General features: G+C 37.4%; 4 protein-coding genes and 1 non-coding gene across 5 annotated transcripts; 3 read left to right on the forward strand and 2 right to left on the reverse strand.

Annotated features, from left to right (window-relative positions):
* Nucleotides 1-5309: 5309 nt before the first annotated feature.
* LOC140815522 (uncharacterized) lies at nucleotides 5310-8032 on the forward strand. The gene is made up of 4 exons (XM_073174608.1): nucleotides 5310-5863; nucleotides 5968-6083; nucleotides 6554-7125; nucleotides 7670-8032. The coding sequence occupies exons 1-4, from the start codon at nucleotides 5310-5312 to the stop codon at nucleotides 8030-8032; spliced, it is 1605 nt and encodes a 534-aa protein (XP_073030709.1).
* An 8036-nt stretch (nucleotides 8033-16068) lies between these two features.
* On the reverse strand, nucleotides 16069-16686 carry LOC140815523 (uncharacterized). Its single transcript, XM_073174609.1, has one exon. It carries the CDS (start codon nucleotides 16684-16686, stop codon nucleotides 16069-16071), a length of 618 nt encoding a protein of 205 aa, XP_073030710.1.
* A 14739-nt stretch (nucleotides 16687-31425) lies between these two features.
* On the forward strand, nucleotides 31426-31534 carry LOC140815794 (small nucleolar RNA R71). The gene has a single exon (XR_012114439.1). It is a non-coding gene; the product is annotated as a small nucleolar RNA R71 (small nucleolar RNA).
* An 18422-nt stretch (nucleotides 31535-49956) lies between these two features.
* LOC140815525 (uncharacterized) lies at nucleotides 49957-52940 on the forward strand. The gene is made up of 5 exons (XM_073174610.1): nucleotides 49957-50031; nucleotides 50202-50451; nucleotides 50539-51429; nucleotides 51557-51813; nucleotides 52110-52940. Exons 1-5 carry the CDS (start codon nucleotides 49957-49959, stop codon nucleotides 52938-52940), a joined length of 2304 nt encoding a protein of 767 aa, XP_073030711.1.
* Nucleotides 52941-59685: 6745 nt separating this feature from the next.
* On the reverse strand, nucleotides 59686-60141 carry LOC140815526 (probable E3 ubiquitin-protein ligase XERICO). Its single transcript, XM_073174611.1, has one exon. The coding sequence runs from the start codon at nucleotides 60139-60141 to the stop codon at nucleotides 59686-59688; it is 456 nt and encodes a 151-aa protein (XP_073030712.1).
* Nucleotides 60142-72089: the final 11948 nt, after the last annotated feature.

The following is a 72089-nucleotide window of genomic DNA, read 5'->3' on the forward strand; positions in this document are numbered from 1 at the left end:
CTTGAAAGTATTTAGTAAAAAATATTTATTCTTGTCTTGGTCGTCCCCAGTCTCCTTTCTAGTTTATTATCGAATATTTGGATAAAATCTACAATTCTCATGAAGTCATGACATATAATTATTTAATTATGCAATCATACCTTTAATCACAAAATATGTGTCATGCAAGCATTTAAAATCAATTAAATAAAACAATTAAGCAATTTCAAATAATTTTCATGCATGCAATTTACGTATGTTGGTTTTTCGAACGTTACACTTTAATTCGTGTAGGTTCATTTATATGACCTCAATTCAGTTGGATTCTCTGCTAATTCGTTCTGCAAATTTTTCAAACTCTGAAACATTAAATTCTAACAAGTTCATCATTTTTGGTGTTTGACAAAACATAGAATCCAAGAACTAATAGAATTCATTGTAGATAAAATAAAAGAAATATTTGTAAATAAAATAATCTTCAAATATTCAGATTCGTACAATATAAGAATGTACATATTCGTACAAACTATGAATAGGATAAGATCTAATTGAACTGACTATTTTATCACTTCTTAGCTATTTTGTCAGCAGGTCCTTGATCAGTTGGTTTATTAGTTCTTTTCTTTGACTTATCTTGCTAATCTTCTTCCTCCTTTTTGTCAACACTAGCTAGGTGAGAAAGAAGGCAGACTTTGGAAATGACTTGAGATATAGAATTTAGCATTTGTTCCTGTATCAAATTCATTCTCTTTCTCATACTTGTGTGCACGAAGTCAATTCCATTGACAAGCATGTCCTGAGTCTGGAAAAGAGCTGGAATTGTCACTCGGACCTTTTTCAACTGATCAACTTGAAGAAATAATGCAGTGATATCCTTGGTAACATGCTTGAGGTTCTTCATGGTATTGTCTTTGATAGAGTCAATTCTGAGCGTATGCATCAGCTGAGTTTACTTTATTTCAGAAACTAATGATATAAAATTGTGCAAGCTGGACTGAACGGCTTCGATCATGATATCAGTAGCTATGGCTACTTCAGAAGATAAGGCTTCCAATGTTGCTGGTGCTTTGCCCATGTCCTTCTCTTTGAAAGTTACCATGGTTAGGGCTTGGGATTTAGTGTCAGCTTGTTCTTCCAATTTAGTTGTGAAATGTTCAACGGCTTCCTGCTGAATGTCTGGAGCTGTAGTTGTTAGAGTAGGTGCCCGTGAAGCCAAGTGTTGGCCGAGGGTTCATGTTTAAACTCTATGTACAAACGATCTTTATTTTAATAATATTTGAAATTATTGTTTTGGCACATCTTTATATATATACACAAGCTAGTTGCATAGATAAAGTCCTTGAATATACAAATAGTAGAAAGAATATGAGATGCTCATATGATGAGTAACATGAAACTCATATTTGCAATACTGTATATTGTAAACAGTTCCTAGTCGATTCAGCCGCCTTTAAGAAGGATATAGGCCGCTCGAGTTCGAGACTAGTATCTGCGATGTGAGTACCATTTAGCTAAGAGCTGCCAGGAGTAGTAGCGTAGCGGCGCCTGAGTTTCAAGGCAATCGACATCAAAGGGCTGTCGACGGACGAAGGTAAACCCTAAACCTTTGGTAGTACTAGGGAGTACTGGTTTTGCTAGTCGAGCATGGTAGTATTTATTGAGTATGCTTTTGATGCGTAGGCTTGTGCTAGACCTGATTAGCGGTGTTGCGTAAGGCTAGGCTTGCTGTGATAGAGGTACGAAAGTACTATCCGAGATATCCTGGTTGAGTATACATTCATATATGTGTTGCATGAGTATTTGCTGCATTGTTATATGTCATATGATGCATGCTATTATGTCACGAGTTATGATGCATATTGCATATCATGTTGAGCCGTATCTCCTTCGAGATAGCCTTTACTGTTGAGCTGTATCTCTTTCGTTCATTGGTAGGGGACATTGAGATGTCCGAACATGCAGATATAAAGAATGACTGTTAAGACAGTCAAATGAGTACACATGCCCTTATTTAGACATCGGTGATCACGAAATTAAAGTGTGCATCATAATAACAAAGAAGTTGAAATTATCACATCGATTATATTTGATCACCGATCGGGATTATGATGAGATTAATGTAATGGGAGCATGGATCATGGGCTTGTAAGAGTATAAGCTCATTATGCTAATTTATTAAAGTCCAAATGGGCTTTAATAATTAAATTATATTTTAATTGAGTTAAAATATAGCCCATTAAGTTTTATTAAATATAGTATTGATTTATGAAATATGAAAATATTCATGACCATAATTTTAAAAACTTGCAAACAAAGCAAAATGATAATGATGCATGATATTATAAGGAATATATACATCATTCGAGATTGACCATGATATGGGATGCATTTTTTGGAATCTTTAATTATCTTAATTAATTAGATAAATTATGTAAAGAAATGATTAAAAAAAATAATATTAAGAATTTGATTCTTATTTAGTAACGTGCATCCGAGAGTTTCATGATTTGGCATGCAAATATTTTGTAGTATCTTCAATTGACTTGATTAATCTAATTAATTAAGTAAATTGGAGATTAGAAAAAAATATAATATTTTGATTCTCATTAACGTGAAAACGGATACGAAAACAAAGAACAAGGAATTTCAGTTTTCGGCTCTTCCCAATTCCAAAAAGCTGCTCTCGAAATTTCTTTCATTTTGCAAGGAAATATCGGCTTATTGTATTGAGTCGATTTATTCTTTGTGTTCTATCTCTACGCGAAATATCTTCTATGCTTTCTAGTGCAAGTTAGAAGAGGAATAAGTATTCCAGTCGTGGACCGGATTAGGAGATCCAAGAATGTTCATAGGGATTTACAACAAGAGCTACGTCCGCTATTACTGGAGTAGTTGGAGTCAAGTGAAAATTTCACTAAAGGTAAAATATTACTAAATTCCTTATGAATGTTTATTTTATTAAAACCATACGAGTGCTCAAAAAAATATCTTGAATGTCAAGATCTAAAAATTTTTAAAGTTCCGCTGCATTTTGCGCACGAAAGAAACCGAGATCCAACACTAGAGTGGTCTAAGAAAGGTTGGTTGGTGGATGGAACCATCGGTTTTGGAGTAGGGATGATCACGGCTAAGGTTGGGTGATGGCTTGTTGGAATTTACAGCATCTGTCCAAGGTCTTGTTCGAAGGTCTAAGGGGGCTGGCTTAGTGGTTTTAGAGCCTTTTAAGTGTTTTGAATGGGTGGTAAAAAGTTGGGAAAGTTTTGGTTAAGTTTCGGTTCGATTCTGGTCAAAACCGGGACCCCGGTCTAAGTTTTCAAACGAATTGGTTAAATTGTAAAATGGGATCGAGTTTACGTCTAGGAACTATTTTAGTTATGTTTTGAGACATTTTTAAGAGTTTGGTAAGTTTCGGATCAAAATAATGAGGATTTAATCGCCGCACGAAGCATTAATTAAAAATTAATTGAAACACCTAAATTTAAGCTTATTAAAATTATGGGAAATTTATATTTAAGCTCAAATTATTATTAGAAGTATATATTTTTAATTTGGGAATGTTATGCTAAGGTTTAGTTTAATTCGGGATTAAAACGCATTAATATGTTATATTTTAAGATTAATTTAAAATTCATCGATTTAAGCGAAATAAAAATATGGAAAAATTCTTATAGGCTTAAATAATTATTTGGGATATGTTAATTAAGAAAATTTCAAAAACGTGGAATTTTACGTCTAGGGGAAAAACAGAAATTTTTGGGTTCCAGGGGCAAAATTATCATTTTTCACCCGGGGTAAGATTTTGGTCCTGGTAGCGCCCTGAGCACAAATTTATCAAGTTTTTAAAAGTTTATGCATCATGCTTATATTTTTTTTATGAAATTATGATAAATACGATGCATGTTTGGTTTTGAAAAAAGTTACGTATATGCATGTTTTATTAAGTGGTGAATATGATTATTTTTTTGAATGATGGGAATTGGTTGTGACTAATACAATGATACGATGATATGATTGGAGATATCGTGAGAAAAAAGGCCCCAAAGGGAGCCCGACGATCGTATTTCCATTGACATGATATTATGATATGATAAGTCAAGGCTCAGTTGACAGATGAGAGTGTCGCTGATGTCCCCGCCGCCCGGTACCGTGGTTATACGTAGATAGATCCATCGATAGAGCTGATACGAAAGTCACAACTAATTAACTGAATTCAACTAAAAAGAAAATGTATACAAATATGATGACATGAGATTACATGCTTTGACACGATACGATTTTTCACGACACGTGTGTATATATGATGATATGAGATGACATGCTTTGACAGGATAGATTTTACACGAAACGTTTACGTTATGCTTTTAAGTTCATGAAAGATATGTCGAGTATAATATTTTTCACTGTTGTGTGATATGTATATGTACTTGTTATTCCTGGTACAGGTGTGTTGAGTCTTTAGACTCACTAGGCATGTGTGATGCAGGTGAGCTAAATGATGAGGAGACTGGAGGTGCCGAACTCTGAGTAGGCATACCTGGTGCTGTGACACGACCAGAGGACAGTATGTTTTTCGCATTTTGACTTTGAGTGTTGCGAGGAGATGAATGTTTTTTTATGTTGATGATTTTAAGATTTTTATTCATTCACGTTTACATATGATTCTTGATAAATTTTGTTATTTTCAACCGCGCTATTTTTATGGTCAAATAAATATGATTATTTTAAATTTTAATTTTTAAATGCGATCTTTTAAAAAATAAAATAAATTCCCTACTTTTAAAATGAGTAGATGTTACAGTTGGTATCAGTGTCATGGTCCTCTATAGGGTTGTGCCACCTCCAGCTTCTGCCGATCAGTCTTCAAAGCCTTAAGTCTGTAAGATTTTATGTTTTAAATATTTAAAATGATTTACTATTATCACCTGCATGTTTGAATGATTCACCCTTTACGATGATTTACTGCACATGTTTAACTATTTTACGATTTAAGGTTTATTATTTCAAAAAATAGATTAATTGCATGATGGGTTACGTTTATAAATTGGAATGTATTCAGATATGCCTCTCAAACGTTATCCCAATAATGATAGGCATGATGAGATTCCTGGAGGGGGTAGAAGACCATCACCACAACCACCAGGGGACCCCACTACCCGAGTACTTGAGGGGATAGTGAGGCTCATGGAGCAGGCCCAACAGTCGCCTCGCCAAGAGATTGATATTTTTGAGCAGTTCCGTAGGCTCAACCCAAAGGAGTGCGGGGGTACCACTGATCCATCGTTGCTGAAGGGTGGATCAGTTCGCTGGAGCTTCACTTTGATTACCTTCAGATGAGGGATGGCGACCAGGCCAGGTGCGCCATCTATATGCTGAGAGACGATGCGTCCCTGTGGTGGGAGGGCGCCGCCCATGCTTTTGACTTGGCCACCCTTACATGGGCCATGTTCAAGAAGTTATTCTACGAGAAATACTTTCCAGCTGACGTCAGGGGCCAACTGACGAGAGAGTTCATGAGCCTCAGGCAGGTAGATTTATATATGACGGAGTTCATCCGCAAGTTTGACAGGGGCTGCCATTTTGTGCCCATGATAGCAGGGGATGCCGCCGAGAAGCTGAGGCATTTCCTTGACGGACTGAAACCTAACCTTTGCCGGGATGTGATGCTGATGAGGCCTGCGAGTTACGATGAGGACATTTCTTGTGCCTTCCAGGCGGAGCAGGCGCTCCGAGACATAGAATTTGAGCTGCAGCGGAATCGGCACAGCCTCAGTACAGTTTCCAGCTACAGAAGAAACAGTTTATCGGGCAGCCGAGACAGCAGGGGCAACAGAAGCCCCAAGGGCAGATTAGGACGCCAAAACAGCAGCATCAGAGACCTCCTCAGGTGCCAGGAGCGCCTAAGCCAGATGACGGGAAGCCTTGCCCACAGTGCGGTAAGTTTCATTTTGGTAAGTGCATGTGGGGAACCTTTAGGTGCTTCATTTGCAGACAAAAGGGCCACAAAGCTGCGGACTACCCAAAGAGCAAGGGCCCCACTACTGGCCGGGCTTATGTGATGCATGCTGAGGAGGCGGATGCAGCGCTAGACTCGACACTGAATGCCGGTAACCATGTTGTTTAAGATTTTTTTTTTCGCTTGATTGCTTGAGTTTAATGCTTGCTTGATGATTTAATTATTGAGATTGATGACATAGAAGGAATTAAGATGCATGCTCTACCTATTTGGAAATTAAGAATTTATTTGTTTGATTTGAGAATTTTGGGGACCTAATTGTAATAAAGGGTAAATTAAGGACCATAATGCTATTTTCGAATTTTAAGAGGTTAATTTGAAATTTTTGAATTTTTCTAAGGATGAATTTCGCATTTTGGGGAAATATATTTTGGTTAATTCAGTGATTTTTCGAGAATTTTGGGTTAATTGACGATAAGAAGTTTCTTAAGTTCAACACTATTAGATTTGATGGTATGTTTTGTTGCAGAGAGGATATATATTGGAGGTGTAGCCACACATGCATTGCTAGATTCAGGGGCTATGCATTCATTATATCTGAATCTTTCGTGAAACAACTAGGAATCATACTAGTAGAGATGGATTCAGGGTTCAGAGTATCAATCCTATCTAGGGATCAGATGTTCACATCCCGGATAGTGAGAGGATCGGAGCTTAGATTGCAACAGAAGGCAGTACAGGCAGATCTGATAGTACTACTGTTGCCAGAGTTTGATATCATCTTGGGCATGGACTGTCTATCTTCTCATGGTGCACTCATTGATTTTCGACAGAGTTCAGTGTCTGTCAGACCACCTAGTGTAAAGCCATTTGTTTTTGAGGTAGCTAGACACCAGCAGTTCCCACACGTCATTTCATGCTTGTGTGCGAGGAAGCTTATCAAGAGAGGCTGGCAAGCATTTTTAGCCAGCATTGTATCAGTGACAGATCTAGTCAGGCAGAGGCTGGAGGATGTGGATGTGGTCAGAGAGTTCTCTAGTGTGTACCCTGATGATGTTTCAGGCATCCCACCAGATAGAGAGGCGGATTTCTCTATTGAGCTTATGCCAGGGACAGTGCCGATATCTAAGGCATGCTACCGATTAGCGCCTGCTGAGATGAAAGAGCCCAAGGATCAGATTCAGGATCTGCTAGTTAAGGGTTTCATTCGCCCTAGTTTTTCTCCTTAGGGCACTCCAGTGTTATTTGTTAAGAAGAAGGATGGCAGCATGCGAATATGTATTGATTGTCGAGAGCTGAACAGAGTCACTGTTAAGAATAAGTATCCTGCTGCCCGAGAATTGAGGAATTATTTTATCAGCTTCAGGGAGCATCAGTGTTCTCTAAGATAGACCTTCGATCCGGATATCATCAGCAGAAATTGAGGGAGTCATATGTACATAAGACAGCCTTCCGGACGCATTATGGGCATTATAAATTCTTGATGATGCCCTTCGGTTTGCAAACGCACCAACGATCTTCATGGATATCATGAATCGCGTGCTTCATCCATATTTAGATCAGTTCGTCATAGTCTTCATTGGCGATATTCTGATCTATTCGAAGAGCAGGGAGGAGCACGGGTAGCATCTGTGGATAGTATTGCAGACTCTACAGGATAGACGAGTGTATGCCAAGTTCAGCAATTGTGAGTTCTGGCTTGACAGAGTTACATTCTTGGGCCACATTGTATCTCAGGACGGCATAGAGGTTGACCCAAGCAAGGTAGAGGTAGTCAGAGATTGGCCAGTTCCTAAGAGTATGACAGAGATCCGTAGTTTCTTAGGATTGGCAGGCTATTACAGGAAGTTCATCCAGAATTTCTTTTCTATTGCGGTGCCTATGACCACGTTGACGAAGAAGAATGCCAAGTTTATCTGGGGATCTGAGTGTCAAGACGGCTTTGACAGATTGAAGCGGGCTTTGACCACTACACCGGTTCTAGCTATGCCAATCAGGGCAGGGAGAGTTTGTGGTGTATACAAATGCATTGAAGCTTGGTTTGGACACCGTTCTGATGCAGCGGGACAAAGTGATAGCCTAGCGATAGCTGAAGCTTGATGAGCAGAATTATCCGACTCACGACCTCGAGCTAGCAGCAGTGGTATTCGCCCTGAAGATCTGGAGGCACTATCTGTATGGGGAGAACTACAGGATATTTACAGATCAGAAAAGCCTAAAGTAATACTTCACACTGAAAGAACTGAAAATGCGACAGAAAATATGGCTTGAGCTGGTGAAGGACTATGATTGCGACATTAGCTACCATCCAGGTAAGGCTAATGTGGTTGCAGACGCTCTGAGCAGGAAGCACGCTGTGCTTACCCATTTTGTCAGTACAGAGACCATTGCATGCTGAGATTCAGATATTCGAGCTTACAGTTTATGCCAGGGGCGAGGACCCAAATGTTGCTACTCTGACAGTACAGCCCACTTTGAAAGAAAGAATCCGAAGTAGGGCAGACTTCTGATGAGCAGTTATAGAAGTGGAGACAGAGGGACGAGGTTAAATGCTAGAGACTATATACAGTTGTGGACGGCATAGTCAGATATAGGTACCGCTTATGGGTTCCTGAAAATGATTCCCTTCGAGCAGATATCTTAAGCGAGGGCCCACAACATCCCGTACTCCATCCATCCATGGAATACAAAGATGTATAAGAATCTACAGACTCTGTATTTGTGGCCGAGCATGAAGAGGGATATTCAGTGTTCCGTCTCTGAGTGTTTGACTTGTCAGCAGGTTAAGGCAGAACATCAGAGACCTGCAGGGAAGTTGAGACCACTATGGGTGATTTTTAATCGGCTCATTTCTTATCGATCAGGAAAAAATTCACCATGACTCAGTACGCAGAGCTGTATATCAGAGAGATAGTAAAAGTGCGTGGGATTCTAGTGTCCATCGTGTCAGACATGAATCTGAGGTTAACGTCTGCATTCTGGAAGAGTCTTCACCATACACTGGGTACGAATTTATTGTTCAGTACTGCCTTCCATCCTCACACAAATGTTCAGTTAGAGAGGATGATTCAGATTCTGGAGGACCTACTCCGAGCTTGCATAATCGACTTCCAGGATAGCTGGGAGCCAAAGTTACCTCGTATGGAGTTCACATACAACAAAAATTATCAACCATCTATAGGTATGGCTCCATACGAGGCACTTTACGGGAGGAAGTGTAGGTCACCAATTTATTTGGATGAGGTATGAGAGCGAGCAGATTTGGGTCCGGATATCGTCAGATAGACAGCAGATTTAGTGGACAGGATTCGGGACAGGATGAAGACTCCACAGAGCCGCCAGAAGAGCTATGCTAATCAGCGGTGACAAGATCTTGAGTTCAATGTATGGGATCATGTGTTCCTGAAGATAGCACCGATGAATGGTGTGATGAGGTTCGGGAAGAAGGGAAAGCTCAGCCCTAGATTCATCAGACCATTCGAGATCCAAGAGAGAGTAAGGACACTTGCGTACAGAGTTGCATTACCTCCGAATTTGGCGGGAGTTCATAACGTGTTCCACGTCTCTATGCTACGGAAGTACATGTCGAATTCTTCACATGTGCTTAACTATGAGCCACTTTAGCTGACACCACATCTATCACTCGAGGAGAAACCCACTCAGATTTTGGACAGGCAGGAGAAGAGGGTCCGGAACAAGGCGATCTAGATGGTCAAGGTCAAGTGGTTGAATCATTCCGAGAAGGAGGCTACTTGAGAGACCGAGATCGAGATGAGGAGTCGCTACCCAGAGTTATTCGGTATGTTTTGAATTTCGAGGACGAAATTTTATTTGAGGGAGAGAGAGTTGTAAGGTCCAGGAATTTACTTCACGTAACCTGAATGCATGCAATTTAGGATTTTATTTTAAATTATATGTTTAATTATTGTTATGCATTTTATGCACAATTCATACATGGTAGTAATTATTTCACGAAATTTTAAAAGTTCATACATTAGGGCTTCCAGATGCATTTCACACTCGAACGAGGAATGGAGACCTGGACCAGAGAATTTTCAAGAAAATTATTTTAATTACATGATTTATTTTTATTAATTAATATAAGGTGTTTTTAAGTGTATTTTTTAAAAAAATGGGATTTTTGGGGTATTTTACCAGCATGATTTTATGTTTTTACGGTACGCAAATTTTATCGAATCGGGGGATATTTTTGAGGGTTCGGCTAATATTTTAAAAAACTATCCAACACGAAATATTTTTCGAGAATGTGTTTGGATCTAATGGGCCTACTTTTAAGCTTATTGGGCGTAAAATTTTTTTAATTCCTTTTAATTTAAAATAAGGGGTCATTAACCTAATTATTAATTATTTATAAAGCATAATGACCCTACCCCCATTATCACCCTCCCCATCAACCGACACCCTCTGTATTCATCATAATTCTCCTTGTTTTCCCAGCATCCAACCATTAGAAAGCTTCAGTCACCTCCATTTTTGCAAAGGAAAAAACTTCATCCAGGTTCCCTCACATCGTTTTTGCTCTCCAAACATCTTAAGGCACGCATTTACTTTTATTTATGCATCATATATGCTAGTTATTTGCTGATATGTGTGCTTATTTGCATAAAATTTTCGGTCCAACTTTATTATGGAGAAGCTTCGGTTTTTGGTTAAATATCTTGCATATTTTTCTTCCTACTCACGGTTGATTTGATTTGCTGTAAGGGTGTTGAAGGCCGCTGTCATTAGAGGTCTGATATACGTGAGTAATGAAGGGTATAAGGTGGAGTCGAAGCCGTGACAAATGGGAAGAGGGCCGAGCGTGTTTCCGATCGATGGAGAGACATGATGTTGGATCTGGTTTTTTACACGCCCAAACGCAGCGGAAGTTTTAAAAATTTTGTTTATTTTGACAATCAAAATATGATTTGCTTTGGACGCTCGTATGATTTTAACAAAAAACATACATTAGGATGTCAGAATATTATATCTTTGTGAATTAATCCTCCAACTAATCCGGTATAAATGGATTAGCTCTTGATGAATCCCTATGAACTTTCTTCAAGAGACTCTTAGTTTGATCCTCCTATATCAAGTCCACGACTAGACAATATGTTCCTCTTTCAAATTGCACTAGAGAATATGAAAGATATTTTGCGTAGGAGTGAAAATAATTGAGAGACGACTCAAACCCTAAAAACTTCAAGGTGGCCGAAATTTTTTTCTTTTGAAAGGGAGATTCACGTGAGTTTTATGGTGGTAGGCTAGGCTTTTTCTTTTCATGTATTATTTATAAGTAAATAATAGCCTAATTACATAATTAACATTAATGAGCTTGATTTAATTAATTGGGCTAGTCCAACTAGTTTAATTAATTTAATCAAAGCTCATTAAAACTTTAATTATTTAATATATTGGACTTGTACTCCTACAAGCCTATTAAACATACAACCCACCATATTTAATTTATTAAGTAATCAACTCAACTTTTGAGCTTAATATATTAAAAAAATTATAAATTCAACATTTGAATTTATTATTTAAATTATAAATTCAACTACTTGAATTTTCATCAACTCCAAAATTTAATATTTAATAAACCCAACATTTGAGTTTAATAAATTAAATCCTCTAATTTTATAAATTCAACTCCTTTAATTTATTCTCTCAAAATTTAATTATCATAAATTCAACTCCTTGAATTTACTATATAATATAAATTCAACTTCTTGAATTTATTCTCTCAACGGGAACAAACAATTCAGTACCTGTGTGACCTCAATGGTTCAGAGATACAGCTAGCCGTGGGTTCATAACTCTTTGTGATTCAGGACATAATCCTTTATTCGGGCTTACCCTAGTTAGCCCCATTCTTTTCATCAACACCTTGATCAAGAAAGTCAGAACTCATTTCTGATTGCACCCATCGGATCATGGTAAGAGCGTCTAGTAGCATCGCCCCATGTTCCCCTAGGTATCATTGACAGTGCCTGCAAGAACCAGTCGACTATGATTAACGTACAATACGGTCCCTTAATCTCGTATATCCCGATCGAATCTACAACCATTGGTTAATCGAGGGTTGCATATTAACTCGATAACTATGTGATAACGATAATAGTGGCATCGCGTGTACTATTTGTAGAACTCCTTCTCCAACGTACATCTCGTACTCTGGCCAGAGATTCCATGCACTATTATTTCATCAGATCACATAGGATATCCACACCCGTAGGTGAGCGGTGAATCCCCGACTACAATGCACTGGCTCGTATATGTGTCGCAACTGTACCAAACCTCGCCACCTGATGACTCTCCTGGAGAGGGTAAACGAGTCAAAGCACAACCCTAGCATATAGAGCCTCAGTGCTTTCCCGGGTCGTAAGGACTAATGGTGTACAATCATAACCACGGACTTATCCTCTCGATGAATGATAACCACTTGGAAAGTGGGAGGGAGGGTTGTTCGGTATAATCATCATATGACTACCTATCTGCATGTTTGGACATCTCTATGCCCTTACTAAGAAACGCAGTACACAACATTACAGATGCTAGTCTCGAGCTCAAGCGACCTTTATCCATGTTTTAGGCGGCTGAATCGACTAGGAACCAATTTAGATCATACAGTGTTTACAAACGAGTTTCAACATCGAATTACAATTCATTTGTATTAAAGTATAATCAAGGTCTTTATCTTTATTGTTCACATGGGTATACAGATAAAAAAATAAAAAACCATGAAATAATGAATTATATTAAAATAAAGATTGTTTATTACACTTGAGTCAATAAAATCCCTACTCAACAGTTGAGTTGTAGGACATCTACTCTAACAATCTCCCACTTGCCCTAGAGCCAACTACCCATAAACTTTAATCCCATTTCTTCGCGATGCTTCTCAAACAATGGTCCTGGCAAGGGCTTCGTAAATGGAACGGCAACGTTATCTGCAGAGGGGACTCTTTCGACTGATATGTCTCCCTTTCCCACAATCATTCGGATGATGTGGAATTTCCTCAGTACATATTTGGATCGCTGATGAGACCTTGGTTCCTTTGCTTGCGCAACGGCACCGGTGTTGTCGCAGTACACCGGGACTAGATCAACTCCATGAGGAATAATTCCCAACTCTTGGACAAAATTCCTCATCCAAACTTCCTCTTTGGCTGCAGCAGATGCAGCTATGTACTCAGCTTCAGTGGTGGAATCACCACGGTGTCTTGCTTGGAACTTTTCCAAGAGATAGCTGCACCATTAAGCATGAATACAAAACCAGAGGTCGATTTCGAATCATCTACATCACATTGGAAGCTAGAATCAGTGTAGCCTTCCAATTTTAATTCTCCACACCCATAGACCATGAAAAAGTTCTTAGTCCTTCTGAAGTACTTAAGAATGTCTTTCACAGCCTTCCAATGCATTGGACCAGGTTTCGCCTGATATCTGCTTGTAACACTGAAAGCGTAAGCAACATCAGGACGAGTCGATATCATATCATACATAATACTACCAATAGCTGACGCATATGGAATACATGTCATCATCTGTATCTCTTCATCAGTTTTGGGACACATAGCTTTAGATAGAGTAATACCATGACACATTGGTAGGTATCCTCTCTTGGACTCTTCCATAGAGAATCGTTTTATAATGGTATCGATATAGGTGGTTTGGGTAAGTCCGAGCATCCTCTTTGATTTAACTCTATAGATTTGTATTCCCAATACGTAGGATGTTTTACCCATGTCTTTCATGGAGAATTTACTTGCTGACCATACTTTAGTTGATTGCAGTAATCCTACATCATTCCCAATGAGCAGGATATCATCAACATAAAGTACTAGGAATGTCACTGCATTCCCACGAACTTTCTTGTACAAACACGGTTCCTCAAGATTATTAGCAAAACCAAACTCTTTGATAGTGCTATCAAATCTGAGGTTCCAACTCCTTGATGCCTGCTTGAGACCATATATTGATCTATGAAGTTTGCATACCTTATGCTCACTTCCTACTGATGTGTATCACTCAGCTTGAGACATATAAATTTCTTCTTTGATATCTCCATTGAGGAATGCAGCCTTTACATCCATTTCTCATATCTCATATTCATACCATGCTGCTATGGCTAGTAGTATTCTAATGGACTTAAACATAGCAACTGGTGAAAAAGTTTCTTCATAGTCAATTCCTTGCCTTTGAGTATAACATTTTGCAACCAGTCTTGCTTTGAAGGTCACTACCTTCCCATCCGCCCCAAGCTTTCTTTTGTAGATCCATTTGCATCCTATGGGAACGATTCCCTCAGGTGGATTCACTAATGTCCAGACTTTGTTTGAATACATAGAGTCCATTTTCTGACTGCATGGCTTCAAGCCATTTGGTTGAATCAGTATCAGATATTGCTTCTTCGAAATTCATTGGATCACATCCAACACAAGACTCATCATGGACTTGTTCATGAATAAGTGTATATCTTGCAGGTGGTCTAATAACCCTATCAGACCTTCTAGAAGTTTGTACTTCAACTACTGGTTCTTGGGAAATGGGTTCAACTTCTATAGTTGATGGAGTATCTTGAATTTCTTCAAGTTCTATCATCTTGCATTTTCTATCTAATAGAAATTCCTTTTCCAACAAGGTGGCATTTCTTGAAACAAACACTTTTTCTTCATTAGGATGATAGAAATAATATCCAACAGAATTCTTTGGATATCCTATAAATTATCACAAAGTGGATCTACTATCTAATTTGTCTACCACTGTCTGCTTCACGTAAGCAGGACATCCCCATATTCTCATGTAACAATATTTGGGAGTTTTTCCCATCCATATCTCATATGGTGTTTTATCCACTTCTTTAGTATGGACATTATTCAACAACATTGCGCAGTTTCAAGCTCAAAGCCCCAAAAAGATATAGGCAATTCAGTGAATCCCATCATAGATCAAACCATGTCCATCAAGGTTCTATTTCGACATTCCGAAACATCATTCAATTTTGGTGTTGCTGGTGGAGTCCTACTGTGAGAGAATTTCATTCTCTTTTAGATAACCCAAAAATTGAGCACTTAAGTATTCTCCACCTCGATCAGATCTAAGTGCCTTAATACTTATTTATAGATGATTTTCTACTTCAGATCTGAATTCTTTGATCTTTTCAAATGCTTCAGATTTGTGTTTCATCAAATAAACGTACTCATACCTCGAATGGTCAACAGTAAAGGTAATGAAGTAGGAATGCCCAAATTTTGTGCTAACACTTAGCGGGCCACAAACGTCCGTGTGGATCAAATCCAATAGACCATGCGCACGTTCCACGTTTCCATTGAATGGAGTTTTAGTCATTTTTCCTTTTAGACAGGACTCACAAGTTGGTAGAGAATTTATGTCTGACAAGTCAAACATGCCTTCTCCCACTAGCTTGTGCATCCTTCTTTGGGAAATATGATCTAGTCTAGCGTGCCATATTTGTGCAGGATTTGGATCTTGTATTTTTCTTTTGTTTGTTGTTGTTTTTATATGCACTTGGACGTTGTTTAACGGAAATTGCAAATACCTTTGTATTCAATCAAACATTCATTCTTGTATAAATTGCAGACACCTTTAGCAAAAACATAAGAATAACCATCCCTACAAGCATATAAATAGAAATAATGTTTTTAATCAATTCAGGAACAAATAAATGTCTCTCAAAAACAACTTAAAATTATTGTCCAAAATTAAAGTAACTTCTCCAATGGCAGTGGCAGCAACTCTTTCTCCATTTCCTAGTCTTAGAAAGGTCTCACCATCTCTAAGCCTCCTGCTTCTTCTCATCACCTGCAAATCATTGCATTGATGAGAACCACATCCGGTATCCAAAACCCAAGAAGAGGAATTAATAGAAACATTAACTTCAATATAAAACATACCATGGCCAGAACGCTTCTGGGCAAGATACTCCTCGCAATTATGCCTCCAATGTCCAGGCTTTTTGCAGTGGAAACAGACTTGTTCTGACTTGTCAGGCTTTGTGGGCCTCGGATTTGCTTTCTTGTATGGCTTTTTGTTGGGCTTGTTCTTCTTTGGAGGGGCAGAACGCTTCTTGCCTTTATTTGGGGCTCCCTTTTTCAGACCATACGAAGACCCCCCTAGAAGAACAGGCTTTTCTTTTTAATTGTGGCCTCATAATTAGTAAGCATATTGACCAACTCTTCAAGGGTGGCCTCAAGCTTGTTCATATTAAAATTAACCACAAATCCATCGAACAAGGTAGGCAAAGACAACAAGAGAATATCACTCGAGAGCTCACTAGGTATAACCAAATCGAGTCCCACCAACTTCTCAATGAGCCCAATCATCCTAACACCATGCTCATGGACCGAAGTCCCCTCTCGCAAGCATGTAGTCAGAAGTTCTTTAACAGTCGCATATCTTTCTGAACGAGTTTGTACAGCATACAATTCTTTCAGATGAAGGTCAATGTCAGCAGCATTCAACGCCTCCTCGAACCTCCTCTTAAGTTCATTCGACATAGAAGCCAACATGTAGCTCTTAGCTTGGAGATCATGATCCCAATATTTCTCAAGCTTAGCTAATTCAGTCCTACTGATATCAGGAGCCGCCTCCTTAAGCGGCTTCTTATCAAGCACATACGCAATCCTTTCGGAGTTCAGAACAATCTTTAAGTTTCGAAACCAGTCATGATAGTTAGGGCCAGTCAATTTGTTTTGATCGAGAATGATTGAAAGCGGGTTACGAGTAGACATCGTAAATATACTGAAAATGAAAAGAGATAAAGGTTACTGATAATTTTAAAATAATTCTAAGATATAAAACATGGATTTCATTTTATAAATTACCCTCCTACTATTTAGACATTTCCACCACCCTCTGATGAAAAAAGAAAATCGTATTTCCTTAGTAAGCACGTAGAGTCCAATTAGCCAATTATAATCCCGAATAATGTCAGCCAATTATAATTTCTAAAAGATAGAGTCCAATTGCATTCATATGCAACCTCCGCCTGTTTTGCCTCACGTTTAATAAGGACCCAATAATATGACGTCGTTTATTTTCACGTGTCAAACCAACCCATCAATATTGAATTGTAGTGGACGGTCGCCATGAGTACCCCCAATAATATGAGCCGAAGTCATGGGAGTTCCACTCAATTCACATCATATGTCCGGTGGAAGTCACAGCTTTCCGGCGTACAGGCCTCCCCAATAATATGAGCCAAACACTGTCCGCGAGTAGCGATCAACATGCAACCACGGTTGATGGAAGGCAAGGAAAAATTAAACTCTTTTAATTTTTAATTTTTCGGTTTGATATAAATTTTGAATCTTATCAAAATGGGGGAATTTAATTTTAAAATTTTCTCATCATTTTAATTTAAAAATCGCGTGCCACGAGTCTTCCCTGAACAGTTCCAGGAAGATCGCGAAATTTTTTTTTTCCGAAATAAATATTTACATGGTACATCAATGTTTCTGAAAATTTTCTTGTGAGGTTAGAAACAAATTATTCAATATAATTTAAAATCATACGAATCAAAAAACTTGGCTCTAATACCACTGTTGGATCTGGTTTTCTACACGCCTAAACGCTGGCGGAAGTTTTAAAAATTTTGTTTATTTTGACAATCAAAATATGATTTGCTTTGAACGCTCGTATGATTTTAACAAAAACATACATAGGATGTCAGAAAATTATACCTCTGTGAAAGAATCACTTGGCTCCAACTAATCTGGTATAAACGGATTAGCTCTTGATGAATCCCTACGAACTTTCATCAAGAGACTCCTAGTTTGAACCTCCTATCAAGTCCACGACTAGATAGTATGTTCTTCTTTTAAATTGCACTAGAGAATATGAAAGAGATTTTGCGTAGGAGAGAAAATAATTGAGAGACGACTCAAACCCTAAAAACTTCCAGGTGGCCGAAAATTTTTTATTTTGAAAGGGAGATTCACGTGAGTTTTATGGTGGTAGGCTAGGGTTTTTCTTTTCATTTATTATTTATAAGTAAATAATAGCCTAATTACATAATTAACATTAATGAGCTTGATTTAATTAATTGGGCTAGTCCAACTAGTTTAATTAATTTAATCAAAGCCCATTAAAACTTTAATTATTTATTATTTTGGACTTGTACTCCTACAAGCCCATTAAACAAACTACCGACCATATTTAATTTATTAGATAATCAACTCAACTTTTGAGCTTAATAAATTAAATACATTATAAATTCAACATTTGAATTTATTATTTAAATTATAAATTCAACTACTTGAATTTTCATCAACTCCAAAATTTAATATTTAATAAACCCAACATTTGAGTTTAATAAATTAAATCCTTAAATTTTATAAATTCAACTCCTCGAATTTATTCTCTCAAAATTTAATTATCATAAATTCAACTCCTTGAATTTACTATATATAAATTCAACTTCTTGAATTTATTCTCTCAACGGGAACAAACAATCCAATATTTGTGTGACCCTCAATGGTTCAGGGATACAGCTAGCCGTGAGTTCAAAACTCTTTGTGATTCAGGACATAATACTTTATTCGGGCTTACCCTAGTTAGCCCCATTCTTTTAATCAACACCTAGATCAAGAATGTCAGAACTCGTTTCTTATCACCCATCGGATCATGGTAAGAGCGTCTAGTAGCATCGCCCCATGATCCCCTAGGTATCACTGATAGTGCTTGCAAGAACCAGTCGATAATGATTAATGTAAAGTACGGTCCCTTCATCTCATATATCCCGATCGAATCTGCAACCATTGGTTCATCGAGGGTTGCATATTGGCATCGCGTGTACTATTTGGAGAACTCCTTCTCCAACGTACATCTCGTACTCTGGCTAGAGATTCCATGCACTATTTTTTCATCAGATCACATAGGATATCCACACCCGTAGGTGAGCAGTGAATCCCCGACTACAATGCACTGGCTCGTATATGTGTCGCAATTGTACCCAACCTCGCCACCTGATGACTCTCCTGGAGCCGGTAAACGAGTCAAAACATAGCCCTAGCATATAGAGCCTCAGTGTTGTCCCATGTCGTAAGGACTAATGGTGTACAGTCATAACCACGGACTTATCCTCTCGATGAATGAGAACCACTTGGAAAGTCCGATGGAGGGTTGTTCGGTATAATCATCATATGACTACCCATCTGCATGTTTGGACATCTCTATGCCCTTACTAAGAAACGCAGTACACAACATCATAGATGATAGTCTCGAGCTCAAGCGACCTTTATCCATGTTTTAGGCAGCTGAATCGACTAGGAACGAATTTAGATCATACAGTGTTTACAAACGAGTTTCAACGTCGAATTACGATTCATTTGTATTAAAGTATAATCAAGGTCTTTATCTATGTTGTTACATGGGGATACAGATAAAGAAATAACAAACCATGAAATAATGAATTATATTAAAATAAAGATTGTTTATTACACTTGAGTCAATAAAATCCCTAGTCAACAGTTGACTTGTATGGCATCTACTCTAACACATGAACCAGCGATGCAAGGGCCGATCCAAGCCATGGAGCAGACCATGGTGTGTACGAGTCATGGCCTAGAAAGGCTCGACCGTTACTGGAACAAGGCTCAACGTCGATCGGGAATGAGGAAGGGGTTGGGTGCGTGTCATGCCTTTGGGGTGAGTTCGGACGTGCGAGCTGTGCTTCATGCATGGACTATGAGCGTGGGTTCAGTAGGTGCAGAGAGGTCCTAGAGTGTTCTAAGAAAGGTTGGTTGGTGGATGGAACCATCGTTTTGGAGTAGGGATGATAGGTGCTCGTTAGGGTCACGGCTAAGGTTGGGTGATGGCTTGCCGGAAGTTACAGCGGCTGTCCAGGGTCTTGTTCGAAGGTCTAAGGGGGCTGGCTTAGTGGTTTTATAGCCTTTCAAGTGTTTAGAAATGCGGTAAAAAATTGGGAAAGTTTTGGTTGAATTTCGGTTTGATTCAGGTCAAAACCGGAACCCCAGTCCAAGTTTAAAAACGAATTGGTTAAAATGTAAAATGGGATCGAGTTTACGTCTAGGAATGATCTCAATTTTGTTTTGAGACATTTTAAGAGTTTGGTAAGTTTCGGATCAAAATAATGAGTTTTGGATTTATCCGGGATTTAATCACCGCATGAAACATTAATTAAAGAATTAATTGAAACACCTAGATTAAGGCTTATTAAAATTGTGGAAAAATTATATTTAAACTCAAATAATTATTAGAAGTCTATGTTTTTAATTTAGAAATTTTATGCTAAGGTTTGGTTTAATTCGAGATTAAAACGCATTAATATGTTATATTTTAAGATTAATTTAAAATTCATCGATTTAATCCAAATAAAATATGAGAAAATTCATGTAGGCTGAAATAATTATTTGGGACATGTTAGACTCAATGGAATTAAGAAAATGTAAAAACGTGGAATTTTGCGTCTAGGGGAAAAACGGAAATTTTTGGGTTCCAGGGGCAAAATGGTCATTTTGCACCCGGGGTGAGATTTTAGTCCTAGCAGCGCCCTGAGCACAAATTTATCATGTTTAAAAGTTTATGCAACATGATTATGATTTTTTTATGAAATGATGATAAATACGATGAATGCTTGGTTTAAAATAAAAGGTTATGTATAGGCATGTTTTATTAAGTGGTGAATCTGATGATGTTTTTGAATTATATGAATTGGTTGTGACTAATACGATGATACGATGATATGATTGGAGATATCGTGTAATGCCCGAGATTATATTACTTTAATCTGTAATCATGAATTGATAAATTGATGTGATTATGAAAGAAATAAACCGAGAAAGACAAGAGAAAGACATGTTATATGTGCGAGGACAGAACACCTCGCGCAAAATATGTTTAAATAACAAAAGATATCAAGAATCTAGTCTCCAAAAATAATAAAACTCTAGAAACGAAATTTCTCGCGCAGCCGGCTCTGACACGACCCCGTGTAGCCATCCGTGCCCGGGTCCGTGTACACTCGGGAACTAAACTTCAGCTGGAAATAAGGGACACGGACCCCGTGCTCACCTCCGTGTTCGGGTCCGTGTAGACACTGTCTTCGCAAATATCAAAGGACACGGACCCCGTGTACTGGTCCGTGCTTGGGTCCGTGTAGTCACTGGAATTCTTCATCCTTGGCTGTAAAGGGCACGGACCCCGTGTGCAGGTCCGTGTGCACATCTGTGTAGACTCGGCCCGATTCACTAATGCTTGAATAATATTCCTTTGGCCTCCCAATGTACTCCCATGCATCACGACCCCTTCATGCTTGCTCATGACTCCCTGTAGTGCCTCCTTGAACTTCTTTAGGCGTCCCCTCGTACTCCCATGGCATCACGTACCCGTCATGCTTGCTCAAGGATCCCATGCTTTCCTTGGGGCTTGACCACCCATGTTCGCATCATATTGTACAATGAGAACTGCGGATTTCTTTCGTATGGGGATGATACTGCGGTGATGCCTGAAATTGGATTTGATAGGCTCAGAGAACAGATAAAGAAAATGAAACTGATTCAGAAGCAAATGAAGATAGCTCGGAAATTGATATGAAATATGCCAACGTCGGGCGATGACTGTTGGTATTCGAGGCCGAGATTGAGTTGTTAGGAGCTATTGATTGGTATGTACGGATGTTGTATTACCAGTATTTGCAATTGATTTTATCAGAATGATCTTAAGTAGTATGATGATATTATACTTCTTGAATTCTGCTTCAGATTGAAATAAGGGATGCGTGAAAGAATGAAAATTCAGAATGAAGACTATTCATCTGTCGGAAATACAGTAAAGTTGGCAGGGCATTGAAAGAAGCTACCTAAGAGACATAATCTGAAATGAGATTGAGATTTCAGAGTGGATTTATAGAATGAGTTTTCTGAATTAACCTCTATTATACATTTCTTCTTTATATGATTTGCTTACCTGTGATTTCGGGGACGAAATCGTATCTTAGGGGGGAAGAAATGTAATGCCCGAGATTTTAATTACTGTAATCTGAGATTAATCTAAAATGATTTATTGATTAATCGATGTGATATAGATGGGACATGTTGGAATTGGATTTTGAATTGCGAAGTGCTGGTTGTGCGTGACCAGAAGGTCTCGCGCATATGCGCGGGAAGTGTGCGCGCATATGAGCGAGCCATGCGAGAAGCCAAGGGGGAAGTCCAGAGGAGTTGGCGCACATGCGCGACATGGACGGGCGCACATGCGCGAACATGGCAGAAATGTTGCCGCATATGCGCCGAGTCAAGGCGCGCATATGCACGAGTGATGAAGATGCCGAGACAGTAGGTCTCGCGCATATGCGCGAGGAAAAAGCGCGCATATGCGCGAGTTGCTGAAACGCCTGAAAGGAAGTCAGGCGCATATGCGCGGGCCTTGGGCGCGCATATGCGAGACGCATGCATTTTGAAAATCAGCCACGTTTTAGTTGCGTGCAAGTTGAGTGTATATATATATATATACGATTCTTTCTTCAGAAATAAAAAAAAGAGGAGAAAGCGAAGAAATCCTTACGCTTTTTGTCTCGTAGATTTGTGAATTACGAGAAATCCACCCGTTAGAATTTGAATACGACTTCAGTATTGAATTCCTATCGACGCAGGCTACAATAGGACGTAAGTTTTGTTACGTTTGAACATGATTTAAAAATATGATATTGTCATAATTGAATAGGAATCGTGTATGGTGTTTCTGATACAGTAGACATCGTATATTTGAAGTCAAAATGAAGAACAGAATGTTTATGTAATTGTTATGATTTTTGGAGTCGATTTGATTGAGAATCGATATCAGATTTGTATTATCGTTGAGATTATGATTCGTACCGATATTGATTATGAGTTCTGGTACTATATTTGTGATGTTGTGACTGAGGGGGTTATCGAGATTGTATTATTATGCCGTCGAAACATCCATAAATTGATATTGATCAGATTCGGTATTGGTTGAGATTGTATTGTGGTACCATATATCGATTGGCAGTGATCAGATTATGTTTTAATTTGAGTATTAATCAGAATAGGTTTTGAACTGAGTTATATACTGATATTGTGTCTATTCGATTGTTATTATCAGATTGGGTATGGACAGAGTTGAATTCGGGACTTCGTCTTCGTCAGACCGAGAAGATAAAGGTGTAAATTAATGTTGAGTTGTGATTGCACAACTCGAGTGAGGTTTGACTCGAGTTTCCCTAAATCACATACTTTAGTTTATTGCATTGTTATTTGCAATTGAATGTGATTGATATCTTTGGTCTATGGATGTATAGACAATGTATGTCTTGAGTCATAGGCGGATGTGCCTAGTTGTAGACATTTGATCTTGTGATAGAAGGGCCGGATAGTGAGGACTCGTCACTGGCCCATTGCACTTTGTCGCAGGATAGTGTAATGGTAACAATGCCAAAGTCTGTGACAGATAGGTCAAGAAACCGGATGTTTGGATATATCGGAGTGGATAGAATCGGAGTTTCTTCTATTACTGGTATTCGATATTGAAAGAGCCAAAGTCTGTGAATAAGAACATACCACCACCCTGATCAGGAGTGTAGGTGGGTGTATGTTTTTATTCCGATCGGGATCCCTAGATTAGGACTGAGTCGAGTCTGAGTCTGAGAATCACGGAGAGTGATTCATTGCTTGATATTGAATTATGATCCTGATGATGGTACATGTCTAGAATATGATTTATTCTTGATATTGATTCATGGTTAGGATTATAATACGTGTGATGAATATTTGATTCATTTTTCTGATTTTGATACATGTTAGGAATATATGTTATATGCTTTTATATTGTTTTTATGATTGCATGTATACATGGTTTATACTGAGAATGTAATTCTCACCGGAGTTATCCAGCTGTTGTCTTGTTTGTATGTGTGCATGACAACAGGTGGGACATGATAAGGGTCAAGAAGAGAACAAGGCTGGACTAGATAGCGTGGAGATCCGGGCTCAGAAATGGACTAGGATTCAGTACTTGATCTATAGTAATTGAAATCTAGTTTAATAGGAATGTATTAAGTACTAGACTTGTACTTTAACTTTAATATGTAAATTAGATTGACTTACATTACATTTCCGCTGTTTATTTAAAAAAAAAAATTATGTCCCACATTACTTAATTGTTCCTTTTGATATTCAAAACAATTAAGGAAATGATTAGCGTCCGGGTCCCCACATAAATGCTCAAAAAAATGGTTTACAGAATATAGATAGACAAACGAGCCAAACTAATCAAAAGATAGAAAATCCATTGATTCAAAATCTAGTTGTTCTTATTATATATTTTTTTCATATATATAATATATATATATATATATATATATATTATATATATATAATATATATATATATATATATTCATAACATCATGGAATCAGACTAAGTTTATGCTTCTTGACCATATATTTATTTAATTTGTACAATAAATTTCTCTCTTTCTTTTTTTTTTTTTGAGAGATATATGGGTCGTAGCATATAACATAAAAATTACATAGATCTTCAATATCTTTCTTTTTGTATTTTTCTCCTTTTTTTTCAGTAAATATCATTTTTTTTTCAAAATAAGAACTCAAGATCTAAACAATAGATAGTCTCTCTCATGGTCAATAAAGGCTCGAAAGCTGTTTTCTCAGTCCTCTTCACTCACTCACAAAATATGTGTGAGTTTAAAATTTTAGGCACTCTTATAAGGTATATCTTGGGCCATATACTTTAATACCTGATTTTATCACAATGGTTAATCACTCACAAAGATTTCATAAATCATATTTTTATATTGATCAGAATATTAAAATTGACATTTTTTTCAAATAAAAATTTAAACATTCTTAAATAGTTTAATACATGTTCTAATTTAAATCTTTCAAAATGTAATGTATGACATTTTTGCAAAAATTACTAAGATACAAACATTAAACATGATTTTATTTTAAAATAATATATATATATATATAATATATATATATATATATATTATTTAAAATAAAATCATGTTTAATGTTTGTATCTTAGTAATTTTTGCTATATATAATTTTTTTTTTATAAGTTTGTTCTTCCCAATCAGAATATGACATTGTCTCTAATATCAAAATAACTATTAATAAAGAGTACATAATGAAAGAGATATCACCTGGAATTTTATTGAAGATAACAAACTGAAACAAACGCAAACCAATCCACGACTTTTGAATCAATGATCCAACTTCATTTTCTTACTGCTTGATTGCGACCAATTGATCTTTGTTATTATCGGATCAGTCTTATGAACAAAAGCTTCCAAATCATCAATTAATTGGTCGGCAGTCAAAGCACAGATGAGCATCCGTCGTGAATTTTCTGAAATGAAATTCTGTTCCACAGCTTTATCAAGAAATGTCAACAAACTGTCATAATAATTATTGATATTAAACAAGCCCACGGGTTTATTATGAATATTAAGTTGTGCCCAAGAAACAGTGTGAAAAATTTCTTCTAATGTACCAAAACCACCTGGTAGTGCGATAAAAGCATCAGAATTTTCAATCATTTGAGTGATTCTTTCATACATAGAAAAAACTTTTAATTCCTCCCCAATCGTAACACCTGTAATATTTCCTTTAGCTAAAGCTGTAGAAATAATACCTAAAACCTGACTACCTCCAAGATGAGCAGATGTTGAAACAGATCTCATTAACCCAATATTACCTCCCCCATATACCAAGTGAATTTTTCTATCAGCCAATATCTTTCCAAGATTATTCACTGCTTCTACAAACACTTCATTTTTTCCAGGACTCGACCCACAAAATACACAAATATTTTTCAATATTTGTGCAGAGGATCTAGCCATGTTTTACTTTCTTTTTTTTTTGTCTGCGAAAATAGAGAGAAAGATGAGAGATTTTATAGGGGTAATATGTTATCATGAAAAAACTATGGGTCACAGCTATAAACAGAATAAATAGTAAAAACAATAATGACACACATGCATATAAACAGTAGTGTGATTGTGGCTCACAATTTTCCTCTGGTTTTACGTCCAGAAACGGCTTCAACGCCTTCTATGAGTCGAGGATATGCTTCCCATCCAATTTTCTTGCAAATTGGCAAACATGATCTTTTTTAGTGTGATTCCAAAGACTATGTCGCTCATCTTCGAATTGTTTCTATAAACGGAGAAGTTCAATATGCACATGTCCACTAGAATGCGTCTCAAGAGTTAATAAGATGTTATCTAAAGACTCCTTACTCAGCACATTCTTAATGAAACCAATTTTATCTTCTCTGTTATTGGAAACACATCCCAAAGATCTGCATCGTTTGTCACAAGTCCATCTTGCACACTTATGACAAACCCCTAAACTTTTGGCCCTTCGTTTTTTCGCATAAGTGTTTTTTCCTAATCCAGGCAAATACCGAATGAGCAATGATTGTGGAACTTCTCCTCCTAATCGGACCTTAGCTTCTATTACAAGATGAATATCTTCTGGAATTCCTTTTTGCATTAGCAATCTAATCTTTCACACCTTCCTGAATAAATTTTTCTTAGAACATTTTCAATAAACAGAGGGAAAATATTTACAAATTTTTGAGAGAATTTCATCCATTTTGAAAAAAAAAATGATTTTTTTTTATTTTTGTATCAGCAATTGTGGGAAACTGATTTAACCGACTATGAGAGTCACGGAGAACCATTATCCGTCATTTAACCGGGAAAATAAAAAGATTAAGAAAACCTGAAATAAAAACAAACAAACTTAAATGCAACACAAAATAAAAAATCAAGGATCAGAAAGGAAAATAAACTCTTCTTGAAAGATTTCATTTTCTAAAAATGGTTTAAGCCTTTGTCCATTTACTTTAAAAATATCACCATTTTTAGGATTTTCAATATCCACAGCTCCATAAGTATACACATGCTTTACAACATATGGGCATGTCCATCTTGATCGTAATTTTCCTGAGAATATGTGAAGTCGAGAATTATAAAGCAAAACTTTTTTACCAATCTCAAAAAATTTTCTAAGAATTGTGTTTGTCATGAAATGATTTGATTTTTGCTTTATAAATCCTTGAATTCTCATACGCGTCATTTCTGAGTTCATCAAGTTCATTAATTTGCAATTTACGCAATTTGTTGGCATCATCCATGCTTGAATTTAAAGTTTTGATCGCCCAATAAGCTTTATGTTCCAATTCCACAGGCAGATGACAATGTTTTCTATAAAGCAACCTATAGGGAGACATATTCAATGATGTTTTAAAAGCTGTTCGATATGCCCAAAGTGAAACATTAAGTCGCAGAGACCAATCTTTTCTATTTGAGTTAACAGTTTTTTCCAAAATTTGTTTTATCTCCCTATTAGCTAATTCAACTTGTCCATTTGTTTGAGGATGATAAGGAGTAGTTAATTTGTGAGTAATACCATATTTTTTCATTAATGAAGCAATTGGTTATTAACAAAGTGAGTTCTCCCATCACTTATCATGGCTCGAGGAATTCCAAATCTACTAAAAATATTTTCTTTCAAAAATTTGATGACGATTTTATGATCATTTGTTCGACATGAATTGCCTCTATCCATTTGGAAACATAATCAATTGCAGCTAAAATATACAAGTAACCGAACGACGGTGGAAAAGGTCCCATAAAATCAATTCCCCAACAGTCAAAGATTTCAATTTCAATGATACGATTCAAAGGAATCATGTTTCTTTTTTAAATCGCACCCAATTTTTGACAATTTTCACAGATCTTGCAGATTTCTTGGGTGTCTTTAAACAAAGTGGGCCAATAAAATCCATACTGCAAGATTTTTGCAGCCATTTTCTTTGAAGAAAAATGTCCTCTGCATGCTTCTGAATGACAAAATTTAATGACACTACTTACCTCATTGTCGGGTATGCAACGTCGAAAAATTTGATCTGGACAGTACTTGAACAGATACGGATCATCCCAATAAAAGTTTTTTACCTCATTCAAAAATTTTCTCTTATCTTGAGAACTCCATTGCGGTGGCATTTTTCCTGTCACAAGAAAATTTAATATGTTAGCAAACCAAGGTGTAGTAGTAACTGAAAATAAACGTTCATCAGGAAAATTATCGTTAATTGGTGTCAATTCAAAAGATGATCATGTTACTAGTCTCGATAAATGATCGGCTACGACATTCTCGGTTCCTTTTTTAATCTTTGATCACAATGTCAAATTCTTGGAGCAACAAAATCCATCGTATCAGTCGTGGCTTTGCATCCTGTTTGGTCAACAAATATCTAATAGTCCAATCAAATAAGAGCGAAATTTATTTAATGCAAATATTACAGCAAGTAGTTCTTTTTCAGTTGTGGAGTAATTCATTTGAGAATTATTTAAAGTTCAACTTGCATAATATATCACATAAGGCTTACCATTTCTTCTTTGACCCAGTACTGCACCGACTGAATAATCACTCGCATCGCACATGATTTCAAATGGTAAAGAAAAATTAGGAGGTTGCATGATAGGAGCTGATGTTAAATGTCGAATGATTTTATCAAAAGCATTTTGACATTCTTGAGTCCACTCAAATGCAGTGTCTTTTGTTAAGATGTTACAAATGGGTTTAGAGATTAAACTAAAGTCCTTTACAAACCTCCTATAAAATCCAGCATGTCCCAAAAATGAGCGAATTTCTTTAATGGTTTTTGGAGAGGGTAAATTGGCAATGACATCAACTTTTGCTTTATCAACTTCAATTCCATGAGATGACACGACATGTCCCAAAACAATTCCAGAAGTAATCATGTAATGACATTTTTCCCAATTTAAAATAAGACCTTTTTCCTCGCATCTTTTTAAAACTTTTTCCAAATTTTCAAGACAATTATGAAATGTATTCCCAAAGACAGTTAAATCATCCATGAAAATTTCCAAACAATTTTCAACCATGTCGCAAAAAATGCTCAGCATACATCTTTGAAATGTTGCTGGGGCATTGCATAATCCAAATGGCATCCTTCTAAATGCAAATGTTCCAAAAGGACATGTGAATGTAGTTTTATCTTGATCTTTGAGTGCAATGGGAATTTGATAATAACCTGAATATCCATCAAGAAAACAGTAGTATGGATGACCTGCTACTCTTTCTAAAATTTGATCCAAAAATGGTAATGGAAAACGATCTTTTCTAGTGGCGTCATTTAATTTTCTATAATCAATACACATCCGCCAACTAGATGGGACTCAACTCGTTAACAATTCACCTTTTTCATTTTTTATCACTGTGATGTCAGATTTTTTTGGAACTACTTGTGTTGGGCTTACCCACTTACTACCAGAAATAGGGTAGATAATCCCAACATCAAGTAGTTTGAGAACTTCAGTTTTCACAACATCTTTCATGTGTTGATTTAATTTCATTTGTGGTTGTTGAGATGTTTTTGCATTTTCTTCTAAGTGAATTTTGTGAGTGCAAATTAGTGGATTAATGCCCTTGAGATCTTTGAGTGTCCAACCAATTGCATTTTTATTTCTTTTAAGCATATCAACTAATTTAACTTCTTGATCACTTTCTAGTTTGGAAGAAATTACCACCGGATATGTTCCATCTTCTCCAAGAAATGCATACTTCAATTCTTCTGGCAAGGGTTTTAACTCCAATATGGGTGGTTCGTCTTTGTTTTCATATTTTGCATCAAATTCTTTCTCTGATCCTGGTAACGAGTGATACCTGATAAAATCATCAAGATCAATTTCAATATTTTCTTTAACAGTTTCAATTGAACAAATATCTAATTGATCACGAGTACTCCCTTCTTGAATGTTTTCTTCCACAAGAGTTTCAATAAGATTTTCATCTTCACTTTCATCTCCTTTGTCAAGTGGTTGCTTACAAAGATTAAAAACATTGAGCTCTAAGTTCATGTTACCAAATGACAACTTCATTATTACATTCCTGCAATTTATAAGAGGATTAGAAGTTGCTATAAATGGACAATCCAGAATTACAGGAATTGCATTACAAGCTTCGATAGGTTGTGTATCTAAAACTATGAAATCGACAGGATATACAAAGTTATCAACTTGGACCAATACGTCTTCTACCATACCTCTTGGCACCTTAACAGATCTATCGGCAAGTAAAAGTGTTACCGAAGTAGGTTTTAACTCGCTTAGATTGAGTTCTTGATAAACTGAATATGGAAGTAAATTCACACTAGCTCCAAGATCAAGCAAGGCTTTTTTAATCTTTCGTTCTTCAATAATACATGAAATATTAGGACAACCAGGGTCTTTGTATTTCAAAGTATTATTATTTTGAAAGACTGCACTTACTTGTTCGGCTAAAAATGCTTTCTTTTTCACATTCATTTTTCATTTCACAGTGTACAAGTCTTTCAAAATTTTGGCATATGATGGTAACCTGTTTTATTGCATCTAATAAAGGAATATTAACTTTTACTTGTTTAAAAATATCATATATATCAGAATTCAAATTTGATTTTTTTGTATTTTTCAATGCATGAGGGAATGGTGGTGACACTGTCTGTGGAACCTCCTCTTCGCAAGTTATGGGTTCCACTTACTTACCCTTTGGAGTTGATTTATCATCATCTTCACAAGGTTCAAGAATGGATTTTTCCACAACCTTACCACTTCGAAGGGTAATAACATATTTTACCTGATCCATCGGTTGAGTTCCCGAAGTTCCAGTTTGTGAATGATGATCCTTGGGATTAGGCAGAGGTTGTGAAGGAAATTTACCTTTTTCATGAACATTAAGTGCAGATGCAAATTTAGCAAGAGTATCTTTCAAATCTGTCATGGTTTGAGCAGTTTGAGTATTGATAGACTCTTGCTTTGCAATGAAAGAATTCAATGTATCTTCCAAATTTCTTTTAGGTGGAGGAACATAAGGTGCATAATTTTGAAAATTTTGTTGATTTTGGAAATGTGGTTGTGAAAATTTTGCACCATTATCATTCCTCCAACTAAAATTTGGATGATTTCGCCAACCTGGATTGTAATTTTGAGAAAATGGTTCAAAATTTGGCCTTTTGAAATTGTTCAAAACATTGGCTTGTTCATGGAGACATTCTTTAAAAGAGGGCAAAGTGGGACAATTTTTTGTAAAATGATCACTTGTATCACAAATGTGACACACAATTTCTTGAACAGATTTTAATTGACCATTCTTTTTCAATTCAAGTGCCTCAACTTTTCTTGCCAAAGAGGTAAATCTAGCTTGAAGATCATGTTCATATTTGAAAGTGTTCATACCTCTATCATATTTAGGAGATTGAATCTTGTTTGATGGTTCGATTGTACCTATAGTGTCCCAATTTTGACCATTTTCAGCTAATGAATCGAGATACTCAATTGCCTCGTTTGGATCTTTATCTTCAAATGTTCCATTACACATAAATTCAACCATTTGCCTATCTTTAGGTGTTAAGCCTTCATAAAATTGAGAAACAACTCTCCAAATTTCAAAACCATGATGTGGACAAAGATTAAGCAATTCTTTGTATCTATCCCATCACTGATAAAAAGTTTCTCCTTGTTTTTGAGTGAAAGTGATGATTTGCCTTTTGAAAGAATTTGTTCTATGATATGGAAAAAAGCTTTTTTCAAAAATTGTTGTTGCAATTCATCCCAAGTTCGAATGGGTCCCGATATAAGATTTTGTAGCCAAGTTTTAGCTTTATCTTTGAAAGAAAAAGGAAAAAGCTTAAGTCGAATCGTGTTCATGCTACAATTTAGATCATTATATGTGTTGCACACTTCTTCAAACTCTCGTAAATGCATGTATGGATTTTCAGAATCTAAGCCATGAAAATTGGGTAAAAGTTGGATAATACCAGGCTTAAAATTGAAATGAGATGCATCCGGAGGAAAAACTAGACATGAAGGTGCACTAGTACGTGTAGGATTCATGTGATCTCTAAGTGTTTTTCGTCTATCATGATCATGTTGAGATTAAATTTCATTTTCATTTTCTTGGATGGGTTCTTCCGCCATGCTTTGTAAAAATAAAGGGTTATTTCGAATGAGTCGACCACTAAGTGTACATGACCAAATGCTCATGCAAATGCAAATGCAAAGGAATAAAAACACACAAAAGCAATAAAAATTCAAATAAAGAAAAATAAAATATAAACAAAATTAAATAGACTTGAAATTAAATTATACTTCCCCGGCAACGGCGCCAAAAACTTGTTGCGACTTTGATTGCTGCACTCCCAAGAGCAGGTTGTCCACAAGTAGTATAATTCGATGAGTTCGAATATCGTATCAATGAGAAAGCTAAGGTAATTACAAGTCCACTACAATGTCTTTTTATTTATTTTTTCTTTTAGTTGTTTGAATCTTTAATTGGTAATTTTTAATTGTTCAAATTTTAATTTAAGTAGTTGAGATTAGAGGAACCACTCTTGGTATTTTAATAAAGTTAACATTAACGAATATTATTGAAATCCACTTAATAAAATGGTTCCAATATATTAAATAATCATATTTATATTATGTTATATATTATTATCTTATAAGTATATAATATATACCAAAACTTATAAATGTTGTCGAGTATTTATTGTGCTATATATATATATTTGTAAACACTAAATCAAGGTTTTCACTTTAAATGGTTGGTAAAACCAAACTAACATTTAAATGGTACAAATAAATTAATATTATGATATATTTATATATAGTAAATCAAGGTTCCCACTTTAAATGGTTGGTAAAACCAAACAAACATTTAAATGGTTCCAAGAATTTAATATTATAATATATTCATATATAATAAATCAAGGCATCCACTTTAAATGGTTGGTAATACCAAACTAACATTTAAATGGCTCCAAGAATTTAGTGTAACATATAGCAACAATAAATCAAAACTCACACTTATAAGTAGGGTATAAAAATGCTTAAAGAAATAAATATAACATAAACAATAAATAATGATTAAATAATATAAAACATAGATTCTTACCTTTTAGTAACTTTATTATCATGCCAAGAGTTTCACCTTTCATCTCAACTTTAGGAAGTTAGCTATTCATTATTCAAAGTGTAAAACTTTGAATATGAAATTAACATGCTAATTATATTTAAATGAAGAAATAAAGGAAAAATATAGATAGAAATATTATGAACTCAAAGGTTTGTTCATAGCATGAGGGATATCTCAATACATTACAATGCACCCCTATTTATAGCCAAATTTGGGGAGACAACCACAAATGAAATATTATTTTTTTACACATAAGTCTTCATTGGTGTTCCAAGATATTATATTATATTACACGTCACTTTTAAAATCTTCTTCTCCGAATTTGCTTCGTGGATAATTGAGTTGTCTAGTTGTGGTATTTTATTCAAACCATTTGACCAAGTAATTTGAAAGCTATGATCAAAATACTAGAGCATGGTAAAACTGTCACTCTTTGGTAACTTTATTTGTTGCTTAATTTGATCTCAGTTGTGAGAGGATTTTTATCTCATGCTTGTCACCAATATTGTAGATATTATCATCAACTTTCTACAGGTCCAAGAATCATCTTAATCCCATTTGCAACACCAAGGTTATTCTTCTTTTATCGAACCTGTAAAAATAGTAAAAACTTATAATTACACAACAACTTATATTTTATACAATTTATTATAATACATATAATATTTAAACATTTAATAAAACAAAAACTATATATTTATATTATAAAACATTTAATTAATGTACAATTGTTATGTTTATCAGAACTCAAGCCAGAAGTACAACTGCTAGCAGATATAGTAGCAAAGGGGCTTTTGGCAAAGACTGGATCCTTTGCTGCACTAACTTTGTAAAAATTTCAAGCCATGACGGCTATTATGGCTGGTCGGAAGGTTAACTGGAAAAACAACATCTTAAACACTTTGAGAAATATGTTTCAGTCCACCAAGCAGTCCAAGGGTTTCGCCATGCAGTTAAGCTATTTGATGAAAGTCAAGGGGCTAGTGGCTGATGATTCAGAGAGATCATCCAAACTGAAAATCTTCAACGCCAAAAATGTTTAGCCACTAAAGCCAAAGCTGGAAATATCTCCTGAGAAATTTCTGTAGATCCAAAAGAAGAAACATGTCCAGAAGAAGACGATCAAACGTAAGTTGATCGTCACTCACTCTGATTCTGACAGGACCCCGTCTCCAAAAGTCCTCAAGAAACCAAGGACGTTGAAGACCAAGCCTACTGCTACAGTTGAAGCAATACTGTGGGGACCCGGACGCTAATCATGTTCTTAATCATCATTGGGACTAAATCAATTATAATAAACAAGGTCTAAATTTTTATTTTTTTTTTAAAATGCGGAAGGTAATGGAATCAAACTCCTATACATATCAGTATAAAAGTATAAATCTGACAAAATATACAATCATACATACTCAGGTTCAACAACTACTATCAAGTGTTTAAACCCTATCTCTAGTCCAAGTCCGGTATCACCACTCTAACCTCGATCTGTCTTCACCTCTGTGACCATGTACCTGTCCCACCTGTTGTCATGCACACATACAAACAAGACAACAGCCGGATAACTCCGGTGAGATATAAACATCCCAGTATAAACAATGTATTAATGCAATCATATAAAACATATATAAAAGCATAAACAAACATCAAAACATGTATCTAATCTGACTACATGAATCAATGACTCGTGATCTAATCTTATCTTATCTCAAATCTAGGGATCCCAATCTAATTTAGACTTTGGTATTCTGTATCGAGTGTCTGAGATAGACGTCGATCTACATCTAAAGCTCTTCGATACACCGTAAGTCTAGAGTCTTATCGGTTCTGAGAAAGACTCGGCGGTTCTGCCCTAGCTAGGCTGATCTGCCCTAGACTCGGACTCTGACTCTGTTCTAAGTCAATAGATTAACATATCAATCTGATAATCTGCAAATATCAATGCAATAAAATAAAGTATGTGATTTAGGGAAACTCAAGTCAAACTTAACTCGAGTTGTGCAATCTCGAATCAACATTTATTTATACCTTTCTTGTTGTCGTTCTGATACAGTCGAAGTCTTGATTCAAAGTCTGTCACTGTTCAATCTGACAATGATAATACCAATATGCTGTATCAATATTCTAATCAAATCACAACATCTCTGTTTTATCAAATTCTGACAGTACAACAGTACAATCTTGCGATACTGATAATACTATATCAGTCTATATTAATTCCAATCATTTATAATCAACCACTGTACCAATCTGATATCAATTCTAATCAATTTTATTCTGAAATTCATAACAATTCCATATTCAGTCCGTTTCTTAATCTGACTTCGATTCTACGCTGTCTAACATGTCAAGAACAACATATATGACGTGTATTCAATTCTAACAACATCATAATTTCCAAACATGTCAAAACGTAATAAAACTTACGTCCAGTTGTAGCCTGCGTTGATAGGAACACAGTACCGAAGTCGGATTTAAAATCTACCGGACGGATTGATTGCAATTCAAATTTGGATGAAATTCCTCTCGGAAGCTCTCGTTCCTTTTCCCTTAAATTCTGAAGGGATTTTTGCATGTGTATATATATATATATATATATATATATATATATATATATATATATATATATATATATATATATACCACGAACATGCATTAGGACGAGTGGTTCAACCTTGGCTCACCACGTCTCGCGCATATGCGCGACTTCCTCCCGCGCATATGCGCGAGACATTCTGCCTCGGCGCGTAGCTTCACAGGAACTCGCGCATATGCGCGACACTCTTCCGCGCATGTGCGCGACAAATCCTGTGCAACTCTCGGGTACCCTCGCGCATGTGCGCCGATTCCTGCCGCGCATGTGCGCGAACCCTTCTGGACCCTTCGCGCATGTGCGCGCCTATAATCGCGCATATGCGCCAACCTTTCTGATTTGCAACATGGGCTTCTGCCATACTCGCGCATATGCGCGCCTACTCTTCGCGCATATGCGCGAGACCTTCGGCTCTCGCACCAATGAATTCACAAACAGACTTTTAATTCGTGTCCCGGTTAGCCCTTTAATAATCGTCTCGATTAAAATCAATAATCGTAATTTAACATGACATAAAATCTTGGGCATTACAAATACCAACTGAAAGATTGATGGAATCATCAGCTCAACAGCCAATCCAGGTTGTTCCTCTGAAAGCAGTTAGAGCCGAATCCCCAATTGAGGATCAGTTGCCTCTATCTCTTATTCTACCAAAGAAGACAGTCACTGAATCCAGTGATAAAACGAGACTTTTTGGAGTCAAATCTCCATTGATCATTATCTCTCGCTACACTCCTCTACCGTTTGCCAGACCAAATCGGGTGGTGCTCAGAGAGGGCACTGATGCAACTACATCAGGATTGAGCATTCCTCATATTCTGAATCATCCAAAGGGCAAAGGAAAAATACAAGAAGAGCACAGACCAACAAATGCCATTGAAACTCACATTGATCTCATTTGGCAAGAGGTCAATGAATTTTCATCAGAGAAGCTAAAAGGTCGTCAGGAATGGGTCAAATTACGAGATCTAAACTGAAAAAATTTATTGAGTTGGGAAAAGTGGTGTTGAAGACGGTCAAGGCTTCCACAATTACTCAAGCTCTGGAGCGGAAGAAATATTTCTTTGATCTTATCAGAGAAAAGAAGCTACAAAAAATAGTTGATGAGCTGCGGCAAAACTTTAATCCTACCAGTCCAACTGCATTCAATGATAAAGCAGTGTATGCTCAACTGGAAGAAGATCTTATTGGAATACAAGCAGAAATCAAACACTGGGAAATGGATCAAGAACTGCTCATCCCAGCGGCTTCTCAAGATTTCTCAGCTGAAGATCCAGTTGAACAGTTAGCTGAAGAATCTTCTAAGGACGTCGCTGCTACTTCTTCTCAAAAGGCAAATGTCCCCTCATCTTCAGTTGCTCAAACTTCATCAATGTCAGCACCTCCTACTGATGATCCAGAACTTTATTCTGAAGTTGAATTGTCATTGGCTAATCTGGATGAGGTCATTGAGTCAATTACATCTGACATTCAGCTAGATTCAGTCAAATCAGTTGAGGATGCAGTGTTGCCTGAGAAACCAGTCGATACATTTGTTGCTGAAGTATCAATGGAAACTGTGTGTGTTGAAGAATTAGCTGCTCAAGTTGAAATTACTAAAGAACCAGATGTAATGGCTATTTTTGGGGAAACTGACGAACCAGTGTCTGAGCATGAGGTTTTTGACCCAACTAAAGAAGCTCAACTGCAATCAGTTTCAGCCGAAGTCTTGCCAACTGAAGAAAAAATAATTCAACCAACTGAAGAACCAGTTGCTCATCAAACTGAAGAACCATCTTCAACCTTGGATCTTCCTTTTGTCTCTTCTCCACCCCGGCTTCAACAAGAGAGAGCAACTGAAACTATTTCGGAATTACCAGAGCACATAACTGAAGGCACCATGGTCGTGTTTACTCAACAACAAAGGGTGCATAGTCCAGAATCCTCTAGAGTTATGTCTCCTCAAATTACTGATATAGAAGCTCTGTTTTGAATAAATTCACACTGTTCAGGACAATCTCAACAACATGATGAATGCCATCTCTGCAATTCAATCGACTCAGCTGCACATTCGTTAAAGCTAAATTCTAATCATGAATTTACAACAAACAGACTAGATCAGCTCGCTCAGCATGTCAGTTCTCTCTATTCTCAGATGAACGAAATCAAGAAAGACAGACTGTCGACTAAATCTCATTTCCAAACTCAAACATTAGTCGGCAAATGCTTTGATTCTCTGCAAAGTACTGTCACCAAAAAGATTGAATCACTGCAAGAAGTTGTGCTGAATGCAGTCAGAGATATTGCAGCTGATGTTCGCATTTTATCTCGAATAATTGAGGTAATTGACAAAAAGGGTGAAGCAGATAGACTAATGAAAGAATAGTCAGAAAGAAGACAAGGGAAGAAGATGAATTGGAGAACAACTAAATTCAAATTGATTGTTGAAGATCTTTTATTCTTTGTACGAATCTGTACATTAGAAAGTTATTTTATCTACAAAATGAATTTGAAGAACTTTTTAATTCATTTGATCAGTTCAAACCTTACAAGTTTTGTCAAACACCAAAAAGGGGGAAATTGTTGGAAACATAATTTCGGTTGTTTGAAAAACTATATATCTATTGGACTAACTGATCAAGAAATCGAACTACACAGTTTGCCTAACTGAAAAGAATCGCGTGAATTAACAAAGAAACTGAATCCAGCTGAACTGAACTGACGTAGAGAAATAACTGATCAGTTGAAAATCAATCAGTTACGAGCTCACAGCGACGTTGTACACGTCTTCAGTTTTTGGAAAGGACATTCAACCGTTCAAGTGATAGTAGTACAAAAGCAGACTGCAACTCGTAGTGGAACGCCACATATCAGAGTCTACAGTGTACGAAAGTCAGAAGAATAGTGACGTGGCAATCAACGGATATAAGGATTAAAATATTATTTAATGTTACCGTTGAAAGAGAACCCTATAAATAGGCGAGAAGAGCAGTCGAAAGAAGAACACGAATTATTCTCAAAAAGGTTGTTGTTACTCTGCTGAGATTCATTCAAACTGTAAGAATAATATAGCTCACGCTTACAAGATTCATTTGTAGCAATTGAGGCTACCTTTCGAGCTACCTAGTACAAGCTATTCTTTATTACATTCGATCTTTAATTATATCAGTTGTGCTAAGATAAGTCGTAGAACTGTGAAAATTGTTGTTAACTAAGAGTTTCAATTTTGGCAGTGATAAGTCCAAGCTGAAATGGATCTGTACAATTTTTGTATCGATCAAATTCTTTTAGTGCATATCATATCCTTGTGATAGAGGGGTGATGTAGAATTATTTATTTCTCCAAACATCCATAAATCTTTGTGTGTTATTATTTCAGTTAGTTGCTATATCTTTCAATCAGTTTATTTTTCCGCAATTGTTATCAGTTAAATTGATTTTATTCACCGACAAGAATCCTATATCAGTTTGTCACTAAACTGATACTTTATTACGAAATATTTCATAATCTTAAAGTGTTTATTCAACCTCCTTTCTAAACACTTTACATTCTATAAACCGATCCTTACAGAGGATAATGTCGAGGGAGGCGCTGACGCTTGAGTGGATCGGGTCCGACAGTACACTTCCGAGGGAAAAATATCTATTTTCCCGCATTAGCTTAGTATTTAAAGTTTAAGAAAATTTTGAGGATTATTTTATGGAAATTTTATGGTTGATTTTTAAGCTTAAATTTTTGTATTATTGTAATTCGACTTACGTATTATGATTGATTATTAGTTTATTTATGTTGGACGGTCTCGAAGTTTAGAGAAAAATGTTTACAAAAAATTCCATAGTATTTATTTAAATTTTAAAGTAAAAATTAAAGGACATTTCAGTTGGTATCAGATCCAATGTTCCTGTAAAGTTTGTGTTAGTGCCACTCCGAGAAGCTCAAGAAGTCAAGCCTCAAAGTCTGTGAGTATTTACTGCTTTGAATTTTATGCTGATAAATTTTTAAATTCCTTGATGATATAGAAATTAGGAGGTTTGATGTCTAATTTTAAATTTTTAAATGCATGTTCGTTACGTGGTTTGGACGGTGTGTACAGTTATGCTTCTGAGACGTGAGGAGAATTTGGTTTTGCATATCTCGAATTCTGCACTACCTAGGATTAAGTTGAGGCGAAGTGAACTTGATGATTAGGACTGCTTGTATCGAATTTTATACTATGTAGGAAGAGAACTTCAAACTTGATAGTTATTGGTTTAATTTTAAGGAATCGGGGACTTAGGGACTGAATTATAATAGTTTAAAAAATTTAAGGGAATTAATGGCTAGTTCGAAAATATTAGGGGTGATTTTGCTATAATTAAAAAATATAGGGGCTTAGTTGTAGGAATCTGAAAACTTGGAGGGCTAAAATGCAAAAATTTGGGGGCTAAATTTGAGAATTCAAGAATTTTGGGTCTTGATTGCAAAGTTTAGGAAAAATTATGGGGTCACCTTAGCATTATATTTGAAAGTTAAAGGAGCCTTTTTGCATTAAATTCGACCGGTTGAGTGGCTGGAATGCGATAATTTATGCTTAATCGAATAATCCAATAACTTTGGGATTTAGATTGCAATTTTCAGAAAAAATAAAAGGCTCTATTTGAATGTAGTTGGGAAGTAAATTACTAATTAAGGGTTACAAATGAATTTTAATTGAAGAAGTTAGAGAGATATGTAAGTATGGGGATATCCTAGGAGGAATGAGAAAAATTGGTATTAACGATTTTGATTAAAAAGTAAGATTTGTCAAATTAATAATTTGTGAGTATTATAGTGGATTATAGAGAATTACAATTGCCTTACATGTGTTATAAGTGTATGCCGTGAAACATAAAGAATATAAATATTAAAAATAAGATTTAATCAATAATATTTTTATTTTTTATTTTATCGAAAGACACAAATAGTTTTTGGTTCAACAATTGCTATTGTATCGGAAAGCTTGGGGAGTTTGTACTTTAGATTTCAGAATTTTAGTAAGATATTAGAGGGAAAAATGACTGAAGGAGAAAATCAGTAAATGAAATTCGTTTGTATTAGTATATTATGCATAAAACTATTGAAGTAATGTCATGAAGGAATCGAACAATACAAACTTAAAATATCGGAGTTCGTATAATTTTTGTAAGCTTCAGTTTATAGGATTTGAGAAAAATATGGTTGTGAAATTATTTGAGGAAATTTGGGAATTTAGGTTAAATAATTTTTTTATTATGTTTAAATTGATTGACACTTGCAATTGTTATAATTTCTAAGATCCAGAAACCTCAATTTTTTTAATCTTTTTGCTAAACCTCATACGGATGAAGTCGTTTAAGGAAATGTTTAAAGTTATCAAGAAACAACTTGTAGTGTCATAAGATTTTTTTTTTTTTTTAAGATTATGAAATTTGGAATCTAAGTTCCAGTAGGCGATTAAAAGTATAATTGTTACTAGGAGACATTTCTTTTGGGACCAACTAGAAATATGTATTGGGATTATGTAGTAAGTTTTATTAGGTAAATAATTTATGATTTTATGGATGCTAGGTTATGTGATATATGAGATTTATGAGATTAGATAGAACTGAAGTTGAAACGTCTACTAAAGTAATTTTTTTTAAGCTACTTTTCAAAAATAAACATTTACATGCATACATGCAATTGAAACGACCTCAACTTTTTTTTCTAATCATAAATCATAAACTTGAAAATTCTAAAAATAAATAACTTAGCATTTCTAACAATCATAATAAATTAACATATGAAATCTCAAGTGCATAAAATAAATCCTAAATCGTCAACTAACCAAAATCCTATATCGACCTTATCAAAGATCAACTAACAATAAAACAAAGCATGAAAATATCTCTAATATAAATCATTGACATAATCTTTAAATCATTCATCTATCAAGCTAGTGCGGAAACATAAAGGCTCACGGGTGTGTACTGCTGCATTCGATCCACTCAATCGTCAGCGCCTCTCATAAATCATCAAAACCTACATCATACAAACCATGTGAGTCTAAAGACTCAGCACATTCTAAACATGGATAGAAAGTAATACATATACAATCACATGCATTAAAATCATACTTTTATTTAAAATAGTTTTTGAACATAAATAAATCATTTAAAAATAGCTTTAAGCATAAATAAATCATTTAAAAATCACTTAATTCTTCATTATAAATCATATATCATAAAATCATTTTAATCATAAAACTTTAAATCATATATCATTTTAGGTGAAGTTTGACCCTTGAAATTGACTAGCTTTTATCTTCCGGTTGACTGATCAGTCTTCAGCTCCACATGGCCCAATGGGGTGGGCACTAGGCACCACCATGAAAATACGATCATCGGAGCTCCCTAGGGGGCCTTTTTCCATAGATGCTCTCTCTGGGGTTTTTTTCCCATAAATGAGCTACCTCTGGGGTTTTCTCCCGTAAATAGACTCCCTCGGACCTTTTCCCCTCACGACATCCCCACAAAAATGTAAGTTCACCATTCTCTCAAAAAACAGATCCCCCACACATCATATATCATTTGTCACAGTCAATTCACATCTCTCAAAATATTTTTCCCTTAATTTAAAATCATAAAATAACACAGCTTTTCAAAAATAGCATTTTAGACTGTCAAAATTCCACAGCTTTACCATAAATCATAAAATAACATATTATCATCAAAATCATCATTTTAAATCAAAAATATCATTTAACAAGCATTATGATCCTTCGGGACGCTGCCAAGCTTTTACGTATTTCCTAAGTGTAAAATTACTGTTTTTCCCCTAGACGTAAAAATTCTCGATCTTATCTTTTTTCCACTTTTAATGGCATGTGCTTATTACAAATAATTATTTAAGCTTAAATCTAATTTTAATAATTTTATTCAGTTTAATTCTAGGCGTTTCAATTAATTCTTTAATTAACGTTTCGTGAGGCGATTAAATCCCAAAAAAATTTAAAAACTAATTATTTTGATCTCAAATTTTAAATATATCATTTTTATTATATATTCTACCCTTTTGAGCCATGAACCACACCCGTGCCCCATGGTTCCAAATTTTCTTATTTAATTCTTGAAATTGACCCATATTCGAACACATCGAGCCAACTCTCAAAATACTCGAGCCATGGTCGATCCACCTAAAGCCAAAATCAAGCCAACCAATCTAGGAACCCTAATGACCAAGCCCAGCCCATAGAACCAGCCCCTAGCTTGCTCAAACTCTCCTGGACCGAGCCAACAATCTGCGCATGGATACAACTCCACGCCTAAGACTCCTAGTGGCACTAGGACTCTCCCATCCCTCTAACGACATATCACCCATGACCCTAACCATCCTTGGACCATGCCCAGACCCAGACCCTGGAACCCACGCGCGATCCACCTGGATCAGAATATAGCAGCCGCGCATTTCCAAGCTCTCTCACGCCTCTCTCGTTTTGCTCGAGCCAGAAGCGAGCCCAGCCGCTCCAGCCCTTGGGCCGACCCATGCCCATCACCCTAGGACCCTGATGGACCACCTAACCCAACCCAAAACTGAGCCACACTCTGAAACTCTCGGCCAAACCAAGGAACACCCTCGGGTAGAGTCCTATGCAAGCTTAAGGGTAATTGAGCCTACTTAAATTAATTAAATTCGGCTAAATAACACTTATTTGATTAAAACATAAAATTTTATAAAATAAGTTTAAATAAAATAATATTTTTGATCTTTTAAAACTCCTTGTTTGCCCAAAACCGGCTTACCGGGAAAAATCGAGCTCGACTCGTAAAATAATTTGAACTCCAACATTTTTAGGAAATTTAAATCTTTTTTAAATCATATTAGAAAGCCTTGCCATTATTTAAAGAAAAATACATATTCTTGTCTTGTCGTCCCAGTCTCCTTTCCCTTGATATTATCGAATATTTGGGTAAAATCCTTAATTTCATTTAATCATGTCATATTATCATTTAATCATACAATCATACATTTAATTATATAATAAATATCATGCTAGCATTTAAAATTAAATAAATAAAACAATTAAGCAATCAAAACAATTTTTCATGCATGCAGTTTACGTATGTTGGTTTTTTGTACGTTACAGCAATAAATGATGTAAATCACACATTTTAAAATAAGAGAAATCCGATGCTGAAAATTTACTGCAGTAAAAAATATTTTAAAAAGTCATGTCGAATCATCAACATAAAAATAAACATAGATTGAAAATATCCAATAAACCCTCTTATCTTATAAACATGATGTGCAGAAGAAATAAGATCCTCAGGGTTAGCGTGAGCACATCCAGCCATGCCTACTCAGTCTTGGCACCTCCAATCTCCTGATCAACATACTCACTTGCATCATGCACACCTAGTGAGTCTAAAGACTCAACACACCTGTAAGGCTATAGCAAATACATATACATTATACATAATAGGCGACAGTGAAAAGTACTCTAATAAAGATACGTTTCATGATCTTAAAAATCGTATGCATAATCATGGTCTGTTAAAGCATAAACATTTCACAACATATCTCAACATATCAACATATACGTGTTCGTTTTCTAAACTTGAATTCTGTTCATTAGTTGTGACTTTTTTATCATCGTATTAGGCGATAGACCCATCTATGTGTAACCGCGGTACCCGGTGACGAGTACATCAGAGACAGTATTAGCCATACATTGAGTCTTAGCCTTACATATCATCGTATTCGTATTAGTCACAACCAACTCCATTCCTTCAAAAATAGGTAATCATATTCATCACTTAGTAAAAACATACATATACATAAATTTTTCCTTAAATAAAACATACAACGTAATTTTTATTATTGCAGAAAAAGTCATATCCATGATGACATAAACGTTTATAACATATAAAATCGTATTTAGGGCGCTGTCAGGACTACTAACTCTAACCAAAGATGACCACGCTTAAATCATAATTCAAAAGGGTCCTAATCAAATTTCGTATGACCTAATCTTACCCTCACTAAGCTTGGTCATAACGACGTATTAATATCCAAATGAGACAATATCACTTAAACTAAAAGATACTCAGACCCTGAACAAGCGCCTAGGCGATGACATTGTGGCGCTGCGGCGCTTGGTTAGCGCATAAGTGCTCGGCGTCAGCGCTACCTATTTCGAAACACGGGCGTTGCGGCGCTAACCCTGCGATAAAAACATTCCCAAACACTTCAAAGCCAACATCTACCCTACTCTCAACCAACCTGCCTCTAACTAACACCTCCCATCCCAACTTTGGATCCTCCTGGACCTACCTAATCCCAGCTCACAGCCCCATGCACGCTGCAAGACGCAAACACTCGCTAGCCCCCAAGCACACCTCAAACAAGACCAACCCTTACACCTCTCGCACGATCGACCTCAAGACTCCGTCTAGCCACGTTCGAGCCCTCCTCGGCCACGGCTCAGACCCACCAGGGTCTGGTCCAAAGCTAGGAACGGCCCTTGCACATAGCTGCTAGGTTTCGCAACACAAGCTGATCGATCCTCGCCTAAACCGACCAAGCCTTGACTCCAGTGCTTAAACACATTAAACCTTTGCCATGAACAGCCTTTAACAACACAAAATTGGCAGCCCCTTCCCAAGAACATCAAAAAACATGAGTAGTATGAAGAATACATGCGTGTTCATTGCAAAACTCTTGTAAAAACAAAAACACATGATGTATATATGTAATATTCATGAAACCACACACATAACAACACAAAATAGCGTGAATGATGAGAAAGAATTGTTTTTCGGCATGCCTTTGCATTAAAACGCTCGATAACTATGATATCTTTGCGTAGGACGACCACCGGAGAGGTGGGGGATGATTTTCTTGAAAGTTTTGAGAGGATTGTCAGTGAGGGATGCTATTTTTTCGAAAAAGGGGAGCTTCTGAATGAGGGAGGGGGGCGGCCACCTTGCTGATAGGTTTAAATTAGATGATATGTTTAGGTTTAAAAGAAAGTCTTAATGGGCCCTAATTTAAGTAAACAAGGTGATTAAAATGGTTTTACGCCCATTAAGCAATAACACAAACCCGTCAAGCTCAAAATCACTCCTGAAAAATATTTCTTTTAGGTAAATTTTTGAAAACATTGCCTGAACCCTCAAAAGTCATCCGAATCAATAAAGTTTGCGTACCGGTTTAAAATACGGTCCGGCAAGTAAAAATACCCAATCAATGCCCATTTTCGAAATTCTCTCTTAAATACACCTTATATTTAATAATTAAAAATAATTATTCAATAAAAATATTTTTCCTGATTATCCTCGGTCTCCGTTACTCGTACAACCAATGAAATACACACCTAATCATGTAATAATCACGCAATAAAATGCATAAAAATTATTAAACACATATTTAAATAAAGATTTGGATTGCATGCAGTCAAGTTACGTAGTTCGAATTTCTAATACCTTACAGAGGTTGCATGGATCAATAAAATAGTAATGTTATTAACATAACATATTTTAGGTTTCAACAAAATGTAACTCATGAACAATAAGTTCTTTCTAGAAGGCTGGTAATTGAAGATCTTTGGATAAAATTTTATAATCAATTTTCAAGTTCCAATGTAGAAATTATTTTCGGAGCACTAATTAACCTTGTGAATATTAAGTTTGAATTTTGAAGAATGTTAAACGCTTAAAATGGTTATGTAAGACCTTGGATTATCTTGACTATAATAAATATAGGGATATTTCCAGGTTAAAGAAATTAAATTACAATAACTTTTCTTATTGTGATTCACCAAAAGGAAAATTTTATATAAGATTTAACCAAAATGATCATGGAATTAGTAATTATATTAGAAGGTGGATTAAAGTTTTTCCCCCTTAGTGTGACAAAACTTTTGTAAATGTAATATTATAGGAAATTATCTTGAATTTCGAGGTTACATATAATTGTCAATTTTATAGCGGGATTTAGAATGAAATCATAATGTGAAATGGTGACTTGATAGACCTGAATCATTTAAGTACTTTGAATGCTTGGGAATAAGAAAACGAAAAAAAGTGATGATAGCGTTAAGGAAAATATGTTTGGCATATACAAGAATGAGGTTTTAGTAAGTATCAGTCATTAAGGTGTTTTATAATCATGGATACTATATGATGACTATTGATCGGAACTAGGTTTAACAATAGGAATATATTTTAGGGAAATTAAATCATACGATCAGGACGACTTGAGGTTAAAAGTCGACCTGTGAGAACCCGGAAATTTTGATCGAAGCAAATCGAATTTTCAGCTAACTTGACTCGAGGATGTACTTCAAAGCTCGGGGATTAGCTCAACGGGAAGCCGAGCTGCAATTAACTGCATCAATCGAAGAGTTATCACGGGAGGAGTAAAACCCAAGCTCAAGGACTCGATCTTTCAGCTCAAAGCAGCTCAACCAATATTTTCCTAACCGGACCAAGAAGGGAGCTAAAAGATGAGCTAAAGGCTTGGACAAGTTAAATGTGCAAGAATCAACTTTTGAGATAACCAAGGAAGAAGCTAAGGGATGAGCTAAAGGTTAAGACACATTAATAAGGTAAGAAATGACTCTTTAGAAAATCAAGATGACATTTAAGGATTGCATGAGATTTTGAGCCACATTCATGACTAATCTAGAACTCGAGGAATGCAAGGGATTTTGGATTTTCATGCATGGATCATTGACCTACAACAAAACCACAATTATGGCTTCCTTGGAGTTCAAGATTTCGTCCATGGCTAGTTGGAGAGTCATTTTTCTTTCTATAAATAACTCCCAAGACCACACATAAAATGCACTTCAAAAATCATCTCACAAAGCCTCAAAAATTTCGGCTCTTCACCCTCACCCTAAACCACTCGGCCGAAACTCAAAGAAAAAGGGAGAAACTCGTGCGATTCAAGTGTTAGAGTTTTTTGCGTCGAGGTGCTGCTGAAGTGAAGACAGTATTTGTTAGAATTGAGCCGAAGTGCTGCCGAATTTTCAAGAGAAAGCTTCGTACAAGAAATAAGTAAGTGGGATTTTGTTATGTACTTCGTTTGTATTTTTAAACTTGAATATGTATATCATGACATGCATGTATGTGTGTCTTCATTTTCGAAAATTGCTAAGTTGTTCTGTTTAAAATTTCGATCGATTATGTGTTCTCTTCTATGCTTCGAAATTCGTTGATTCCGCTATGTCCGTATGAAAACTCTGAAATATGAAAATCTGAAAAGTTCTGTCTGTTACTTCTGAATTCTGTTTGCACTGTTACGATTCGAATTTGAAATGAGACGAGAATTGTGATTCTGTCTGGTCCCCATTGGTGGGTATAAAACCATGTTCTGTCTGGCCCCCATTGGTGGGTATAAAACCATGTTCTGTTCTAGCCCCCATTGGTGGGTATAAAACCATGTTCTTGCCTCACCCCTTAGAGGACTAACATATTGGAGACAATTTGACCATGGAAATGAGATGAGTAACAGTGTTCTGTCTGTTCTGATATGTTCTGTTCTGAATTGAAATTATCTGAATTGCCTCTGTTTCCTTCTGAATCAGTTGATAAGTTTTGTCTCTTATTCGATTCGTTTCCGTTTTGTCAAGATAAGAATATTAGTTTTGAGAGTGTGTTAAAGGAAATTTTTAGGAAATTAAGTTCTATATGTATCTTTGGAATCGATCTACCGCCACTTGCTGAGTGTTTCCTAAAACACTCACCCCTTACAAATTTCAGATAAAAATGAGGAGCAACTGAATGAGAAAGAGCAGATGCTTTCTGGGGCTGGTGATCGATTATCAAGAGCAAGAATCAAGTTATCCCTTTTGTTCAGTTTTCCGCATTTCGCAACTCTGATGTATTTTTTTTCATTGTCATTGTAAGACAATATTTTATTTATGAAAAAGACTGTTTAATTTGATACGAGGCTTTATTGTTTTCAATTTAATTGTTAAACAATACCGGATGTCACAATCGCTCGGTCTCGGGGCGTGACATTTAAGTGGTATCAGAGCCGCCAGGTTCATAATCCCGCTGGGATTTGATAGAAAAAATTTGGCGAAGTCAAATTTTGGCAAAAGCCTAGTGTATCCCAATTCGAGTCCAACTTTCATCTATTCCTGAAGTCTAACTTTCATATGTTTCCTAAATTTGGAATATACTTCAAAAATGTATCCCTTCAATCGTTCTGAAATCACTTAGTATCGAAAATTTTCCACGATCGCGTTTATATTTGTGCTTTTCCACCCTTTATAAGATTCTAGTACTTTACCTTCCATTTTTATCCTAGGAAATGGCTGCTCCTCGTACCCGCGCTCAGGCTGCTCTCCGTATGCGTCAGCTTACCGTAGATAATCAAACTAGGGAGATTGCGACTTTGAAGGCGCAACTGGCAAAGGAAAAGTTAGAGAAACTGGAGCTTAGTGAGATTAGTCACACACTTGAGACCGAGGTACAGCGATTGTCCCATCATCTAGACTTGGCTGAGAGCCAACTGCTGCAGATACCGACCGACTCCGCTCGCATCACGCGCTTGGCTGCACTTAACATAGACTTATTGGAGAAAGTAGAGTTAGAGCGAGGGCGTACTGCTCAGGCCCGCCAACGCCAGGAGGATTTCATCGCCAGTCAGGATCGGTACATTTCGAAGATCCACAGAGCTATGGACAGGCTTCAAGACCAAAATAACTACCTACATTTAGTGATAGAGAACATGGAGGAAGAAGAAGTAGCACTGATGGAGGTGGATGGAGACGACAGTGCCACTGACAGCGATGATGGAGAGATGTTCGATTAGATTAGCATTATCATAAAATATTAAATTGTAGCAAATTTGTGGCTAAGAAAATATTATGTGAATCAAATTATTTTGAAACTTTCTATTAACTTCCTATTATTGCACATTTACAATTTGACGAGTATCTTATCTATAAAAATGTTTTTTATCCTTATAGGAACACTACATGGATCCCCAACGCATTATAAATGAACTTCGAAATCAACTTCAAGAAAAGGAGTCAAAAATTAAAATACTAAAAGAAAAAAATGAAAAACTCGAGAGAGATAACTATCAGTTGGACGGGAACAACGTGTGCATGATGGAGGATCTCCGTGAAGCCAGAGTGGAAGAAAAAAACTACGCGAAGTCGTTAGGCGATACGCAGCTTATCACCTAGAGTCAGAACGTCGTCATGAGATCACTAGGCAAGAGTTAAACAAAGCACAGGACAGGATTGGCTCGTTTTAAATCCGAAATGATAGTCTTCTAAAAATTCAACATCGTCTTCAAAAACAAATTGACGAGCAATAAAGCGACGAGAAAGTGAATCAATCAGTGATACAAGAGCTGCAGGAACAAGTTAATAACCTTGATCATCAAAATACACAACTGCAGAATTTCATTGAGCATCTACAAAATGAAATGATCAATATGGAGGAACTAATGGAGCAAATGGAAGCAAACCCAGCAGAGGAAGAAGTTAATGAAGCAATAGGGGATGGGGAAGTGATAGAGGACTAGAGAGAGAGAGCTCTAGAGTAGGCTTCGATTGTATCTAGAAGTATTTGATCCATTATTTGACAAGATTGGTTGTATGAAAACTTTTTACAATTTAATGAAATTATTTATTTGATTAGGTATGGTGGCAAACCAATTAATAAAATACATGTTTATAGGATATGGCAGGCAGACCTCCCCGACACAATCGTAACCCTCGTGGCGACAACCAAAACGAGAATCCACCACCACCACCACCACTCAGAGTGAACCTCAGTCAAGAAGATATGATGGCAATAGCAACCATCGTAGCTGCAACATTGCAAGGATTTGTGAATCCATTGGCCAACGCCATACAACCACCTCAAGAACCACAACCTCGTGGAATTAAATACCATTATGAATCCTTCAGAAGAAATCGAGTTCCAAGTTTCGATGGGAACCCGGACCCGGAAGTCAGTCACAACTGGCTCAAGAACGTCGAAACTCAACTGCATTTACTGTAAATACCTGAAGAGCTGAGAGTGGAAGTTGTAACACCATTTTTAGAAGACCGAGCTAGGAAATGGTGGGAAACCGTGTCGCCATCTTTGGCAGAAGTGGAAGAAATCACATGGCAGATTTTTAAGAGAGAATTTCTGAAGCAATACTATCCGGCCGAGTTTCGTCTACAAAAGCTGAATGAATTTGAAAATTTCAGACAGTCGCCGGAAATGACGGTAATGGAATACACGTCGAGATTTATTGATCTGGGAACCTATGTCCCAACGATTATGTCAGATGAAACATTGAAAATACATCGTTTCAAAAAGGGACTCAACAGTCGAATTCAGTCGGCACTGGCATTATTCAAACCTAGCAGTTTTGCAGATTTGATGGGCGCTGCAATGAGCGCAGAAACTGATATCAAGAGGCGCGAGGAAGAAAACAAGAACAAAAGGCCATTAAACAGTCAATCCATGCAGAATGGTCCCAAGTTTAAGAAACCAAATTATTCAAGTGGGTCTTTCAAAGGGAATTTTAACAATGCGGGCATCACCGAAGGAAAGTGGTGTGAGACATGTCGACAGAAGCATGTGGGAGAATGTTATCGAAAGACCGGTGCTTGTTTTAAGTGTGGAAAAGTGGGCCATAGAATTAGAGATTGTCCAGACAACAAGGACAAAGGGACGGGGCCCAGCAAACAACAAGAAAACAAGACTAATGCTCGAGTCTATGCAATAACCCAAGAGGAAGCCGATAACAGCCACGAAGTAGTGGCAGGTACCATCCTACTCAATAAAATGCCTGCATATGCTTTGTTTTATTGTGGAGCCACACATTCATTTGTGTCTAGAAGATTTGCTAAGAAGCTTAAACTTGAGAATGATATTCTTAGTGAACCGCTAAGAGTAGCAACACCAGCCAGTAAGACAATTGAAACCCATAAAGTGTATCGAAACTGTAAAATTTGTATCAGCAAACAAACTTTTGAAGTAGAATTGATTCAACAATATGGTTGAGTTTGACATTATCATCGGAATGGACTGGTTAGCTAAAAACCATGCCATTATGGACTGTCAAAAGAAAGAAATTATACTTCAGACTCTTACTAAAGAGGAAGTCTTATTTCACGGGAAATCCAAAGAAAGAAAATTCCTACTGTCAGCTTCACAAGCCTGGAAGGCTATAAAGGGAGGAAAAGAATTTTACCTGGCAGTAATCAATGAAATCAAAGAAGAAGAAGTCCCAAAGTTGGAGGATATCCCAATTGTTCAAGAATTTCCAGATGTTTTCCCGAGGAACTACCGGGTGAGATACCCAATAGAGAAGTAGAATTTGAAATCAATTTGGTCTCTGGTGCTGCACCAATATCAAAGGCACCATACCGAATGGCTCCAGATAAATTGAAGGAATTATAGGAGCAACTCCAAGAATTGCTGGATAAGAAGCAGATCCGCCCTAGTGCATCTCCGTGGGGAGCCCCAGTGCTTTTTGTAAAGAAAAAAGACGGAAGCATGAGACTATGCATCGACTACAGGGAGTTGAACAAGATCACCATAAAGAATAAGTACCCACTCCCAAGAATACATGATCTTTTCGATCAGTTAAAAGGAGCCAAGGTCTTCTCAAAACTAGATCTGAGATCTGGTTACCATCAGTTGAAGGTCAAAGCGGATGACATCCCTAAAACTGCTTTTAGGACGAGATATGGACATTACGAATTCACAGTAATGCCTTTTGGCCTAACGAATTCTCCTGCAGCATTCATGGACCTGATGAATTGGGTATTCAAACCATACATCGACAAGTTTGTAGTTGTCTTTATAGATGATATCCTTGTGTACTCACCAAATGAAGAAGAACACAAAGAGCATCTGTGTCTCACTTTACAGACACTTCGAGAAAAGGAACTATACGCCAAATTCAAGAAATGTGAATTTTGGTTAAAAAGTGTGGCGTTCTTAGGGCATATAATTTCTGAATTAGGAGTGTCAGTAGACCCTAAGAAGGTAGAGGCAATCAAAGATTGGCCACAACCAAAGACAGTGACTGAATTAAGGAGTTTTCTGGGATTAGCGGGCTATTATAGAAAATTTGTGGAAAGATTTTCATCGATAGCCATTCCACTTACCAAACTTACTCAGAAAAATTCGAAATTCATTTGGAATGAAGCTTGTGAAAAGAGTTTCAAAAACCTGAAGACAAAACTCGCATCCACACCAGTACTCATTCTTCCCGAGGATGGTAAGAATTTCACTGTATACAGTGACGCATCAAAGGAAGGATTGGGGTGTGTGTTTATGCAAGAGGGTCAGGTAATTGCTTATGCCTCACGGCAATTGAAACCATATGAGCATAATTACCCCACTCATGACTTGGAGTTAGCCGCAGTAGTATTTGCACTTAAATCTGGAGGCACTATCTTTATGGGGTAAAATGCGAAGTTTTTACTGATCACCAGAGCCTCAAGTACATTTTCACTCAAAAGGAATTAAACATGAGACAAAGAAGATGGATGGAACTTCTCAAAAACTATGACCTATCAATTAATTACCATCCGGGTAAGGCAAATAAAGTGGCAGATGCGTTGAGTCGAAGGAACCCTGGGAAGGTGAACTTAAATTCCTTATCAGTACAACCAAATCTCCGAGAGACCATCAAGTTGAAGCAGAGTCAAGACACCTCTATCCTGAGAATTAAAGAACAAATCCAAGTAGGAAAAGTTCCAGAATTTCAAATTGATAAAGATGGTATCCTTTGGATGAAAGGACGATTGTATGTACCAAACATCGATGGAATTTGAGAAGAGGTAATGGTCGAGGCACATAAATCGAGATTTTCAGTACATCCAGGGAGTACCAAGATGTATAGAGACTTGAAGAATAATTACTGGTGGAACGGTATGAAGAAAGACGTAGATGTATTTGTTGCAAAGTGTTTAGTCTGTCAACAAGTCAAGGCGGAACATCAAAGGCCTGGAGGACTTTTACAGCCATTGGAGATACCAGAGTGGAAGTGGGATAACATCTCTATGGATTTCGTAGTAGGACTACCACGATCAAGACAGGGTCACGATGGGATCTGGGTAATCATTGACAGATTGACCAAGTCTGCCCATTTCTTGCCAGTACGGATGAATTATAATCTGGAAAAATTAGCCACTTTGTATATGGACAACATAGTGAGGCTACATGGAGTCCCGTCAAGTATACTGTCTGATAGAGACCCAAGATTTGTATCAAGATTTTGGAAGAGTTTCTAAAAGGCTATGGGAACCAAGATTACTCTCAGTACAGCCTATCATCCTCAGACTGATGGCCAAACTGAGAGGACAATTAGACCCTTGAAGACATGTTGAGGGCATGTGCATTGGATTTTCATGGAAATTGGAGTGAGTAGTTACCGTTGATAGAGTTTGCCTACAATAACAGCTACCACAGTAGCATCGAAATGGCTCCGTACGAGGCACTGTATGGTCGAAAATGTAGATCGCCCTTATACTGGGATAAAGTCGGAGAAAAAGCTATTACCGGGCCAGAGCTCATTCAAATAACTGTTGATAAAGTGGCCATAATCAAAGAAAGACTCAAGGCAGCTCAGGACAGACAAAAGAGTTGGGCTGATTTGAAAAGAAGACCATTGGAACTAGATATCGGAAAAAAGGCTTATGTCAAGGTCTCATCAATGAAAGGAGTGGTACGGTTCAGTAAATCTGGGAAGTTAAATCCAAGGTATTTGGGACCGTTCGAGATATTGGAGAAGGTGGGAACTTTAGCTTATCGACTGGCTTTACCACCTGAGATGTCCAGAGTACATAATTTTTTCCACATCTCACAACTGCGGAAGTATGTCTCGAACCCGGGTCATGTACTCAAGGTGGCACCACTGATGATTGAAGGTAATCTGAATGAGGAACTCAAATATGAAGAAGTCCCTATCCGAATAGTGGACACAAAAGACCAAGTGTTGAGACACCGGACCATCCCATATGTCATGGTACAGTGGTCAAATCATACCAAAAGGGAGGCCACTTGGGAACTTGAAGAAAAGATGCGCTCACAATACCCTTATTTATTCAAGTTCAAGCTGATCCAAGTTTCGAGGACGAAACTTTCAATAAGGAGATAGGGATGTGAGAACCCGGAAATTTCGATCGAAGCAAATCGAATTTTCAGCTAACTTGACTCGAGGATGTACTTCAAAGCTCGGGGATTAGCTCAACGGGAAGCCGAGCTGCAATTAACTGCATCAATCGAAGAGTTATCACGGGAGGTGTAAAACCCCAGCTCAAGGACTCGATCTTTCAGCTCAAAGCAGCTCAACCAATCTTGTCCTAACCGGACCAAGAAGGGAACTAAAAGATAAGCTAAAGGCTTGGACAAGTTATATGTGCAAGAATCAACTTTTGAGATAACCAAGGAATAAGCTAAGGGATGAGCTAAAGGTTAAGACACATTAATAAGGTAAGAAATGACTCTTTAGAAAATCAAGATGACATTTAAGGAGTGCATGAGATTTTGAGCCACATTCATGACTAATCTAGAACTTGAGGAATGCATGGGATTTTGGATTTTCATGCATGGAACATTGCACCTACATCAAGACCACAATTATGGCTTCCTTGGAGCTCAAGATTTCGTCCATGGCTAGTTGGAGGGTCATTTTTCTTTCTATAAATACCTCCCAAGACCACACATAAAATGCACTTCAAAAATCATCTCACAAAGCCTCAAAAATTTCGGCTCTTCCCCCTCACCCTAAACCACTCGGCCGAAACTCAAAGAAAAAGGGAGAAACTCGTACGATTCAAGTGTTAGAGTTTTTGGCGTCGAGGTGCTGCTGAAGTGAAGACAGTATTTGTTAGAATTGCGCCGAAGTGCTAGCTGAATTTTCAAGAGAAAGCTTCGTACAAGAAATAAGTAAGTGGGCTTTTGTTATGTACTTCGTGTGTATTTTTAAACTTGAATATGTATATCATGACATGCATGTATGTTTGTCTTCATTTTCGAAAATTGCTAAGCCATTCTGTTTAAAATTTCGATCGATTATGTGTTCTCTTCTATGCTTCGAAATTCGTTGATTCCGCTATGTCCGTATGAAAACTCTGAAATATGAAAATCTGAAAAGTTCTGTCTGTTACTTCTGAATTCTGTTTGCACTGTTACGATTCGAATTTGAAATGGGACGAGAATTGTGATTCTGTCTGGCCCCCATTGGTGGGTATAAAGCCATGTTCTGTCTGGCCTCCATTGGTGGGTATAAAACCATGTTCTGTTATGGCCCTCATTGGTGGGTATAAAACCATGTTCTGGCCTCATCCCTTAGAGGAATAACATATTGGGGACAATTTGACCATGAAAATGAGAAGAGTAACAGTGTTCTGTCTGTTCTGATATGTTCTGTTCTGAATTGAAATGATCTGAATTGCTTCTGTTTCCTTCTGAATCAGTTGATAAGTTTTGTCTCTTATTCGATTTGTTTCCGTTTTGTCAAGATAAGAATATTAGTTTTGAGAGTGTGTTAAAGGAATTTTTTAAGAAATTAAGTTCTATATGTATATTTGGAATCGATCGAACCCCACTTGCTGAGTGTTTCCCAAAACACTCACCTCTTACGAATTTCAGATAAAAATGAGGAGCAACTGAATGAGAAAGAGCAAGATGCTTTCTGGGGCTGGTGATCGATGATCAAGAGCAAGAATCAAGTTATCCCTTTTGTTCAGTTTTCCGCATTTCGCAACTCTGATGTATTTTTTTTCATTGTCATTTTAAGATAATATTTTATTTATGAAAAAGACTGGTTAATTTGATACGAGGCTTTATTGTTTTCAATTTAATTGTTAAACAATGCCGGATATCACAATCGCTCGGTCTCTGGGCGTGACACGACCAATTAATTAATCTTTGGAAAGATAAAATAAGGTAAGGTAGTTTAGGATTTATAATTGATAGAGGATGTAGAGTTAGTTAAATCTTTGATTTCCTTGAGATCGAGAAATTTGGTATAAATGTATAAAAATGGAATATGTCATATCAGAATACGCAGAGAAAGCATGATAGAATGCAAAAATTAAGCCAATCAGATTAAGTATGAAGTGAATGAGAGAGCCTAAGCTTTTCAATAATCAAGACTAGACAAATTTCTAGGATGAAATTTTATTTAAGGGAGAAGGATTAGTAACGTCCGAAAATCAGTCCACGTAGACCGCATGCATGAAATTTTTATATTGCTAAAAAGGTAGAAAAAGGGTAGAAATCATCCCAAGGTGGGTTTCCGGTAGGGTTTTGACTAGAAAAAAAGGTAGAAAAAGGGTAGAAAACGTCCTCCATTCGTAACCGACGTTCCACTGCTTCGGTATTCATATTTCGAGTGTTTTAAACTGCAAAAGCATGTTCTAAATCTTTATTTTTGTGCCATTCAAATCATAATATTTTTTTATATATTTTGAAGAATGAAAATTATACTGATCAAATTATTTGGCGATTGGATGAATATTTTTCAAAATTTTGATGTTTTTACGCTTGTTTGAGTCATCTTATGAATTTTAAGGGACGCGCTGCCATTTAAAAAAGTTAAAGGGTTGTAAAAGTAGTCTTATAAGGGTGGAACGAGGTCTGGATGAAATCGAGACAAGGTTCATGCATGAGGCGGGTTCGGTTAGGATTTTTCATGTGTATACTTGTGATGGCTCGATGGAGGCTGCACCAGGGCTCGACCAGGGTAGGTCGAGGCCCTATGCAAGCCGTGTCTAAGGTCTAGGGAGATGGAAGTAAGGATGGACTCGTTGATGGACGAAGGAAGAGAGTTGCAGCCACTAGGATGGAAGTTTAGGGCTCGGTTCTTTTGGGAGGCTAGGCAAGAAAGCTGTGCACGGTTAGGGCTAGTCAAGGGCTGCTCCAATAGGGTCAATAGGGTCCTAGAAAAAGGGCTATTGGTCTGGTGTAGGCTTGGCTTGGGCTAGACGTGTGTGGCTAAAGGTAGCGTGGCTTGGGGTTGAAGCAAGGATGCGTATGGCTTAGGCTAGAGACTAGGGGCTGGTTCAGGCTGAGCAGGGTGGTCCTAGAAGGGTGTGGAAGGTCTGGCCGTGGCATGCCTGGTGTCTGGTCCACAAGGGGCTCGATGGTTGGTGAGGACATGTGGCTTGAATTGAAGGGAAGGGTGCGATCATAGCTAGGGAAAGAAAAGGGCTCGAACCGGGGTTCATGGGGGATGGTTCATGACTCACGGGGGTAGTTTAGGGATCAAAAGTCTAAGTTTAAAATTTGGGAAGAAATTAGTAAGTTTTGATGTATTCAGGTTTAAAACGGTTCACGGTTTAGCTATTAAGTTATTAAATCGAAAGGCTCGGGTTTACGTCTAAGAAAAATGTTAGAAGTAAAGTTTAAGCTTATACGATAGTTCTGGATAGGTTCGAGTCGGTAAAAGTAAAAAAATCAAAATTAGGAAGTTCGAGGTCCAGGGGTAAAATGGTCATTTTACGTCTCAGGTAGTGGTTTTATGATATATGAAAAAGATGTACGATTTTCTCGAAAAAATGCTATTTTATGATTTTTAAAAGAAAACGATATTTCATAAATAACAAAGAGAGAAAAAATATTTTGAAGTATATGAATTGACTGTAACACAGATGATATGTGGGGGATTCGTTTTAAGAAGGAACAATGAACTTAAAAATGGAAATATCGTGAGGGAAAAGGCTCTAGAGGGAGCCTGTTTACGGGAGAAGGCCCAGAAGGAGGAGCCAATGATCATATTTCCATATTTGGTCACGTACTAGTGACGAGAGTTGCTGACGCCCCGCCCCCAGGTACTTGGTGTATAGTTGATCAATCAACTGATGATAAATGATAAAGGATAGTCACTTTCAAAATCAAACTTCACTCAAAATTATATATGATGAGGAAATGATTTATGATGTTAAAATGATTTACGTTGAGGAAGCTGGATGATATTACATGTTTAACTGATTTACGAAAATGATTTATGCTTACAAGTTTTTACACCAACTTATTTCATCAAAAGATTTATTTTAAAGCTGCATGTGTATTTATATGTATTATTTGTTATGTATGGTTAGAACGTGCCTAGTCATTACACTCACTAGGTTTAAATAACTGCATGAGAATATAATGTTGAGGGAGACACTGATGTTTGAGTCGTTCGGGTCCGTCAGTACACTCCCGGTGAACAAATATATATTTTCACCATTAGCTTAGTATTTAAAGTTTAACAAAATTTTGAGAATTAATTTGTGAAAATTTTATGGTTGATTTTGAAACTTAAATTGTTGGATTCTTTTAAGTCCATTTACGTATTATGATTGACGATTTATGGAATTTTATACAGTTAAGATTTTTAAATATTAGTTTATTAATGTCGGATGGTTTCGAAGTTTAAAGGAAAATGTTTGTATATAAAAAAAAAATTCCCTAGTATTTATTTAAATTTTGAAGTTAAAATATATAATACATGTTTAGAATATATGATACACTTTTTAATGAGTTTTATTATCTTACGTTGAATGGCAGATCTCATGGTACTTTTTGTTTATTCAAAAACTTTATTTATGCAACTTGCATAAATATACAGATAAAATAATTTTCATAATTTAGTAACACTTTAAAATATTATTAAAATAAAAATTATTTTTACAAAAAAATCAATAAAACTCAAACTACAAATTAACTCTCTAGTATCTGCTCTAACATTTTACTCATGTTTGATTCAGTTAAGGTTGTCTTCATTTCTCTGTCCTAAAATGGCATTTTCAATAACTTTGTCATTAAAAAATACATTTTGCCCCTCCTATTCCTTCATTAGGAGTCTGATCATTAATCAATTGCCTGTTATATTCAAAATTGCCAGTTATATTCATGTTAAATTACAATTAAAAACACTTCTATCCCAACATATAACATAACCATAGGACCAAACGCCTAGTACTTCTGTACGTACCACACAAGATTAACAAAGTTATATTATTATGGAGGTTAATAGAACATGCGGAGGCATTTTTTGAGTAACACCTCACGATACATACAACACATACATCAGTCACGAAGACCCGTCGCTACAAGAGGACGCAAAATGTTGGTGGCAAAAGATAAACAGTAGATTACACAATCCGATGAAGGAAATTTTGGTAGATACAGATATGCACACTGCGCACGCTACTGATACTCACATGGGGTAATCATATTCTTCCATTTCTTGAGGTATCAGATAATTCCGGCAAAGAGGACATGTTGCGTTCCAGTACTTCAACCACTTCTCAAGGCACAACTTGTGGAAAATGTGGCCACAAGAAAGGCGATTAACCTCTGAAGTTGGCTCAAGTGCAGTTAGGCAGATTGAGCATTCTTGTTTGGGGCTGTTGGCTAAGAAAATTGAATCATACCGCATTGCTGGTGTTCGGCTTCTGAACTCCTCCATGTACGATTCTGAGGGTCTCGCACAGTATTCAGATGAATCAGAGGGCTCGACCGATAATTCTTCCCATGATTTAATATGAATGCCGATCACATGAAGTATTGAGCAAACAATTTCTTTGAAAATGGAGATGGATATTGCTGTGTTTGCCAGGATTATACAGAGGACTCCGGCATCGGCTGGATTAGGATAAGATGATATAGCCATTCTGAAAAGGCAAACCTAATCAAAATTCGAAAGAATTGAGTCAGCCAACATGAGGCTATATTTCGACAAGGTACCAACAAAAGAACCGCACCCGTAATACATGGTATTTTCCCCAAATTATGCCACATAATCTAACCAACTCAAATTTTTGCACATAGAAAGCCAATATCAATAAAAAAATTCCAACAGTTTGTACAAAACTTTTGTGGGGCTTTGCACATTTTGGTTCTTGAACCAAACAAATCATGCTCGGTGAAGAAAAATCCCCACACTCAGTGGAAGTGCAAACTCAAATGCTCTTTTACAATCGAGAAACACTCAAATCAATCAACCAAGTAATGATTTGAGCAAATACTCAATCCAAGCTTTTTGTTGTGCCTTAATTATCAACTTCATCACCAACCATCTATCCTAAGCCTACTTCACTTCTACTGTGAGGGTGGCACAAAGTCCAGGGGGCGATGAATGCACGACACACGCGAGGTGTCGTGTAAATCCGTAACAAGTGGTATAGCAGCCATATAATTGTACCACATTTGTGAAATAATGGTAAGTAGCTCTTCGAAAGTGAATCACAAAACATCAATTTGAGTTCCAAAATAAGAGCGGCCTAAACTTTCACCAAGAAGACAGGACTTGCAAGTCGCAAACAACCAACCACTCACAAAAGGAATATTTCCGTTATTTAGAAATTTGAATACATCCTTCCTCAAATTTCCTCGTAGATTCATTCACATAACACTACGCTTTCTTGACACAACATCGAAAAAACAAAACAGAAATTATAAGCACAATAGAGGAAATCATTCATCTTCAAGACAAACCATTTACAACACAAAAATGGCCAAAACAAAACAAGATCAAATCAAAACAGAATCACCACAGCAGCAATCAAGACCATATCCAACATCATGAGCGGAAAACAGAAGATCTATCAAAACTAAGAACATGAGACCCCAAAAAAGAAGCCAAAGAACGGAAAGATTCGAACCCATTAAAAGAAACAGCTATTTGTGGTGACACAGTACAAGAAATAATTAGACAGACTCACAGTTTATGAGATTGAGCTCAAAAATCAGTTTTTTTTTTCCAATCAAGAATAGTGAGATTGAAAGAAAGAGATTAAATTTTGTTTGTGAGGTGAAGAATTCAATTGGAATTTTGGTAATGATGCATAAAAACAGTATATTTTTTTTAATTTCAATTTTGTGTTTTCTAGATGAATCTCAAATCGTGCTAAAGCGACTGTTGACCCCACCACCGAGCCAGTGGACTCACTTCCCAATGCTACCTCTTCCCCATCATCGCCAGCCATGTTGGGTTCAAACTCTCTCTTTCTAGATTTTTCAGATGTAATTACTCCCACTTCTGTCGTTTTGTTGAACTTTGATGCTCCATTTAGAATTATTTTCTAATTTTTAAATAAAAACAATAATTGATTTTAAACCGTTCTCAAAAGTATAGTTTTTAAACTAATAGCCGTGTACATTGTGGTTACAAAATATTGACATAAATTCAATTGAATTTTATAAAACTATAGAATAATATAATAGATTGAGATATTTGGTAAAATTTTAAGATGTTGGATGATTTTCAATAAGAAAGAGATTTATGGTTATTGAGTTGAAGGATTTGTTGATTGTGGTAAGAGGAAAAAATAGAGAATTGTTTGCACAAAAGTGAATTATGTGTGTTAAAAACAAATTAAGAGTATTTTTGGGATATTTTAAAGGCTTCACTAAAAATGTTTCTATTGGGTGATGTCATTTAGAGAGTGCTTTCAAAAGATAATGGTTTTGTAAAAGTTATTAATTTATAAATTATGAAAAAAATGAGAAAAATTAGAAATGATTGGTGTTTGAAAGTAAAAATTAAAATCTGAATTTTTTAAGGTAGAGTATTTGATAAAGAGTGTGTCTCCTAAAAGACGGTTTCAAAGATCTATATTCGTAAGATAGATCAATCTGATTTGTATTTATAATGTTAGGATGTCAAGCAATCAGAGGGTTCTTGGAGTTCTTTTCCATTCTTTGACGTGCACCCTCGGGTATAGCTATAGTAGTGTTGGCTCTGAGAATCTTTATTGACACATCAGTTCGACAAAACCACATATCGTAATCATGTGCAGCTAGATATGTCTGCATATTGATTTTCAGTCATTATAATCCTCTTTAGTGGAATCTTTGTGGGGACCCGGACGCTAATCAAGTTCTTAATCATGTTTGGGACTAATTAATCAATTATAAAACAGGGTCTAAAATTTTTTTTCCAAATACAAAGCAGAAACGTAATATAATTTACTCAAATTACATATTAAACATGAACATACAAATCTTGCGTTATCTACAAGAGTCCAACTAGGTTCAACTACATATCAGTGCTGAATCCTATGTTGCTCCGAAGCCCGGATTTCCACGCTATCTAATCTTCTCTCATCCTCTTCTTGACCCTGATCCAGCCCCACCTGTTGTCATGCACACATACAAAACAAGACAACAGCCGGATAACTCCGGTGAGATATAAATATCTCAGTATAAACAATGTATAAATGCAATCATATAAAAACATATACGAAAGCATATAAGAAATATTCATAACATGTATCAAATCAGAAAATAAATCAATCTCAGGCATTTAATAATCATGAATGATATAACACTATAACTCAACATGTCGTATCGGACTCAACTCATCCGACGCGTCGTCTCAGACTCGACTCCACTGACGCGTCGTCTCAGACTCGACTCAACTCTATCCTAAGGATCCCGATGTCTGGATATAGGTAATTATATCGAATCTCAGTCGATAGGAATGAATCAATCCCTAAACGGCATCGATATAATTAATATCTCCAGTGTCTGGGCGAATCAGCCGCAGAATTGACGACTCAGTCAATAACATGACGAATCAGCCAGTAATTAGGCGAATCAGCCAATAACCAGACGAATCAGCCTGTAATTAAGCGAATCAGCTTATGTTTAGACGAATCAGTCAATCACCAGACGAATCAGCCGGTGACTAGGCGTGTAGTAGCCCGAATTCCAAATTGGGTAATTAACGGATTAATGGTGATTAATCATGATCGGAAGGTCCGAAGATGGTTCGGAAGCACCGAAGAGTTCGGAAGGTCCGAAGTGAGTTCGGTGGATCCGATCATTAGGTGTCAAGAGTTGATCGACACGTGGGAGTTCGGAAGGTCCGAAGTGGGTTCGGTGGATCCGATCATGAGGTGTCAAGAGCAGCTGGACACGTGCATGTTCGGACGGTCCGAAGTGTATGATCGGAGGATCCGATCATGAGCTGTCAAGAGCCAGTGGACACGTAGCGTTCGGACGTTCCGAAGTGGTGTTCGGAGGATCCGAACATGGCCTATAAATAGTGGTCGGATTTCCTCATTTTGACTCGCCAATTCAGAGAATTCCATAGCATTTCAGTCGTTTCTGACAGGTTCTAGTCTTGTTCCGAGATTTGGGCACTAGCGGGGAGCTGCTGGTCTTGTAGCAGAGCTGTGCTCTAGTTGGGAGCTAGCGGCATCAGCGGGCTAGCAACGGACGAAGGTTTGGAATTTTATCAGTATTTATCTCAGGATTATCTAGTTAAGTCTGGTAGATAAGTTTAGTGATGGTTTTCACTTGATGAATAGGCTTGGATTAGACCTGTTGTCTGGTTGTTCCAGTGGATTAGGATTGCAGTGATAGAGGTACGAAAGTACTATCCGAGATATCCTGGTTGAGTATACATTCATATATGTGTTGCATGATTATGTGGTGCATTGATATATGTCATATGATGCATGCTATTATGTCACGGTTATTACTGCACGTTGCATTTCATGTTGAGCCGTATCTTCTTCGAGATAGCCTTTACTGTTGAGCTGTATCTCCTTCGAGATAAGCTATATCTTGGGGCCGCTCAGCCCTGTCTTGTGGACGCATGGACACCGAGAGTACACAGTGGCCGACGGGTCGGGAGGGCTTCGGTGGTCCGGGACATTTTAGGTCCACGTCTGTCTTGTAGTGGATGCAGTGACCCAGAGGTTGGACCGCGCGGCACTATCCACTTGGCGCCTCTAGACTGAGCAGTTTGAGATCCTTTGTGATTCCTGTTTCTTGACTACCCCGGTATCATGATCATAGCATGTGCATTTCATATAGGTCTGTATACTCATACTTTTGTACTGGGCGTTCTTATCGCTCACGTCCTCGGTTTTGTTTATTCTTGGACACCCCATTCCCACGGGGCAGGCCTCAGGTTGGACAGCTCAGAAGGAGCAGGAGGAGGACGTTGAGTAGCTGGTTGGTTTAGTTTATCGGTATTGTTTTGATTTCGATATGGTTGTACCAGATATTCTTTACCTTATTTTGAGTTGTTATAGACTTCGATTGGGTTGTATAATCGGTATAGTTGTTGACTTTTTCCGCTGTTATCTCTGATTATTGTTGATTAGGTTATTTGCATGCTTAGTTTTTGATTAGTAGGTGATTCTGGAACGGGTCACTACATTTATGGTATCAGAGCATGCATACGATTTTGGGATATAGATTCTGTTTTGGGATTTCCGTTGATCAATTTACTAGTTTCCCTATTCTATGTTGTAGCAATGGCTGACCACTTTGGTGATGAGAGTAGTCAGGGAAGTGTAGGTCGTTGGGGTGACCAGGACGATCGTAGGCGTCATCGTGAACATCGTCATCGTCGGGATGGTCCTAGGCGTTTCGATATGCATCGTTTCATTCAGATGGGGCCTAAGCCTCTAGTTGGTGGAGAGACTCCTGATGATGCTGAGGATTGGATAGAACGCATGGAGAGTTGTTTCCGCGCATTCCAGTGCACCGATGAGCAGAAGATGGAGACCCTTAGTTTTCTTCTCGAGGGCCGTGCTCGCAGGTGGTGGCGATCGACTTCTGCGCCGATAGTTCAGTCGCAGGGTAGAGCGACTTGGGTCGATTTCCGTGCAGCGTTCATGCAGCTGTACTTTCCTCCAGCCCTTCGCCAGGCCAAGACGATTGAGCTCCTGAATCTGAAGCAGGGTAGTATGTCTGTTGATGAGTATCAGCAGAAATTCTTCGAGTTGTTACCCTTTGCGCCTCATATCAGTGGCAGTTCTGAAGCCAAGTACGATCATTTCCTTCAGGGCCTTAACCAGGAGATTTTTGATCGTGTCACCGTCTGTGATAATCCTACTTCTTACGATGGGTTGGTGAACCGGTGTCGCCAGGCAGAGATCAGTCTCCAGCGTGGTAGGGCTATTTTTTCTTCTAGACCTTCGCATACTTTGAGCCCTCGACCTCAGTCTTTCAAGAAGTCAGGTTCTTCTTCTTCTGGATCTGGATCAAGGTCTAGCGGTGATGTTCGCTTTGGTGAGAAGAAGGATGCTTGTGTGCATTGTGGGAAGAACCATCCATCGGAGCAATGCCGAGTAGCCGCAGGAGCTTGTTTTCAGTGCGGAGAGATGGGTCATATCAAGAAGAATTGTCCTCAGTTGCGAGGTGGAGCAGGATCTGGTTCTGGATCCCAGACGACTGTTCAGCAGAGGAGACAGGGTCAGGCAGTGGGTAGTTCGAATCTTCGACCTCGTGCCCAAGGTCAGGTTTTTGCGCTGAACCAGGATCAGCCTGAGATGTAATTGTTATACAGTTGTAATGAAGAATATTTGCAGTGTATTACAATGGTGTTTTATTCTCTTGCCTAGATTTCGAGGACGAAATCTTTTTAAGGGGGGGAGAATGTAGTAGCCCGAATTCCAAATTGGGTAATTAACGGATTAATGGTGATTAATCATGATCGGAAGGTCCGAAGATGGTTCGGAAGCACCGAAGAGTTCGGAAGGTCCGAAGTGAGTTCGGTGGATCCGATCATTAGGTGTCAAGAGTTGATCGACACGTGGGAGTTCGGAAGGTCCGAAGTGGGTTCGGTGGATCCGATCATGAGGTGTCAAGAGCAGCTGGACACGTGCATGTTCGGACGGTCCGAAGTGTATGATCGGAGGATCCGATCATGAGCTGTCAAGAGCCAGTGGACACGTAGCGTTCGGACGTTCCGAAGTGGTGTTCGGAGGATCCGAACATGGCCTATAAATAGTGGTCGGATTTCCTCATTTTGACTCGCCAATTCAGAGAATTCCATAGCATTTCAGTCGTTTCTGACAGGTTCTAGTCTTGTTCCGAGATTTGGGCACTAGCGGGGAGCTGCTGGTCTTGTAGCAGAGCTGTGCTCTAGTTGGGAGCTAGCGGCATCAGCGGGCTAGCAACGGACGAAGGTTTGGAATTTTATCAGTATTTATCTCAGGATTATCTAGTTAAGTCTGGTAGATAAGTTTAGTGATGGTTTTCACTTGATGAATAGGCTTGGATTAGACCTGTTGTCTGGTTGTTCCAGTGGATTAGGATTGCAGTGATAGAGGTACGAAAGTACTATCCGAGATATCCTGGTTGAGTATACATTCATATATGTGTTGCATGATTATGTGGTGCATTGATATATGTCATATGATGCATGCTATTATGTCACGGTTATTACTGCACGTTGCATTTCATGTTGAGCCGTATCTTCTTCGAGATAGCCTTTACTGTTGAGCTGTATCTCCTTCGAGATAAGCTATATCTTGGGGCCGCTCAGCCCTGTCTTGTGGACGCATGGACACCGAGAGTACACAGTGGCCGACGGGTCGGGAGGGCTTCGGTGGTCCGGGACATTTTAGGTCCACGTCTGTCTTGTAGTGGATGCAGTGACCCAGAGGTTGGACCGCGCGGCACTATCCACTTGGCGCCTCTAGACTGAGCAGTTTGAGATCCTTTGTGATTCCTGTTTCTTGACTACCCCGGTATCATGATCATAGCATGTGCATTTCATATAGGTCTGTATACTCATACTTTTGTACTGGGCGTTCTTATCGCTCACGTCCTCGGTTTTGTTTATTCTTGGACACCCCATTCCCACGGGGCAGGCCTCAGGTTGGACAGCTCAGGAGGAGCAGGAGGAGGACGTTGAGTAGCTGGTTGGTTTAGTTTATCGGTATTGTTTTGATTTCGATATGGTTGTACCAGATATTCTTTACCTTATTTTGAGTTGTTATAGACTTCGATTGGGTTGTATAATCGGTATAGTTGTTGACTTTTTCCGCTGTTATCTCTGATTATTGTTGATTAGGTTATTTGCATGCTTAGTTTTTGATTAGTAGGTGATTCTCGTTTTTGACCCTTTATCGAACACACCGAGCCATCTCCTAATTTACTCGAGCCACGCCCGAGCCACATCGAGCCAAACCCGAGCCAACCAACCTAGGGACCCTACTAACCAAGCCCAGCCCATATAATCAGCACCTAAAGCGCTCAAACACCCTGGAACCGAGCTACCAAATCTGTGCATGTGTGTGGGCGTGAGTCTCATTGGTAAAAAGGACTCCTATCTAGTTTAGTCCCCTTCCAGCCGAGCCACCCCTGAGCCCACACAACCCTAACCATCCCTGACCACGGCCAGCCCAAGCCCAGACCGACCCATCCCCTGGACCCTGCGCACGTGCCACCTGAAGAAGGCAGCACCTGTGCGTGACTCTAATGATGCAATCCTCACGTTCCTGTTGCTAGGCCTCTAACCATCGAACCACCCCTTGAACCATCATGATGTGCACTCACTTAGGACCCCAAGGAGTCGACCTAACCTAGCCCAGGCCCCCTGGACCGAACCCACAAGCCTGCGGCACTCACAGAACCTGCGCCCCACTCCTTTGCACTCTCAGGTAGGAGTCCATGGTGGATAGGACTCCACCCAGCCCACTTATCTCGAACCCTAGCCTAGCTAGGACCCTACCCTTGACTCCCCCACAGCCCTGGCTAGCCCTGGAACCAAGCCAGAACCAGGCCAAGACCACAAGACCCAAAGCCGAATTCTTGAAGAATTTGACAGCAAGTTGGACAGCTTGTTCTTGGCTTTGTGTATGGTGTTTAGATGGTGTTTTAGGAGTCTATATACCGTGTAAAATCATGCCTTAACATAACCTATATCATGGCAGCCCTTATATACATGAAAATAACAAGAGTTTAAATCAAAATCATGCTAGAATTTTCATGGATTACATAAGAACGAAAATAATTCAAGTGTCACTTGTTTTTCTTTTTCTTTTTCAAACTTTTCACGCATAAAACAAATAATATGATGTGCTGATGGTTTGAAGGAAGAGTAGGCGTGCCTTTGCGTAATTTACGCACGAAAATTTGTTGACGTTTGCGAAGAACGGGCGAGAACCGCGGCTATCACCTTCCTTAGCTTTCTACCGAAATTTTCCTCCAAATAAGGTGTTGTGTGTGTCGTGTAGTTTAGTTAAGAATTTCAGAAGTGGGGCGTGAGCTTTTTTGGAAGAATTGTAGGGTTAAAGGAGTTTATCACATAATATTTACTAATTAATTACTAACAAGGTTTTTAGGCCTATTAAGCTCATTAGTCTTAATTAGGATATAAAAAAATAATTTTGCTTAAATAAAATTTGTGAATTTATTAGTCGGGTTGTCAAAACGTTTATATTTTTGTTGAAAATCCAACACCGATAAAATTTACGTCCCGACGTATAAAATCACCTCAAAACCCTTTATTTTAAAAAAATAAGAAAAAACATCACTCACATTTTAAATAATTAAAAACGAATAACCAATAAAAATATTTTCTATTTTTAAGCCCTCGTTCTCCGTTCCTTGATCGCAACTCGAATACCTTTTAAAATACATTTTAATGCAACCATGTAGAAAATAAAATTTAAATATGCAAGTATGCACAACATAATTAATTAATGCAATTAAAACAATTAGTTGAAATGCACAAGGAATTTAATAAATTGCGCATGTGGTTCGCGTGGACCTTTAAATTTTCGGGGCGTTACAATGTGAGGCCCGGGGCCGAAGAGGGCGGGGGGTGATCGTCGGTGTCATGAGGTGGCACGGACAATGAGCGGCTCCTGGCAGGCTTCTAGGTGGAGGGAACATGAATGAACCGTTCTTACACCGGAAGGAGAGGGATTCCGAGACTGTTCAATGTAATGGACTGTACAGTTGAAGAGGGCTTAAAAGATTTGATTGGTACTACTCATATCACGAAGGTGCATCTTCTTTTCGGTAGCTCATCACATAAGAACTCCAAAGTTAAGCGTGCTTGACTTGGGGCAATTTTGGGATGGGTGACCTCCTGGGAAGTTTCCTAGGATGCGTGTGAGTGAAGACATAAACACGCTGGAAAGACTCGTCTTGGTACAGTGAGGACAGTCGTCAAATATGGGGCGTTACAAGTTGGTATCAGAGCCGACCTCTCCGAGTACGGTGTGGTTCGGGGACGAACCAAACGGAAGCTGCTGGGCATGTGAGGCCCGGGGCCGAAGAGGACGGGGGGTAATCGCCGGTGCCATGAGGTGGCACGGACAATGAGCGGCTCCTGGCAGGCTTCTAGGTGGAGGGAACATGAATGAACCGTTCTTACAGCTTCTAGGTGGAGGGAACATGAATGAACCGTTCTTACACCGGAAGGAGAGGGATTCCGAGACTGTTCAATGTAATGGACTGTACAGTTGAAGAGGGCTTAAAAGATTTGATTTGTACTACTCATATCACGAAGGTGCATCTTTTTTTCGGTAGCTCATCACATAAGAACTCCAAAGTTAAGCGTGCTTGACTTGGGACAATTTTGGGATGGGTGGCCTCCTGGGAAGTTTCCTAGGGTGCGTGTGAGTGAGGACATAAGCACGCTGGAAAGACTCGTCTTGGTACAGTGAGGACAGTCGTCAAATATGGGGCATTACATAAGTAATGTTAAAGATATTTTTTACGACAATTTATTTATGAGTGGTTTTTGAGAGGTTAGAGTATGGGCTATACTTTTCAAATGTTAGTTGGTTGATTTATTTTAAAATGATGTCAAAAATATTTTATGCTTGTGTATGCAATTCGGCCGATGCTATGTGAGGTTTTTTTTTAAAAAAATTCCAGTACTTTTAAAGCAATAAAAAGGGCAGGACGTTTCAAATATCATTCTACATCTCTCGTCTTCCATTCAAGAAGAAATTCACCAAAACTTTGATTTAAATAATCATTGTACAAACTCACTTCAGCTAGAGCTTATCAATTCCTACACTGAAATTGTTAGTATCACCACAATAACAATACAAATATCTAGTTGTCTATGAAACTCTGTTGGAACATTTCATGTTCACAATCTTGATTTTGATGTTAACAAAACTTGTTATTTTGTTTCTAATCAATTTACCTAAGTGCACATAAACTGAAACTGAAACTGATCAGGATTCGAATTGATCAGTTATCAAGCCAAAACTGAAGCTATCGAGAAAGAAACTAAAAGCACCAACTAACTGATCAAAATGAATCAGTCCAACTGATGTATCAAGAACAGTTCCACTAATTGATCAGCTGATAGGTGATTCAGCAGAAGACCTTCAGAAGCCCGATCAGCTGATGAAGAGCCTAACTGACCAGTTCAACTGAATCAGTGAAACCAGTTCAGCCGACGAGCCAACTGATTTCATAAAACTAGTTCAAAGACCAGTTTAACTAATCAGTTAAGAGCATCAGTTAGGAATCAATCAGTTTGCAGATCACGACATGCTTATTCAATGGAAACGCACAAAGGTACAAAAATTTTTGTCCAGTCAAAGGACAATAATTGTAACGTCCCGAAAATTTCAAGGTTCACGTAAACCACATGCATGCAAGTTATCAAACTTCTTTTGTATTTCATTAAATGATTTTAAAACATTAAATGCATGATTATGTGTGTATGTATTGGTTATTTAAAGTTTCATGCATTAGGGTGTTAAGTTGCATTTCGCGCTCGAACGAGAACCGAAGACCGGGGAATATCAGGAAAAATATTTTTATTGAATGAATAATTCTAATTAATTAATTTAAAGTGTTTTAAGGGTGTTTTTTTTTTTAAAAAAATGGGCCTTGGTTTTGTATGTTTACCCGTCGGGTTATATTTTTAACCGGTACGTAATTTTTAAAGATTCGGGGGACTTTTTGAGGGCTCGGGCATTATTTTCATAAACGTAACTAAACGAAATATTTTTCGAGAGTTTTTTTGACGGGTTTATTTTATTGTTTAATGTGCCTAAAACCATTTTTATCCCTTTAATTTTTAATTAAGGGTCCATTAGTGTATTATTTTATGACTTAAACCTAATGAACTAAACCCTAAACCTATTCTAAAACATGGTGGCCGTCCTCTCCCCTCCCAACAGAAGCCTCCTCTCATTTTTCAGCAGCAAAACCAGCAGAACTCTCTAAAATCCTCTCAAAGATTTCAATAAAATCATCCTCCGCCCCTCCGGTGCACGTTCTTCACAAGGGTCTTCAAGTTTTCGAGCATATAAACGCAAAGGCACGCCCAAAATCTTATTTTTCTCATCATTCCCATCATAATATGCTGGTTTGTGTCTTTATGTATGAAAAATATTTTGATCTATTATATCGTATCATTTTTGCATAGTTTTGACATGAAATACACCTACACTTTGATGCAATTCACGTTTTCTTGACTTCCTGTGTAAGGAGCTGCCGGTTTGAGGTGTTAGGGGGCTATATACGTTGGGAGTTAAGGTGTCAAGGGGCTGGAATCACGAGTTAGTCACGTTTTGGTGAGGGCCGATCGGTTTTCTTGATGGAGATATGATTTTTATCATAAAACCGCACAAGCTGTGAAATTTCTGTGTCACAAAACTAGTCACCCTCTATTATTTTGAATTTTGTGACTTATATGTTGGTTTTCTGGAAATGTGTTCAACATATGATTTGTATCACTCTGTGTTATCTTCGATTTGATAGTAAATTCGTAATTTTTTGAAAAGAAACGAGGGATATATGATTTTTATCGTAAACCTGCACCAATTGTGAAATATCTGTGTCACATAACCCGTCACCTTCTGTTTTTTCGAATTCTGCGAATTATTGTTT

Source organism: Primulina eburnea, chromosome 15 (genome assembly GCF_022965805.1).
Source record: "Primulina eburnea isolate SZY01 chromosome 15, ASM2296580v1, whole genome shotgun sequence".
Classification (NCBI taxonomy): Eukaryota; Viridiplantae; Streptophyta; class Magnoliopsida; order Lamiales; family Gesneriaceae; genus Primulina; species Primulina eburnea.

Bases quoted from the DNA above. Each gene is read 5' to 3' on its own strand.
- LOC140815522 (XM_073174608.1), top strand. From the start codon at position 5,310: ATGAGGGATGGCGACCAGGCCAGGTGCGCCATCTATATGCTGAGAGAC. The intron at 5,864-5,967 runs GTGCCAGGAGCG...CTTCATTTGCAG, and splicing joins AGCATCAGAGACCTCCTCAG to ACAAAAGGGCCACAAAGCTG. The intron at 6,084-6,553 runs GTAACCATGTTG...TGAAACAACTAG, and splicing joins AGACTCGACACTGAATGCCG to GAATCATACTAGTAGAGATG.
- LOC140815525 (XM_073174610.1), top strand. From the start codon at position 49,957: ATGGAGGAACTAATGGAGCAAATGGAAGCAAACCCAGCAGAGGAAGAA. The intron at 50,032-50,201 runs GTGATAGAGGAC...ACATGTTTATAG, and splicing joins AAGCAATAGGGGATGGGGAA to GATATGGCAGGCAGACCTCC. The intron at 51,814-52,109 runs GTGAGATACCCA...CTTTTCGATCAG, and splicing joins TTTTCCCGAGGAACTACCGG to TTAAAAGGAGCCAAGGTCTT.
- LOC140815526 (XM_073174611.1), bottom strand. From the start codon at position 60,141: ATGGCTATATCATCTTATCCTAATCCAGCCGATGCCGGAGTCCTCTGT.
- LOC140815523 (XM_073174609.1), bottom strand. From the start codon at position 16,686: ATGTCTACTCGTAACCCGCTTTCAATCATTCTCGATCAAAACAAATTG.